The 72,089-nt window shown below is 35.2% G+C and overlaps 5 protein-coding genes, 1 long non-coding RNA gene and 1 pseudogene across 8 annotated transcripts; 2 read left to right on the top strand and 5 right to left on the bottom strand.

Moving 5' to 3' along the window:
* Nucleotides 1–32,440: 32,440 nt before the first annotated feature.
* LOC145124698 (uncharacterized) lies at nt 32,441–36,999 on the top strand. Its single transcript, XM_079060140.1, has 7 exons — nt 32,441–32,849; nt 33,775–33,915; nt 34,233–34,598; nt 34,845–35,090; nt 35,448–35,540; nt 35,795–35,995; nt 36,509–36,999. The coding sequence occupies exons 1-7, from the start codon at nt 32,499–32,501 to the stop codon at nt 36,722–36,724; spliced, it is 1,614 nt and encodes a 537-aa protein (XP_078916266.1). The 5' UTR covers nt 32,441–32,498; the 3' UTR covers nt 36,725–36,999.
* A 349-nt stretch (nt 37,000–37,348) lies between these two features.
* LOC145123939 (Transmembrane proteins 14C) lies at nt 37,349–38,764 on the bottom strand. The gene is made up of 3 exons (XM_079059122.1): nt 38,399–38,764; nt 38,072–38,159; nt 37,349–37,550 (listed from the first exon to the last, which is right to left on the bottom strand). The coding sequence occupies exons 1-3, from the start codon at nt 38,595–38,597 to the stop codon at nt 37,478–37,480; spliced, it is 360 nt and encodes a 119-aa protein (XP_078915248.1). The 5' UTR covers nt 38,598–38,764; the 3' UTR covers nt 37,349–37,477.
* A 1,217-nt stretch (nt 38,765–39,981) lies between these two features.
* On the bottom strand, nt 39,982–41,980 carry LOC145125517 (glycylpeptide N-tetradecanoyltransferase 1 pseudogene; annotated as a pseudogene). Of its 2 annotated transcripts, none has more exons than XR_013716022.1 (2): nt 41,862–41,980; nt 39,982–41,407 (listed from the first exon to the last, which is right to left on the bottom strand). The product of XR_013716022.1 is annotated as a glycylpeptide N-tetradecanoyltransferase 1 pseudogene, transcript variant X1 (transcript). The 2 variants fall into 2 exon arrangements; XR_013716023.1 differs by having other exon boundaries at nt 41,875–41,970.
* Nucleotides 41,981–43,845: 1,865 nt separating this feature from the next.
* Nucleotides 43,846–47,543, bottom strand: PAP18 (purple acid phosphatase 18). Its single transcript, XM_079059121.1, has 5 exons — nt 47,302–47,543; nt 45,730–46,398; nt 45,382–45,570; nt 45,023–45,111; nt 43,846–44,171 (listed from the first exon to the last, which is right to left on the bottom strand). Exons 1-5 carry the CDS (start codon nt 47,518–47,520, stop codon nt 43,970–43,972), a joined length of 1,368 nt encoding a protein of 455 aa, XP_078915247.1. The 5' UTR covers nt 47,521–47,543; the 3' UTR covers nt 43,846–43,969.
* Nucleotides 47,544–49,869: 2,326 nt separating this feature from the next.
* LOC145123869 (uncharacterized) lies at nt 49,870–51,932 on the bottom strand. Its single transcript, XR_013715378.1, has 3 exons — nt 51,354–51,932; nt 50,849–50,892; nt 49,870–50,150 (listed from the first exon to the last, which is right to left on the bottom strand). It is a non-coding gene; the product is annotated as an uncharacterized LOC145123869 (long non-coding RNA).
* Nucleotides 51,933–58,129: 6,197 nt separating this feature from the next.
* On the top strand, nt 58,130–61,422 carry ATRBP45C (RNA-binding (RRM/RBD/RNP motifs) family protein). Its single transcript, XM_079061270.1, has 6 exons — nt 58,130–58,659; nt 58,750–59,257; nt 60,309–60,364; nt 60,443–60,573; nt 60,646–60,916; nt 61,182–61,422. Exons 1-6 carry the CDS (start codon nt 58,318–58,320, stop codon nt 61,182–61,184), a joined length of 1,311 nt encoding a protein of 436 aa, XP_078917396.1. The 5' UTR covers nt 58,130–58,317; the 3' UTR covers nt 61,185–61,422.
* A 2,021-nt stretch (nt 61,423–63,443) lies between these two features.
* On the bottom strand, nt 63,444–68,809 carry LOC145125106 (DEA(D/H)-box RNA helicase family protein). Its single transcript, XM_079060596.1, has 8 exons — nt 68,298–68,809; nt 67,056–67,328; nt 66,629–66,952; nt 65,951–66,142; nt 65,599–65,754; nt 64,830–65,233; nt 64,285–64,442; nt 63,444–63,974 (listed from the first exon to the last, which is right to left on the bottom strand). The coding sequence occupies exons 1-8, from the start codon at nt 68,664–68,666 to the stop codon at nt 63,634–63,636; spliced, it is 2,217 nt and encodes a 738-aa protein (XP_078916722.1). The 5' UTR covers nt 68,667–68,809; the 3' UTR covers nt 63,444–63,633.
* Between the last annotated feature and the right edge of the window lie 3,280 nt (nt 68,810–72,089).

The following is a 72,089-nucleotide window of genomic DNA, read 5'->3' as shown; positions in this document are numbered from 1 at the left end:
ATGGATTAGAACAACCATTACACCATCTAAAACAAGTTTAATAACACCAAAACAGTTTAGGGTAATGTTTCTAGTCCATTTCCAGCAGCAAAAGTCGAAAAACTGCATTCTGAGGCTCCTACTCGTCGAGTGCAGGAACCTACTCGTCGAGTAGGATGAGTTTTCACATGAACTCGGCGAGTCCCCCCATGGACTCGGCGAGTTCAGCATGCAGACAACACAAAATCGACTTTTTTTTTCACTATTTTGCATCGAGTATCAAACAAGCAAGCCTAGTCTCTGATACCACTGATGGGTTTTGAGCAATTCTAACACTCCTAAGTGTACATGCAACCCTAGAAAACCTTGGATCTATGTTTGTCTAAGATACATGCAAAATACTTTTTCCAAGGTTCATAAACCTATCTAGCATACATGGGGAACATTATAATATAAAAGATAGCTAGAATTACATACCTTGTAGTTGTTATGATTCCTTGAAACCTTGAGAGCCTAGCACCTCAAGTGTGATGCCTCAAATGCTTCACACAACACCAAATGCTTTGGAATAACTTTGAGAGAATGTGCAACACTCTAAAAATCGGCCAAGCCCTCTTATATCTTAGTGTAGCCGATTTTGGTGAGTATGATGATCTTTATATAGTGTGTCACATCTAGGTTACACCATGTAAACCCTAATGTGACATGACTCTTCATTTCCATGACCCATGGGTTTGTAACTCCCATGGAGCCTCCATGGAGCATCCAATGGGTTTAATCCAACTTGATTATCCATGGAGCCTTTTAGCCCACTATATAAGTTATGAATGATTTACATAATCAACCCATATATTTAATTAGTCATCTTTTGATCACTTAATTAATCCTAGATTAATTATTGATCAATACTAATTAAATAATACTATTAATATATTAGAACTTATAATATATTAATAAACCACAAGGTTATTTCTCTCATTCAGTCTATCCAAATGCATGATGCCATGCAACCCAAATGGACCATGCCGGGTCGGGTCAAGTACATACCAGAAATAGTTATGGACTTAGACACCTTATCCAACAAAAACAACCAACAAGGTGACAACATTGCTTTCCTTCAGCAATTTATGTCAAATAGGCACGAAGTCACATCGTCGCCATATGCTAGTCCATAGCTCTTATTCATCGACGGTATTTCCCACGGGAGTTCCTCCCCGCAATACATGTCAATGGGTTTTCCATACAGCTGATGAACATACTTAAGGGGTTTCCCCAGCCTTACATGCCCTAAAGGCACTCATGAGGGGAATAGAGTACAGCGAATGAACACTTAAGTCCATTAACACCTACAGGTTACGAGCCTGCTAGTGTTCCACAAACCGTCAAAACAGTCCATGGTTTTCATCCATACTCTGCTGAATGACGGGGGTCTTAGAGTACATCGAATGAATACTCAATTCCATTAACACCTACAGGTTACGAGCCTGCTAGTGTTCCGCAGACCGTCTAGAACAGTCCATGGTTGTCATCCATACTCTGCTGAATGACGGGGGTCAACGTTGGGTAAGGGCTTTTCTCATATTGCACCACTCACGCCAACATCTGGGTAAAAGCTTTTCCCATATTTCACCACTCACTTTCAACTCATGATCTATATCACTGATCATCTCATCTATCCAACTCACTTTTCATCACACACCCACTATTTAACTCATGATCTATATCACTAACTCATGAAGCTCGTCCGATCACTTCATAAAAGAAAAAAGACACCAAATCTCTTCCAAATAAAAGTATAGGGAAAATATTGATAAAGTACTCTCGTACGCTCCCGTACCCCGACACGTAATAGTGTCAAAAAGAAGAACTAACAGATGAACACATAGTTCAAAAACACCTAATGAACATATAGTTCAAACATACGTACCGATTACAAGTCTACTAACGTTCCACTGGGCTATCTAAAATAGTCTGTGGCCGTTGTCTATACTCTGCTAGATGACTAGATCATCTTAAACATCGATACCTCTCATCACTTTTGTTTCATCACACATCATCTAATTCATCTACCCATGTTTTACGCAACATATTTGTAGATAAAAATATATATACAGTTTAAAACTTATATAAAACATCAATTCAACAGTGACCTCAAATAAACAATTAATATATTTACACATAGCACGTATTTTAGGGTAAATACTTCATATCTATGTGTAAGGTGAAAGTGACTACACACTCACTTGATTTAACGATAATCGGGCAGCACTTCGTTGCCTAAAACGATCGTTTCTAATAAAACCGGGAGTTTTATTAAGAAACCGGGCTCTGCGAAGGATCGGGCTTCAAAACCGAAAAGATAAATTTTCCGGCTTCTCGGGCACTCCGGGACGTGTTCCGGGCATTGGAAATGATCTCGGGGCATCGGGGGAGGTCAAAATAACCAAAATATTGAAAAGGGGGTAAAAATGGGCAATTTCCCAAAATTACCCGGGAAGTCTCGCAAGGCCACTATTTATAGGGGAGAGCTTCGGACCGGGGGGGGGGGGGGGGGGGGGCAGGTGGCTTCGGATGCGAGGAGTCAGCAGACACGCGTCGGTCTTCGGACATGCCACGCTTCGGATGACTCAGCAAGGTCGGACACGGGGCAGCTCCTGCGAAGGCCACGTGCGAAGCTCGGACAGGTGGAGGCTTCTAAGTGGACCGAACTTCGGTCCAGTGGGGAAGAAGGGTGACGACTTCGGACCAATTAGCGGTTGCCACGCGAGGCTGCGGTCCAATCAGAAGATGCCACGTGGAGGGTGCATGCGAAGGGTGACGTGTCCAAGATGACTCATCCGAAATTTCTCGAAAATTGTGCAAAATCTTGTAAAATCCATAACTTTCTCATACGGGCTCCGTTTTTGACGTTCTTTATATGCACGCGTAGAGAAAATTATGCTCTACAACTTTTGTTTAGACTTCGTCGGAAAATTTTGACTTTATTTTTATATTATTATTTTTAACAGGCCGGGACTGGTAAATCCGTTAAAAATTCATAACTTCTTCATCCGACGTCCGTTTTCGTCAGACTTTTTACCGTTGTGCTACTAATGACGAGACCTTCGATTCTCATTTAGGTCGTGTCGGCTAAAAGTCACTCGATCTAAAATTCAAGGTTTTAGATGTCTACTGCTAAGCTGAAACTTCGAAAAATCATAACTTCCTCATACGAAGTCAGATTTGGGCGTTCTTTTTATCGAACTTCTCGGTTTAACGAACACTACGAGTTTCGTTTAGATCACTAAGGCTAAAAAATAGTTTATCAAAAACTCACTTTTTACGACATTCGGCCCCGTACCGGTTTGTCGCGAAACTTCGACAGGTCATAACTTCTTCGTTATAACTCGGATTTCGGCATTCTTTATATATCCGTAATCCTTGTCACGCCCACTACAAGTTTCTTAATAGATATTGGCTTTATCTAAAATTTAATTTTGACGCTCATTTTTATTCTTAATTAAATAAACCCTAATAATTAAGCATAAAACACATAATTCACATAATATTCACAGAATTCCTTTTCATTTCTTCTAAATGAGTGACAAAGGCTAACCTAGACCATTATGTCAATATTAATGCCTAGCCTAGAAACACGGGCGTTACAACTCTCTCCCCCTTAGAATGATTCCGTCCCCGGAATCACACATCAGCAAACAAATACGGGTAGCGACTCCTCATGTCACTCTCCGTTTCCCAAGTGAGATTGGGCCCATTCGTATGTTTCCAACGCACAAGCACTAAATCGGCCATTTTTATATCATAACTTCCTAGTCTTACGGTCAACGATTGCCTCAGGTTCTTTAATCAACCTCTTGTTTTCATCCAACCTTAATTTAGAAATGGGAATTATGTCGGGCACATCTCTCGTAAATTTTCATAAATAACACACACGAAAGGTGTTATGAATACCCTCTAGTTCTTCCGGTAATTCTAGCTTGTAAGCTTGATTCCCGATTCTTAGAAGAACTTTAAATGGTCCAATAAACCTTGGACTCAACTTTCCCCTTCTACCAAATCTTATAAGTCATTTCACGGCGAGACTTTAAGTAAAACCGAATCTCCAACTTCAAATGATATCGGTTGTCTTTTCTTGTTAGCATAGCTCTTTTGAGCAGCTAACCTCCTTTCCCTAATCACTTTCAACTTTTCAGCAGTCTGATGGACTATTTCAAGTCCCATAAACAGCTTTTCCCCAGCTTCCAGCAAACATGATGGCGTTCGACATTTTTCTCCATACAAAGCATGATAAGGTGCCATCTTGATGCTTGAGTGGAAACTATTACTATAGGAAAATTCTACTAGAGGTAAGTGTTTACCCCAGTTACCTTGGAATTCCAAGGTACATGCTCTCAGCATATCCTCCAATGTTTGAATTGTTCGTTCGCTCTTACCATCGGTTTGTGGATGGTAAGCTGTATTCAAACACAACTTGGTACCCAATTCCGCTTATAGCCTCCTCCAAAACCTTGAGGTAAAACGGCTTGTCACGATTGGATACAATCGTTAACGAAACACCGTGTATAGCCTCCTCCAAAACCTTGAGGTAAAACGGCCCAATGTATGCTATTATGTGTGGCACGTGGTAGTTTGAGGAGACTCACTAAGCTTCATGCTTATAGTTTCCAGTTTTGGTTTTAGGTACTTCCGGTAGCAAGGGGAAGAGCTCGGGATGACTGCATGGCACACACCACAGTTTTCAGCCTGGGATGTTTTAGACTCTGATATTTTGATACATGGTCTTGATACAGTATTATGATATGATGTTTGAGATACACGATTTGGGATTTTATTATGTTGTTTTATGAATTATGGGTTTTCTAAATGGTTTAAAACGAAATTTTTGGACTATATTTTTGGGATGTTTCACGGTTGAGTGACCTTTTAGAACAAAAAAAAACTCACATTGTGCCCCTATAAAGCCAAAAAATAAGTCTGGGATCGATTAGTATTTTATAACGAAAAATAGGTTTTGGGTTTCTTCAATGGATGATGCTTGATATCAGATTAGGTACTTTTCGTTGCAGGTTTCGTCATCTATATCTTAATTACTCTTTTTCCTTATCTTGGTTTTCTTCTTCTTCTTTCAGGCGATCTCTGGATTCCTTCGATAATCTAAATTACAAATTTTTTTCACAAATTTCATAGAAAATGGCTTCAAGATCATCGAAAGCATTAGAGCTACAACAATCGAGGGGTCCACTTCCTCCACAAGTGACTTTTGCTAGAAGGACCTCTTCAGAGCGCTATATGAACTACTCAAGAGACGATCTGTATAGTGAAATTGGAAGCACAAAGTTCATGAACTACACAGTCCACATACCTTCTACACCCGACAATCAACCCATGGATCCTTCAATCTCCCAAAGGGTAGAAGAACAATATGTCTCAAACTTGCTCTTCACAGGTGGGTTCAACGGTGTAACACAAGCTCACTTAATGGAAAAAGTGATTGATTCCGAAAATACCCATCCATAAATGGTTGGAGCATAAGGGTCTTCCTGTAAAATCCCTGGATGTGATGGAATTGTTATGAGACGAGTTCCAATTTCAGTTGCAATTACAAAACCTGAGTTTCTTGATATGAAGATCCATTTTAGTTTCGCTTTTTCTTAGAAGTCATATGATGTTGATAGTCTCTCTGTTGCAATGATTACACTGTAGAGACGAGTGGGGCTCAACCGCGACGTTCTCACGCATCAATCCTTCAACATTCATCCTCTCCAGCTCCACCGCCATAGTCGATTCCCTATAATTTCTTCAAATCGGAAGCATCGTGAGGTAGATCGATGATTTTTTCGCCTTCCATAACCATCTCATCTCCTTTATCATCGCCAAACGACTTCAAACGCTTCCATTTTAACATAAAGGAAAATGATGAACAGGAAAAAGATGGGCCCAAGTTTTGTGTATGTGGCACTCAAACCATGTATAAAGACAAATGGACTAAAAATACAGGTAGCACATGAGTTTGTTCCCTCATAAAGCCACGAAAATAGTTTGTGTACTAAAAGGACCAACCCTAGAAACTTCGTTGGGCATTTGTGTCATTTCCCCTTTGAAAATACATTGTCAAATGTTGGATTATACTTGCATAGACCCGTTTTCACGCATAACCAGCTATACGTAGTTGTTTCCCGTGTCACAAGTAAAAAAGGTTTAAAGGTACTCATATGTGAGAAGGAAGGTGGTTCAACTAACAAAAAAAAATGTTGTCAACATAAAAGTCCATCAACGACTATATATATATTTACTGATTTCAGTGTATTTTCTACACATTTCAATAATACCAATAACCATGATTTTTTTATAATTATTCTGCAATATCTATATACATTTGTATCTTATTTATGTGTTCCACCACGTTTAACATGGGTCGTAATCTAGTCCTTATAGAATAGTTATTCCCGTCTATGAATTTGTTAAAAGGTAATTTAATCGATAATTATATTTTAGAAAACTTATGGAACTATAAATTGTGAAAAATAATGTTTATCGGTTTTCCAAATATTTTGTAACTTAGAAAATTGGAAAAAAAATTATATTTCTTTGAAAAAATAGAAAAAGAATATTAAATCAAACATGTTTTCAAAATTTTCCCGTTTCTTAGAAAAATTAACTGGAACATAATGTATTTTCCACAACCAAATGGATCTTAAGTGTCATAGCATGTCATATTTTTCGGTTCAATTTTGGGGTTTTTTCGGATCGATTTCGTATTTTTCTTGGATCGATTTCGTAGGTTGGAGATGTAAAACTTAAACATGTCACTAATAGAAAAAACTTAAATATTTCTTGACATTATATAGATTTAAACATATCATTAACAAGGAGATAGGACGTGCAAAGATGGTCTCGAACATATTAATTTTCTAAATAGGTTGTTTAATATGGTTTTACAAATAGTTTTTTCAAAGTTTAAATACGAACAATATTTAAACAAAAAATTATTTATTTATATTCAAACATAAACATTACATACATAACGACTTAAGGCGGAATTTTGTCAACGCTTGGCGATAACTACAAGCCTTGGAGCCATGGCATACCATGACGAACTTTTTAGAACATTAGTTTTTAGTAACCCAAACACCGCTATATATTTGACAACGAACATGTAACGTCCTAAAATTTATGAGGTAAAAAAATCATTTTTAATTCATTCAAAACAACAATTATCTTTTACAAACATTCAAAAGTATTTCATTATAAAACAATCATTAGAGTACAATCTCAAAATCATCACATTGCGGAAACATGGGTGGATGCGTTGCGATCAAGTCGGGCCCTCCTTTCGAACCGGAAGTACCGGAAACTATAACCATAAAATCGTAAGCACAAAGCTTAGTGAGTTCCCCAAAATACCATAATACCATACATACCATTGGGCCCAACCCGCATATTGTGCACAACCCACCATAATGGGCCTAGCCCTACCAAACCAATGGGCCTAACCCGATCATACAAATGCAAAAGTCACGAAGACAGTTAACACCCTACATAACATACAATGGGCTTAGCCCTTCCTGATCCATGGGTCTAGCCCACCATACAAATCAGCCTAGCTCGTCATATAATGGGCCTAGCCCAACATTCAAATGGGCCTAGCCCAACATACCATGCAATATTACAAAGATAACTAGCATAACATATCCTAATGGGCCGGCATTGGTGCCTTCGACCCACGAGTACAGTGAGGAGACTCACCTCAATAGCTGATAACCAAATAACCGCCCAGGTCGTCGAACCGGATAACCTCGCACCAATTAACAATAAATACAACCTTAATTAATAATTAACCCGATGACCCAAAATCCAAGGCCCAAACTAATATCCATCTTACTAAAGGGTAAAAGACCATTTTACCCTTCCCAAAACTGGTCCAACTCCTCATGCCCCAACACCTAAAAGCCCAAAATGGATTCCTGGGGAGTACGCCCTGCGTACTCTAAACTAACGCCCCACGTACCAACTGCCGAAGCACGATGTATAAGATTCCAATGCATGAAACGCGCATTACGTTGAGCGTACTCTCCTACGTACGCCCAACATACTCATCAGAGGTCCAAAAGTCCAAAATAAGCTCTTAATGGTTAAGACCAAAGAACCCAAACACTTATATGACCCTAAAGGACTTCTTAACACGTAAAGTTAGCAACTTTACTCCTTTGCATGACTTAATGGGACCAAATCCTTGTTTTAATCCCATTTAATAAAACCAACTCATGCATGCATCCATAAAAACCCTCAAGATGACATTTTTATGACTTAATAACTCAACAAGGACCAAATATGAGGCTTAAAGGTCCTGGAGTTGCTCTTACTAACAAGATCAACAACCTTGGGACCAAAACATGGAAAAACAACACCCAAATCTAGATCTATACTAAAGAACCATAAAGTTTGAAGCTTTATACCTCCAGAATGTAGATCAAGATGCACAACGTGTAGATCCACAAGCTTCAAGCAATCTCACACTTCTCTAAGAAGTTCCTTCTTCTTCAAAGAGCACCAAAATGCATGAAAACACACCAAAAGCTCAAGACCACACCAATGGAGGCTAGCATTTCGTTTCTAGCGTTTAATGGAATGGGGGTTGAAGATAAGAGGGTTTGGACACAAGGAGCTTAAATAGGGCCCAAGACCCTAAATTAGGGTTTGGGTCTGACTGGAGTATGCCATGCGTACTCCCAGTATGCCCAACGTACTCCAAAGGAGTCTCGCGACTACTCTGCCTAGTACGCCATGCGTACTAGGCTCAACCCTAAAACCACTAATTCTGAAGGCCATAACTTCTTCGTTCTAAGTCCGTTTTCGATGATCCTTATATCCCCGGAAAGGTAACGATAAGCTCTACACTTCTATCAACTCATCTTTGCATTAAAACTTTCCGAACTAAAATCCAAATTTCATAAAAAGCCTGAACTGCCACTTTACGATTATACCCTTGGGCTCTAGATCACAAACCGAACTCCCAGATCATCTAACTTACATTACCCACTCCTAAAGGGGTCTAAATCTCTCTCCCAAATTCTATAAGCCTTATGATAACTGATCCTCGGGTCACGGCCCCGAATTAGGAAACGATTCGGAACAGGGTGTTACTAACACTTGGACATCCTCTTTTTAAAGGGTTACTTACATGGTGTTCGCCGATCACAACCCACATTATAGATTAAAAATGGATGATTCATAAGAGAATAATAAAATTCAAGGGGATATATAGCCACAAAGGAAATGATATGGGCCGAGAATTACTATATTGTACTCACGTATGGATTATGAAAATTGCCATAACTATGACATTGGATAAATGCCTCTTCTAACAACAAGGTAATTGATTTTTCGCTAAAAAGTTTCCAAATCTTTACGAGGGTGGAAAGCATTTCCATGTAAGGTGTATGACCCACCTATTAAACATTATTGTAAGAGATAGACTAAAATTCCAAAATTATCATGTAGATTGTAGAATGTATCCAAAAGATCGTAAGGTATTTTAGACAATCTCCACAAAGAATAAGAAAGTCCCCTAAAGATGGGGTATCAAAACTGAAAGATTTTCAACTTTTATGTTTTATGTGTAATTTATGAAAATATTAAAAATGTTATAACTCATTCGTTTGAAATCGAATTGACATGATATCTTTCCCAACATATAGTGTACAGTTTGTAATTCATTTTACACTATAATTTAACCATTTTGTATTCCATATCCATTGAGTTACACCCCCCCCCCCCCCCAAAGATGGGGTATAAAGCTGAAAGATTTCCAGCTTTTATGTTTTCTAGTTTTTCGGCATTATGATTAATCCTAATTCATTCTTTATGTATTTTAACAGAAAAATCATATGAAAGGGTCTTGGTAGAGTACTAGAACATTCGGACATTGGGATAAAGATGATGGCGTGCCTTGAAAGTTTAAGACAAAAACGAAGACTGTTTCGGCTACATCAAAATCTTTAGTAAATCCTTTTATTTAGGAAATTTTGGATGTTGTAGCACCCCGTTTTATGGTATTCGTTTTTCTTTTTAGATAATAAATAAATAATAAATAATAAGAGTAATAATAATAATAATAATAATAATAATAATACAATAAAAATAATTATAATTAATTATAAAACCAAAATGTAACACGTTTTAGAAAAGGGGCTAAAGGAGGGCATTCTCCAAACTTTGGCTGAAAAGATTATTGTTTTGAGGTTAAAATGTGTCAATATGGCGAAAGGGGGGGGGACCAAATATGAAAAATATGAAATTGATACTAAGTAATCGACATGAGGAGGTTTTGATCTCCTTTTTTTCTTCTAGCCCAACTCATTTGTGATAGGCCTATCCCTGCAAACCTAGCCTAAGGATTTAGTCCATAAGTTAGACCGATTCCTTAATGTCATGTAGGTGCATGTGTTTTTATGTGTTGTCGGCCAAAGAAAGAAGAAATCAGAGGGAAAATATTGCCGATCGAGAGTAAGAAAAGGAGGAGAGGGAGGTTGTAATCGAATAGGAGAAAGCTTGGAGTGGTTCATATTTTAGTTCTAGAAGTGTAAATGGCAAGTAGATGTGAGTGATTCATCGGGTTGATTTGGAGGTTGTTTAGCTTGGAGTTTAGTTTCTTACTACACTGTGTTGTACTAGATCGGGTAGTACTAGATCGGGTAGAGTCTAGTGGTTTGCCTCACGTATTGAGGACAACGCATGATAGGACTCGGCGTATCCGAATCGGGATCGTGTGTAGCTAGTGTGTAACATTCCGTCTACTAAATAAATAAATATATAAAATTAATAAATGAATAGTAGTCTTAAGTGCGGAATAATTTAGCAAGGCGTTGGTTTTGGGGGTTAAAAAGTCATAACTGAGAGTTTGGGGGTTAAAATGTAATTTCCGGATTAGTTTGTAAAGAATTTTGAAGGCTGAGGGTTGTTTGGTAAATTATGGATTTAATTTGAAAAGGATTTTAGAAGTCAGGGTGTGATTGGTAATTGTTGGACTTATTATGAAAGGATTTATGGGAGAAGGGGCTAAAGGGTAAATTTTGGATTTAAATTGAAGAGATTGTGAATGGGAGGGACCGGTTCTACCAATTTCGTTTATTAGTTTGTACGGAGTCACTGGATAAACACGGTGCATTCTTTCCCTCCCGTGTTTGGACGAACAAACCCTAAACCTAATACATCACAGCCGCCACCATCTTGGAGTGTTCCCAGCTGCCGCCACCATACCACCTGCAGCCTCGTCGTCGGATGCCACCACAACAGCCCCTGCTGTTGGTGACGTTGTGTGCAACCGCAAGGACCGTCGAGCTTCACCGCCGCCGCTCTCATGGTCGGCGAATGCGAGTGTTTGAGCCGACACAGTTTTCGTAGGGAGACCAGTTGAACTCGTCCTGTAACCGCCACCTCCCCCTCGTAATCATTTCTTCTTCTTTTGTCTCGTCGTCGCTTCGTCGGTGCTACATTCCAGCTTCATCCGCCGCCGATAACGTCGATTGTAGGCGCTGTTGTCGCTGCCAGTTCGTTATACGCCACCAGGTGGGTGGGTGCGTTCATACCACGTGCAAGGCGTGTGTATGTACTGGTGTGAGTGATGCATGATCGGGAACCAATTGACACCCACCACCACCACCGTGAGGTGGTGGCTATCACCTCCGACCACCGCATGCCGCCACAAGGGTGGCTGAGCGTGTGTATGTGTGTGTTATATTATGTGTGTGTGTGTGTTATTTTGGATATTATGTTGTATAACCATAATTTTGTGGCCGAAATAATCAAGGAAAATCCACCACCACCACCGTGAGGTGGTGGCTGCCGCCACTAGCCGTCATCGTGTTAGGTGACGGTGTGCATTTGCGTGTGATTGGATTGCTTTTGGGATGCTTGGACATGATTAGACTAGAATCATAACCACCACCGTGAGGTGGTGGCTGCCGCCGTGTGCCGCCGTCGACCACCACTACCCTAGGTGGCAGTGGGTGGTGCTCGACATAGTGTAACCCTAATCGGCCCAATAGCTTTATATTGGATTTAGTTAGCTTGTGATTGGGTTGGGAACCCTAATTAGGGTTTAGAAAACCCTAATTTTGGAAATGTTAGTTTGGGATTTGTCGGGACCCGCGTTTGGACTGTCAGACTGGAATTTTGAACTATATCCGACTACATTGTATGAATGGCCTAGTGGAGTGATGGACTTAATGGATTAAGTCCTTAATGGGTTAAGTAAGAACACTTAACCCTAATCGTCATTTCATGTGAGAAACCCTAATTTTGGTTGGGCCTTGAGTTGGGCCTTTCTGTTGGGCTTTGGTGAGTGGGTTATTGATGGGTCATCCAAGAATAAGTATATGGACTAGAATATTTGGATTGGGCTTTAGGATAAGGCCCATTGGAAAGGCTTGGGCCCAATTTGGAAATTTGGGTCATAGATGGGCCATAATTGGGCCTTGATGATTATGAGATATTGGACCATCAGAATGCCAAGTGTTTGGACTAGAATAAATGGTTGGGCCTTAAGGTAGGACCATGTAGAGGTTTAGGCCCAATTTGGAAAATTGGGCCATATGTTGGGCCTTGGATCATTGTTTGGCTTTTGAGCCTTGAGGCCTTCAGAGTATGAGTTTGGGCCTTAATCTTGGACCAAGCTAAGTTAGTGGTAAAATGATCCTTTTACCCCAAGTGGGGAGTTTAGTGTTATGCATTAGAAACTCAAATGGTTAATTGGGTTTTGTTTTGATGTTGACAGTTTGGGGATCTGTCAGCCAGCAACCAAAGATTTATTCGCGGGACTTCAGCAGTGCGAGGTGAGTTTCCTCCTGTATGAACGGGTCGAAGGCACCAATTTCGGCCCGTATATGTATGCTAGTATGTTCCGGGATTAGGTCCGATGTCGGGCAAGGCCCGATGCAGGTTTATATGTTTCCGGATTCCGATCCGATGTCGGGCAGTGCTCGAGGAATGTTTGTATGCTTGATGTCTTCGTGATTCTTGCATGGGTCTGCTTTGTGTGTTTCCGGACTTCGGTCCGATGTCGGGGAAAGCCTGAGGAATATTTATATGATTCCGAATTTCGGTCCGATTCCGGGCGGGGCCCGAGGAATGTTTATATGTATATGTTATGTGATTATTTATGTGTATTTGTTGATATCATATATGTATACCGAGTTTTGCTCGATGTCAGGCAGGGCCCGATGCCGGACTTCGGTCTGATGTCGGGCGGGGCCCGATGTAGCGGGCAAGGCCCATGATATGTTATTATGTGATTATATGATTATGTGTATGGTATGTGGTAGTTTGGGGAGACTCACTAAGCTTCGTGCTTAGAGTTTTCAGTTTTGGTTTCAGGTACTTCCGGTAGCAAGGGGAAGAGCTCGGGATGACTGCAGTGCACACACCACGTTTTTAGCCTAGGATGTTTTTACTCTGATATATATTTGACAGATGATTATGATGTTTTGAGATACAATGACTTATGATTTTATGTGATGATTTGATAACTATGGTTTTATTAATAATTAAAAATGAAATTTTTGGTCATGATTTTTGGGATGTTATATAGTGTGTCCCAAAGGCTCGACGAACTAAGCAAGGGATATCGAGCATGGCCAATGTGTCCTAATGGGTTTGGGTACGGGGGATCGAACTTAGCTAATGTGTCCCAAGGGCTTGATGTACTGAGCAAGGGGGATCGGGCCTAGCCAATGTGTCCAAGTATGAGTATGTATGTTACTGATTCGTTCTTTGACATGCATGAGTGGTTATGTGTTGATATCGTTTATATATGTGTATAGGGGTAAGGATTATATGATACGCTACTATGTATGTGTGAAATTCACTAAGCTTTGCGATTACCCTTTTCCCTTTAAAAATATTGTTTCAGGTACACAGGATGACAGGGCGTGACCGTACACATTGGTTCGATGTGGGTTTTTGGAATTGATATTGAATTGGTTATGTTTTCATAAATTTTAGAATTTTAACTAATAATGTTTGGAAATTGAATTAATCTTAGTGTTTGGTATTTCATTTGTTTTGAATAAAATATATTAAATGGATGATTTATGTTATTTTAAAAAGTTCATATTTATTGGAAATTTACAGATGTGGACATGCATCTAAGAAATTGGGCAACCAAACTAAACTTTCTCGAAATGGTAAAGGGTATAAGGGAGTAACACGAAAAGTATTGGGGTGCATATGACAAGATGAACAATTTGATGTACTTCGAGGTTTTGCTTGACCCTACCAGCAAATCATATTTTTTGTTATATGCATATAAAAAAATGATCGAGGACATGGATAAGTCACTGACAAACTCAAGTGTATATTTAAAAGTGAGTTAAATGTTTTGCATGGTCAATAATAGGATGGAGAAAATTTTTAGGACCTAATTGCAAAGATTCAACAATGAAGGGTCTTCTGAACAAGATAATCATCAAAATGTTGTTGATTATGATGATGATGATAATGACTTTTCATAGATTTCTTTAATACGGGATGTAGAAACTCATATTCAAAGGATAACGAGTTAAGAAGTTATTGGGGAGAGAAAAAGTGGCTTACAGAAAAAAAAAATGAAATCCTCGGTTGGTGGAAAGTAAATGTGATTTGGTTCCCGATAGTTGCTTGGATGGCGAAAGGTAATTATTATTTTTTTTTGTCTATAATAGTTTCTTTATAAATTAAGGTCATTACATTTTAATTATTTTGGTGTTAGACATATTAAAGATAAAAATCTCAAGTTTGGCGTCTGAGTTCACGTTTAGCACTAGTGGTAGAGCTGTAAATGAGTCTCACACTAGCTTATCGACGTTGATAGTTGAAGGTTTGTTGTGCATCCAAAATTTGGGTTAGAAAGTCTACAAATCTGATAATAGACGACGTCGACGACATCTTGAAGGACGATGACATAGTTTAGGTAATTTTGTTACAATTTTGGTTCTATTTTGATACGATTATTACTTTTTATTTAATACAAGCAACATATTCGTTTTGTGTTTATGTAGAGATTACACAAACTTCAAACATACTATATGACAAAGGAACGAGGAAGAGACCAAAGGAATATTAGGCTATGACTTTTTTTTGTTGAATTGATTTTAAAGTTTAAACTATGAAATTTGGTGTTACGATAATTACTTTTGTATGTTTTTGTTAGGATTATTATCTTTTGTTGGTGGACTTGGTTTGGAATATATAATGCATATATTAGTTGACTTGATTCGAAGAATTACTTTTATAAGTTCTAATATATAGATAAAGTTAGATAAGTTATAAATGAAAAGTGATAATGTCATTAATTAACTTGGGTTGAAGCATGTCATTAATTAACTTGGGTTGAAGCAATTGGTATGACTATTGACAAATTGATTTTAATCTAAAACGAACAATCAAAAAATATTTAACATGATTTGAAATTAACTTAAATATGTCTTTGCTTTAAGCCTTGTAATACTATTTTTCCTTAAAATTTTAACTTCAACATCAAAAAAATAACTTTAGTTATTGCTTCAAAGACTTGCATCATACGCAATGAATGTTGTACCGATCCAACCAATCCAAGAACCGGAAAACCCAAAAGTGGTACCAGAACCAACACCAACACTATTATTCCCCAATCGGTCTGATCCACGGTCCTTAGAATCCACCCAAAATGGTTCTAATTTTAGTCCGGTCCAAACGCTTACCCCTCTCCTATATCACATCACATCTCAAGATTACTCGTTATGCTCTTCATTCATCTTACACATGTAGATGTGGTGTTGAATTATTACTTCAAGTATGTAGGTAGAGAATACCTAGAGCATGAGACAATTTTTTCTAATGAACTCAACAAAATAGCCATATAATCCCTATCCATGTGTGCAGCTGTTTGCCAAAAACACATGTCATCGCAAAGTCGTGAAACCATGTATGGGGATAGACGTTTGCCCGGTGTCAGAAGGTCAAGGAAGTTGGTGACTTGATGACAGGGGAGTCGGCAACCAAATCCTTGGTCAATGGGTCGTAACTATAACGACCCTAAGGTAGCGAAATTTCTTGTCGGATAAGTTCCAACCTGCATGAAAAGTTTGAAAATTAAAATAGTTGATTTTATTTTCTCAAATTTTCATGAACCGTTAATAATGGTTTAATGGTCTAATGAATATGTTTAGCTAGGAGATTAGAAGACGTAGGGGCAGTATTCCCGATAGATAAAAATTGTAAGAAAAATCATTTTCCTTTCATTGTTTGTTACAACCAAACAAAAAAAAATTGTTATAGGTATGTATCTATGGTGAATTTTCTCTTGCTACAAACAATATAATCATTCTTTTTCTCCGGCTTAAGTATCTTTCTAAGCTTTTTTAGTCTCTGCTTCAATTTCATTTCTTCGTACCAAAAACATCCTAAAACTTTAATTTTTTACTTTTGGGAGTTTAAAGAAAAAAAAAGGCAAAATTTGTAAATTCATTTGTGTTTATGATTTGAGAATGTTCGTACAATACGTACACAAATTATTGTAGCAAGTCATCATATATGGATGGTGGGAAAGATTATAACAATCTGTCTCGCATCACATGGATAGAGATTAGAGAATGCGTGGTTTGAATATATTATAATCCTTAAGGTGCATTGGAATCCAACCTCTTTCTTTTGCTTGAAACTTGCAATGATTTCATTTAGGGTTTTTCTTCTTTTTAGATCCTTAAGATAAAATCTATAGTGTCTTAGTGGATTATTAACATCATATTGTATGTATTTTGAAACATGATCATGGAAAATATGAAAGGATAAATATGGATTAACTTGATGTATGTACAATATAGAGAAAACCAGAAAAATAAAGAACTAGATAAAGGTATATAAACATATACCTTTATACTAAGCGGATTAAATAACTAGATGATAAATTCATAGATGTAATCAGTGTGAGCATGACAAATATGGGCAAAAAGAAACTAACTTTTATCAGTAGCCATTTGTTTTTATAAGGTTTAAGGTTTTTATTTTTCTAGTAAATCGTGTGGAATTTGTGATATTATGTTTTATACAATGTCTAATGTCTATTGCTTCTGTTTTGCGTCCCTTCTAAAGTTTTGTTGTGATAATGATGATGATATTTTGAGATTTAAATATTTTAAAATGGAGTTGTCTTAGGTTCGAATTCCACATCTATGGTGTATTAACTAATTATATTAAGCATGTATCTCACGTGTATATTTAAAGCATTCCAATGTAAATACTTAGTCCAGTTACTGAGTCAAGTCATAGAATAGTTTCCTGTATTTATTCCTAGATATAAGCTTAGATCAGTTAGTAGACTTAGGCTATAAATGCCTCTCGTATGTAATCAATATTAATCAATCAAATATACATTCATATATCTCTCTTATTGTTATGGTATCAGAGCTTCCAAACTCGGAAGAGTAATCGATCCAGAAGTCACAGCCGCATCCCTTCAACTAGGGTTTTATCCAATGTCTTCATCCAATTCATTCACTCAAGTCACGGCGGCAACTCATCTCACCACCAAACTCACGTCTCACAATTATCCTGTCTGGCGTAAACAAGTTGAGACTACACTAATCAGTCTTGCATATGAAAATTTTATCCTCGGTGAATCCAACATGCCACCCAAACAGATCAGCGACAAAGAAAACAAATCAATTGCAAATCCAGAATACCTTCTCTGGTTTCGGAAAGATCAGATGCTACTTAGTGCGATACTAGGTAGCTGTTCGGAGTCCATACAGCCGCTCATCTCATCCGCATCTACTGCACGAGAAGCCTGACAGCGCCTGTTCTCCAGCTTTGCCTCTACATCCAGGTCAAGAATTATCTCCCTAAAATCGAAATTAGCCAAAAACCCTAAGGGAAATCGCACCATTACCGAATTTCTACAAGAGATGCGATCTCTTGCAGATGATCTTGCCCTAGCCCAGAGTCCTGTTTCAGAAGAGGATCTCATGGTCTACATCCTCTCTCAGCTTGGTGATGACTACAGTACAATCGTAACTGCCATCAAGGTTAGAGACACGCCCATCTCTTATTCGGAACTATTTGATAAACTTACAGACTTTGAAAGAACCCTCAAAGATTCCGTGACTGCAATTGACAATGTCCCCACCACTGTCAATTATACTTCTCGACAAACAGGGACCAATCAAGGAAATCGCAATCAGCCACACTATCAACAAAACAACCGAAACTATCACAATAACTCTCAACGAGGGGGCTACAGGGGTAACTCAAACTGGTCAGGTTCCAACACTCAAGGAAATCGCCCAAACCGCAGCAATGAATTCTGTCAGTTTTGTAACATTCCAGGACACCTCACTCGTGACTGCAGAAAACTTGCAAGATTTCTTAGGGAAAACAACATTACCACAGATAAATCCACCACACCGGTTGCCAATGTTACCACCTCCAATCCGGTGTCTCCTACCTGGCTGTTCGATACTGGCGCTTCCAATCATGTCACCTCTGACAAACAAACACTTCACAATGTGTCAGAGTATGGAGGACCTGATGAGATAGTTCTCGGTGATGGTACAGGTGTACCCATAACTCATATTGGTAACACGTATATAAATACACCTCAAAAATCACTGTTTTTGTCCAAAGTGTTACATGTTCCACGATTAAAACGCAATCTTGTATCTGTTGGTAGTTTATGTGATACTAATTTGGTTTCGGTGGAATTCTTTCCATCTCATTTTTTTGTGAAGGATCTATACACGGGGGCGCGCCTCATGCGAGGAGAGAGAACTGATGGAATCTACACCTCCAAGCTATCTCCAAGACTCCAAATCCATGCCACATTCAAGCACTCTCCACTCAACCTCCACCACAAACTCGGTCACCCTTCAATGCAAGTGTTTAAAACTATTGTATCTAGCTTAGGTTTAAATTCAAAATTTGATTCCAATGTTCATTGTTCCTCATGTTCTGTCAATAAAAGTCATAAACTTCCTTTTGGTTCTAATTCCTTTGTCACTTCAAAACCTCTTCAATTACTTTATTCTGATGTCTGGGGACCCATACAACAATCCATTGATGGTTTCAAATACTATGTCATTTTTGTAGACTATTTCACCAAATATATCTGGCTCTATCCCATGAAACGAAAAAGTGATGTTGCACTCATTTTTCCCACCTTCAAATCGCTAGTTGAAAAGTTCTTCCAACACCAAATTATTTCCCTATTCAGTGACAACGGTGGTGAGTACTTGGGACTCTTACCATTCCTTCAAGCACATGGAATTTCTCATTACACAACACCTCCACACACTCCTGAACAAAACGGGGTGGCAGAACGCCGCCACCGACATATTGTTGAAACCGGCCTAGCTTTACTCCACTTTGCCAAACTTCCTCTAAAATTCTGTTCACATGCCTTTCAAACCGCAACCTACTTAATCAACCGACTACCTACACCCATACTTGACCACAAATCACCTTACCAATGCCTATTTAACCAAAGCCCGAACTATACCAAATTGAAACCATTCAGTTGCTTATGCTATCCTTGGCTACGTCCGTACACTACATCAAAACTACAACCGCGATCAAAATCATGCCTATTCCTTGGTTATTCCGATTCCAAGTCAGCATACAAATGTTACGATCCGGAATCTCAAAAACTATATCATTCAAGACATGTTGAGTTTATACTCAATGAATTTCCCTCGGTCTCCACTGAGCCATCCACATCCTTACCCTCACCTGACAGCTTCCTCACCTGTGAAACCTCTCCCACCACAAATATTCCCAACCTGCCACAAATAAAAACTACCTTACCAAATTTGCCCAGCAACACAAATATTCCCAATGAACCTCCACCTACTGATCCGTCGTCTCCCATGCAGCCACATTCACCAAACCTGCCCAACTCTCCTATACACCTCCAATCCCCTGCCGCACCCACACCACAAACTCCACAAACACCTCAGCCTATACAACCACCCGAAACTGCTCCTGTCACAGCCACTCGCATCCGCAAACCAAATAAAAAATATTATAATCCTTCCTTTGTAAACACTACCACGTTACACCCTATACCCCCTAGCCTTGAACCTCACACACACACTCAAGCCCTCAAAGATCCTCTTTGGCGTCAAGCAATGGATGCTGAATTTAATGCACTTCTTACCAATGGTACATGGGAGCTAGTTCCAAAAGAAAATCATTATTCCATTGGCTGCAAATGGATTTTTAGAATAAAAAGAAAACCCGATGGTACCATTGACAAATACAAAGCTCGTCTAGTGGCAAAAGGGTTTCTCCAACAATATGGCAAAGACTACTTTGACACCTTTAGCCCCGTTACTAAACCGGTTACCATTCGTACCGTTATCTGCATTGCCCTATCTCAAAACTGGCCAATTAGACAACTTGATGTCAACAATGCTTTCCTTCATGGCACCCTTCATGAAGAAGTATTCATGGAACAACCACCTGGCTTCATACACCCTCAATATCCCTCACATGTATGCAAACTGAAAAAATCCCTGTATGGCCTCAAACAAGCACCACGTGCATGGTACATTGAACTCACCACATTCTTGCTTTCGGTTGGCTTTCTCAAATCTAGGGCTGATCCATCTTTATTCGTGTACAATCATCATAATGTCCTTGCTTACCTTCTTGTGTATGTCGATGATTTTGTACTTACCGGTAATAACTCCTCCTTCCTCACTCAGTTCGTGTCTACCTTGTCAAATCGTTTCTCTCTAAAAGATTTAGGACCTCTTTACCACTTCCTTGGTGTTGAGGTCATTCCAACCAAATCGGGTCTCTTCCTATCTCAACATAGACATGTCCAGGATCTTCTCACCCAGTTTCGCATGGATGGAGCCAAGGAGGTAGCCACACCATTGAATCCCTCAGTCACTCTCTCTTTGCATGACGGGTCCGCAAGCACAGATCCCACACCTTATCGCAAGCTGGTAGGCTCTCTTCAATATTTAACATTTACAAGACCGGATATATCATTTGCTGTTAACAAGTTGTCACAGTTTATGCATGCTCCAACTGATACTCATTGGCAATCCTTGAAGAGAGTACTACGCTACCTAAAGGGCACTATTTATCATGGACTTTACCTCACAAAAAATTCTTCCATGGATCTCACGGCGTTTTCGGACTCCGATTGGGGAGGTGTAACAAATGGTGGACGCTGTACAACTGCATATCTTGTGTATCTCGGTCCGAATATCATCTCATGGAGATCCTCCCGCCAAAAATCCGTATCACGATCATCTACGGAGGCGGAGTACAAGGCCCTTACAAACGCCGCAGCTGAAGTTACTTGGGTTAAGAATCTCTTACTCGATCTTGGCATCAAAATTACAAAACCTCCGCTCCTGTATTGTGACAACACCGGTGCAACATACTCTTGTGCTAATCCTATATATCACTCAAGGATGAAACATGTAGCCCTGGACTACCACTTTGTTCGAGAACAAGTTACCGACGGCTCTCTACGTGTACGACATGTCAACTCCTTTGATCAACTAGCCGATGCATTGACTAAACCTCTCACTCGCTCCCCATTTCAACGACTTCGATCCAAGATTGGCGTATCCGATGGATCCTCCATCTTGCGGGGGCGTATTAACTAATTATATTAAGCATGTATCTCACGTGTATATTTAAAGCATTCCAATGTAAATACTTAGTCCAGTTACTGAGTCAAGTCATAGAATAGTTTCCTGTATTTATTCCTAGATATAAGCTTAGATCAGTTAGTAGACTTAGGCTATAAATGCCTCTCGTATGTAATCAATATTAATCAATCAAATATACATTCATATATCTCTCTTATTGTTATGGTATGTTTGTTTTTTTTAATAGAACATTTTTAGAATACTAAAGGCTGTTTGGCAGGATCTGAATTTTTAAGATCTGAATTTCTAAAAGGTCTGAATTTCTAAGAGGGTCTGAATTTGTAAATAAGAGGCTGTTTGGCAAGATCTGAATTTGTAAATAAATATTTAGTTATGACTAAATATAAATATAAATATCATTCAATTCTTATCAACTTGCACATATTAAAATATCTTAAATATTAACTCTTTCAAATTCAAGATTTTTTTTGATAAATTTCATTCCTTCCAAACCTTAAGATAGGACATATTTGATGCTTGAGAAAGACGTATTTGATGCTTCCGTGCACTCTGCGATTACCAAGTAATTGAAGGTTTTTTCAGATATTTTTTGACAAGTTCGTGATATGGTCCCCGAACTTATCAACGACTTTCACTTTGCCCCTCCAATAACAAAAATGTTAAATTAGTAGTTCTAAACTTTTACGATCATCTACGATTGATAAAGGAAAATAATGTGTTTTCTACTGGTTCAGTTGTTATATCTCAAACTACACACGAGGAATATATAGAAAAAAATATATATCATAGTCAAATTTTTTGCTCGTTTGTCTTTTCACTAGTTATAAGGTATAACTAAACTATGAATATAAAAATTAGCATTGACTTGAAAAATACAAATTTTAAGTAGGTTTTGCTGACAATTGACGTGCATTATTATTTTTATTTTAATTACAAAAAGATTAATACAATTCAAATGATAATATGTGTATTTTTTATGCTATAGATGCAAGATTCGATCTTTTGCACCATTTTCTTGTTTTGCCATGTTAATTGCTTTTTTTGTGATAATAGTATGTGTTTAATAATAAATATGGCTTTAATAACTTACTGCTATTAATATATTATTAATAGTTTTCTCATATACTTAATAATACATATGATCAATGTATATTAGTAAACTTATTAACAAAATTATTTTATACAAGGTTTTTAATATGTGAATTATATATATATATATATATATATATATATATATATATATATATATATATATATATATATATATATATATATATATAGGCTTAGGTTATTCTATTCAAAGTAATTATTGTGTTATTGTATGCATAAATGTGGGTCAATCAAATTTACTTATTTTAAGAAAGTGATTAATATATATTATTGAATTAAATATAATTGAAAAATATCATCTTAATTAATCGCAAGGGTATTTTAGTCAATTAATATATATTTAATAACGGAGAAATTGCATTTTTTTTTAGGAATCATACATTCTATTAATTTTAAAAATCCGATTTTACGAATTATAATTCTTTTAATTCGGACATTCTGACAGAATATGTTTATGGGTATATTCAAAAATAATAATATTCTTGAACCATAAATAATAAAAATATTCTTGAACCTATTTCTTGATCGTGACTTTAAAAACTTCTTGTAGAATAACAAATTCTTGAACAATCAATTGAAAAATAAAAACAAAAAATACATTATTTCTTATAGAATACGGGTAACAATTGTTAAGAATTACATTTATTGTTAAAGAATAAAACTAAAAAAACTTTCAAAACGGGTAAGAAAACATCAAAATGTAACAACGACACTAATACATTCAAAAAGAATAATGTTGCTTAGAATCACTTTCAATTTTGTGTCCGTTCTTCAAGCATCAACTTCTGTGACTCCAACAGAATTGGAATTCGTGATCCATTCCAACAGAATTGATCACTATTTGGAATTTGTGATTCCAGCAGATCATGAGGAAAAATTTGTGACTCCAACAGAATTGGAATTTGTGATTCCAACAGAATTGGAACTTATAGTCTTGTACAACCCCATTGGAAAATCAAACTGATCAGTTGGGTAGTGAATCAAACCCTAAAATAAGCAGAAGCAACAAATATCATTAACAAAATTAAACAAAATAAACAATCAAATTTCAATGAAACCTAAGATTGTCTTTCAATTCACTAAACCAACCTAATATTGAAACAAAACTCTTCCTCGTCCCTCTCAATTCTTTGAAACCTGCAAAAGAAACAAATAAAAAAAGAATTTTATAGCAGATATATTAAAATCCAAAAAAGCAAAACACAATCTGTTGAAAGGGGGAGAGTTAGGGTTGAAGCAATTCACTAGGGGCGCCCTAAAGACATCGGTCCTTGTTGGTGGAATCCCTACCAGCCTGTCACAGTTGAGTAATCTTGGGGTGTTAGATTTGTCCTTCAACAACTTGTCCTTCATAATCAAACATTTTTGTTATATACAAGGTGAAAATTACGAGGTGAAAATTAACCTAAAAGGTTGTGGAGAGTGTATGCATTCTGTGAGTTTGTAATCTTTCTAATTAGGAATATGACATAAAAATCCTGATTAATTGTTATTATACTTCAATCAACAATACCCACTGGTTCCTCTGATTATAAAAAATTGTATCCGCTACAAATAAACAGTCCTCACTCAAATAAAGAATCACAAACTACATACCGATCAAATACACGATTGCTTCAAGTTCATCAAATACAGTCTTTGAACATACGAAGAACCGTTGATAACTTGGTTTTTAAGATGAAGATAAATCACAAGCTACATACCGATCACAAACGGCAGTGCTGTTGGCGAATAAAGAGCATGAGCAGTGTAGAGGTCGGTGGCGAAGAAGGTGTTTGAGCGGACGATGGTGGCGACGGCTTTGTATCATCGGGCTTGTAATCACTGGTGACGAAGCAGATGCACCAAGGAGGAGTCCTCCGGAGATCGATTGCACATCCCTCTCTACATGCGATTTCTTGTCTGTCAACAGCCACTGCCTATGTTGCTTTTGGGGCTGCCGACGATGGGAGAAGGAACACAAAGAGTCACCGAGCCAAAACACCCCTTTAATTCGCCATTGTGGTTTTAAAAAGCGGATAGAAAAAACCTAGGTAGCTAAGTCAATGGTTACCATAATTATAGGCTATTATTTGTGGAAACTAATTATCAAATTACCTATTTACCCTTATTTAATTATTTAATTATTTATTTTTATTTTAAATTTTGATTGGCCCACATTTATGCATACAATAACACAATACTTACTTTAAACACCTGAACCTAGCTCTCTCTCTCTCTCTCTATATATATATATATATATATATATATATATATATATATATATATATATATATATATATATATATATATATATGGTTCACTTGAGATTAAAAAAAAAATTAGAGATCTTGAGACACAACCTCATCCACATATTTCTCATTTGCCGCTCTAACGCTCAAGAGTACCGGCAACAGTGGGGTATGTCTAATCATAAATGATTATACATATATCTTTGTTCACAGATTAAGTAATCATATATGATTATGACAGTTGGTAGCAGAAGAGGTGGTGAGGGGAGAGGTGACGGTGGTATAAATGACGGAGATGATAGTAGTGGGGTCGGATGGTGTCAAAGGTGGTGGCGGTGTCGGTTGTGGTGGTGAGAATGGTGGCGGAGGAGAAAGGAACGGGCAACGTTATATAATCATTTATGATTATAACATGTATGTCGCGCCGGTACGCCGGAGGGTTAGTACGACAGATATGAAATGTATGGCTGAGGTTGAATCTCAAGATCTTTATTTTATTTTTAATTTCAAAAGAATATATATATATATATATATATATATATATATATATATATATATATATATATAGGGTCCGGTTCCGTGAGGACTCTTTTTTCGGTGAGAACTCATGAGAACACCTTAAAAAAAATTAAAATCATAAAATCGAGCGTAGTACTACGTCGGAAAAAAAAAATTGGAAAAAAAAATTGGATCATTAAAACTGAATCATGGACCATTAAAATTGAATCATGAATCATAAAAATGATCCTTGCTTTCAATCTTAATGATCCCAACAAAAAAAATCCAAATTTTTTTTCTCTCCGATATAGTACTATGCCCGATTTTATGATTTGTACTTTTTTCCAGTTTTTTTAAGGTGTCCTCACCGAAAAAAGAGTCTGGTTCCGGTGAGGATTCAAAAAATGGTGATGACTACGAGGACAACTCTCAACCACCCATTTCGTCAATGTCACAAATGTCAAACTCAATATTTGGACGTGACGCGTTCACATGCGACCTTCGTATGTGATAATTAATATGAACTCGAGAATTTAATCACATCGACGAACATCCATGGAACGTCATTTAGTAAGTTTTTTTATTTATTTTCGTTTATTTTTATTTTTTTTAATTCAAACAAAATTAAAACATATATATATATATATATATATATATATATATATATATATATATATATATATATACACTCGGTTTTTTTCGTTCTTTTTTTATTTTTTTAATGTCTTTACTACCTGCTTGAAGATTCTAGTGTTTTTGTTTATTTTTGTTTTTATTTTTTGATTTTTTTCATTTTTAATTTTTTATTTTTAAACTGAATATCGGTTCGAGTTTTTAATTTTTACCAACTATAAAAGTTTTAAATAATAAAAATAATCATAATATTTTCCGTTCATACTATTTTTGAATCGTTATTTTTGTATCAAATTATTTTAAATCATTGTATTCTAGATCATATAATTTTTGAATCATGTGATGTTAGATCGATAATATATTCGATTAAATGAAGTTTTTGTTCAAAGAAAAATTATGAATTATTATATATTTGTATCATAAAAAATATAATTAGGCATTATAAAATATTTGAATCTAAATACTTTTAGATCATAACAAATTAAGAATCATAAACAAGTTGAATCAAAAGTTTTTTTTGAATCAACACATTTTGGATCATATTATGTTCAACATTTAAAAAAAAAACTAACATTTCTTAAAATTAAAAATAAACATTTCAAAAACTTATTTTTGAAGAATGTTTTTACAAAGTAACTAGTATAATAAGTTGAAGTATCCTTTAAATTTTCATGATTTTTGGAGAATGTTTTTGTTTTAAATCAAATTCTCATGATTGTGCTCATTTTGCAGAGAATTAAATTTTAAGAACTTTGGTTTTTTCTTTTTTTTTTCAAAGAAACAAACCAAAAAACAAAGTGAGTGGAAAAAAAAACTCAAGGGAAGTGGAAACGAACGCCTTTTCCCTTTTTTTTCCCTTTCTTTTTATCTATTTAGCCTTTAAACAATTAACATTTCCCGGAAAATAGCAAATTTACTTTTAATTCAACCATAAAACACCACTTAGTAATACCAATCATTCAAAAGTATAATAATCTAAAAACAGTTATCAGAGTACAATTCCAAAGACCAATGAGTTGCGGAAAAACATAGGTGGATGCACTGCGATCAAGTCGGACCTTTTCCTTTTGAACCAAAAGTATCTGAAACGTAAACTAAAAACCGTAAGCGCAAAGCTTAGTGAATTCCCTAAAATACCATATATCATACATAATAACCACATACTGGGCCCCCGCCCTTCATCGGGCCCCACCCAGCATCGAGTCCCACCAGGCATCAGGCCCCGCCCGACATCGAGCTCCGCTCGATTTATAGATATGTCAATCATCAGGCCCCGCCTGATACACATACAAACATATAAACATATAATTATACTAACACATGCGATAATCACAAAGATAATAGCATACAATACAATCATTAGGCCTCGCCCGACATCGAGCCCCGCTCAGTATACATACCAACGCATACACATGCAAGAGTCACTCAGACATCTAGCATCCTAACATAATAAACCATGTTGCGGCATTGGTGCCTTCGACCCGCTAAACACAGTGAAGAAACTCACCTCAAGCTGCCGAATATCTCAGATAAAAGCTCGGACTGCCGATCCGGAAAAATCCCCGCACTAACATCATCAAATAATACCAGATTAAAAATTGGTCCATAACCCATAGCTGGGATCCAATTCCAATTGTCCAACACTCATGGTAAAAGTCCATTTCACCCTTTTCTCACTTAGTCCAACATCCGAGGCCCAAACCAATAGCATCAAAAAGCCTAATGTGGTCCAACTTCCTAATTGGGGCTAAAACCCATCATGGGGCTAATCCAAGGAGACTCAGTTCCCTAAAAGATACACCGAGCTCCCAATGGGCCCAAACACAAGAAGGCCCACAGACAGAAAACTATGGCCCAACAAGGCCCAAAACCACATCTCACGTCGTGACCAGTCCTTGGTCACGCCGTGTTCACTCGATCAAATCCCACTCATCCCGACTTAACCCAACCAACTCGGTCAGTAAATGCCACCTGAGTTGGCCTTACGACGTGAGCGGCCTATCCTCACGTCGTGAGCCCCAACTAGCTCTCCAGAATCGGGACATAAACAATTCTCACGTCGTGAGACCTTGTGTCTCACATCGTGAGAACAGTCTAAGGCTAAAAATCCAACTTTTAAGTCCTTAATCCATTAAGCCTTCAATTCTAATTCTTTCAGAAGCTAACAAGGACTCCAAAGGCCAATAAAAACGATTACTTGATGAACATGCGTACCCCATGCATGTCCTAAACCCATCTTAGGTCAAAATGAAAAGAAATAGCCCCAAACTCAAACAAGGTTCATAAATTATAACCACACTTCAGATCCATACGACTAAATCATAGAGAATGACTCATTAATCCATAAAAGTTGGCAACTTTATGGATCCCAAGCATGCAATCCAACATAAACATGCAAAAAGGAGATTAGAACTTAGATCTAGCAAATTAAGCTCATAAATATTGGATCTTGGACACTTACAATGGTCCAAAATGTGCACAATATGATAATGATGAAGCCTCCTTGCCGAACCAACACTCTAGAATCTCTTCTTCTTCTTATTCAAGCCACCAAAACACTAAAATTGGTCCAAAGTCACCAAGATGGATTAGGGTTAGGGTTTTTCTGAGTTAGGGGAAAGTAGAGGATGAGAAATGAACCTAAAACTGAGTTAAAGGGGCTTAAATACGTGGAAAACCCTAAAACTTCGTGGGCTTAGGCTGCAGCGATCCTCACGTTGTGAGCTCTTATTGCTTACGTCATGAGCTCAGTCCTGGATAAAATCTTCATGCAACCCTTCTCACGTCGTGAGGACCCTTTTTTCTCCCAAAATCCAACATTTTGACCCTCTGAAACCCTAATTCGATTCATCCAAGAAAACGAATGTTACATTTGTGGTTTTTTTTCTTTGTCTATATATGAATATGATTAGTATATTTTGGTTTTAATATAATAAAAATAAAAGTTAAGATAAAAAAACTCTAAGGGCGTGTTCGGAAAGCCTAACCGGTAGTTTGAAGCTAAAACTGTAGTGTTTATTTGTATATGATTGTTCGACAAAAGTAGTTATAAGCTTTTAAAACATGTAAAATTATATAAAATGATTTATCCGAAACACGTCATTGATTTTCAAAAAGCACAATTAAGTTAATTTTTAAAATTATAAAAAATATTTTTTTGTTGAATGCTACTTGAAGTATCTTTTGAATTTGAAGCTTTTTTTAACGGCGGAATTGCATTAAAACAAGCTCTAACCAGAAGCTAGAACAAAAAAAGATACAAAAACATTAAATGTTTAAAAAAGGATTTTAAAGTCACTCGTTCTATTTAACCTGGAATTTGTGTTTCCTGTGTGTCATCCACGTAAAAGCAAAACATACAATATCATCAAAAAGACTATCCTCTTGCGGTCTCATCTTGTCATAAACGCTCCTATTTCTGAATTCCCATAAGCACCCCAATTCGTGACTAGGATAGCCTCCAAAACCAATTTACGACCTAAGATAAATGTAAGGACTCCAGCAAAGCAGGTAAGTCATGCATAAATAAGATGTTCACCAAATCAACTCCACACCATCTATGAACTTTCTGAATAATTTGAGAAGCCATTGTACAATCTATTAGAACATGACGAGTATCTTAAAAAACATTGTTGCAAATCGAACATAAAACACAAGGAATGTCAATGCCACCTTTTAGCAAATTATATTTCATGGGTAAACGGTCCAGAACAACTCTCCATCGAAAAATGTTCGCCTTAATATAGGAAGAATTTTATTCCATTCCGTTTTAGGGATAACCGAAACTAAACAGATCTCATGAATACGCAATCAAACATCCTTAACAACAAACTCCATCTCATTATTAAGATTCAAACTCCTGGTCCAGTCTATTTGAGAAACTAACCTGCAACAAAAGATTTTTTAAGTTTTGAAATTGCAAATTCTGAGCACCACTTTGAGGTTCGATTCGCCAATCCCACTTCCAAACTTTTTCCGACCTTCTCTCATCAACAAAACAATTAATATTTGTGTCCAAGAGAGCAATTCTAGGAAAAGAAAGCTCCAACGTTCTGTCTCTCACCCAAATATCCTTCCAAAACCTAGTGTCTCCCTGTCTCAAATCACCTTTTGCATCAGATTCAATGAAACAACCTGATTTTTTTGGAGTTTTAACACTGAATCAACAATAGAAGACCAAATACCTTTATTTTTTTCAATTTAGGGCCATCATCCACAAAACCACCATTATTGGCATGAATGGATCGAATCGCTTGAACTTAAAGCGCCAAAGGAGACGCTTGAAACCGCCAACGCCATTTGAGAAGTAAAGCCTCATTTAAAGTTGAAAGAGAGTTGATACAAAGTCCTTACCTTTCTTTAAAAGCGAGAACAGTAGACCATTTAACCCAAGCAATTTTTTTCATCCAATTCACCTCCCCAAAAGAAATTTGCTCTAGCCGCCTCCAAAATATTACCAACCTTACAAGGCATTTTGAACAAAGAAAGATAATAAATTTCCAACGCTCCAAGCACTGATCTGAACAAAGAAAGTCTTCGTCCTATAGACATTATTTTTACTCGCCACCTACTCAATTTCTTCTTAAACTTTGACAAAACCGAATCCCAACTAGAAATACTAGCCATGCTTAACTCCAGCCGGAACCTCTAAGTACAAAAAAGGGAACTGATCAGCTTCACAACCCGCAACAATAGCCATGTTTTGCACCACCGCATCCCAGTTCCATAAATCTTCGTTTTATGAAGATCAATTTGTAAACCTGACACTGCATGAAAACTATTCAAGATGACAATTAAATTCTTGACGTTAAGCCGATACTATTTATCAATAAACAAAGCATCATCTGCATACAAAAGATGTGAAATACATACACCATCATCCCTGACTTTAATAGAAGAAAAAAGACATGCATCCATAGCATCGAACATGGCCACATTAAGCCTTCCATCACCAAAAGAAACAAAAAAGGAGACAACGAATATCCTTATCTAAGCCCTCGTTCCAATCTAAATTTTCCTATAGGATTCCCATTAATTAATATTGAGGATCTAGAAGAAATTAAACAAGTTCCTAGTGTCAAATGAAACATTTTCTATTTTTCAAGATTTTTTAAAGATAAAAGCTATAAGTTCTCAAAAACTGTGTGTTGAACCCGCCCTAAGAGTCCGAAAACCTAAACGAGAACATCATACAAACCAAATATAAATAGTTGTGTGATTCATAAACAAATAATTCCATATTGTAAGGTTTGATATTTTATAACTTTTCCAACTAGATGAATAATGAAAAGAAGCAGCCTACATGGAAAACGAATCATGGTTCTTACTACCCTCGGTTAATTACAAAGAACAATAACCGATTTGGTTCTATATAATAGCCTAAATGAAAATTGTTGTAAGCTTGTGGTTTTCTTTTTGTGATTTTAAGAAGTTGGTGACTAAATTATAAAATAGAACAAATGTTAAGAGTCATTTGTTACAATTAAGTCTAAATTAAAGAAAAATGTAAAGTTTAGTTGTCTTTTGGTTATGATTGCAAGGCGAGTAGATTATATTTGACTTTAAATTATTAATAGCATACTAGAAGGCGAAGCTTATAAATGTTTCGTTTGTTTGAACCCTAAACCCACAAAAAGTAATCGTGTTTTAGAATCCCAAATTAATCCCATGAGAGTTTAGTAAACAAACACATGCACCATAATTTATTCATGTTTTAAAATAAACCACACAAAACTCATGCATCTCATTAATTTTCATGATACTAAGATTATTTCAAAAGATTATGTTTGCCATTGAACTTTAAGCACACAAAGTGCGAAGATAGCCGGTAGACTTTGATGATTATTTTTTCTTGTAAGTGAACACTTTAATGTTAAGTTGAATATGAAATTCAGTAATAATATATGATTCTTAATCGTATAATTTACATCTTTTGTAAATAAAAATAAGAACTTGTATCAATCGAATCAATGATCACATTAAGACAAGGTTTTTTGTCATTTCAAAGGTGTTTGGTGGTATGATTTTAAAGTGTTTTTGAAACTTGAAAACAAACATAATAAAAAAATAAAAATATATATAATTACTAAACGATTTGTAGTCTAGTATCATGAGTAGTTTGAAAAATACCTCTCCTTCAAACGAAAAATATAGATTGAAAAGTAAAGTAGAGAGTTGTAAATTAGCTTGTTCTAGAAAAACGGATATCAGTTTTATTACAAACAGAAAGTAAAAAGTAATATTTTTTATATTTTCTTATGAAATGACAATAGATTTGAAGCTTAGGGGGTTTCTGGTAATAAATAGAAAAGGAAAGAACAAGAAACAATGTTTGACAATTAAAGATATAAACAAGGTTTAGACCAAAAGCTCTTCAACCGATTTTTGCATCTGCAATCCACCGGTAATGGCGCCCCCTTCTTCTCCATCCACGTTCACCTGCAAAAACCTCTTCGCAATAACCCTAATCATCGTCTTCCTCCTTTCTTGTTGTACCCACAGTCCACGAGTACAAGCCCTTAAAGCACCAATCAGACCACAAGACATACTCCCACTTTTACCCCGCCAAGTTTCATGGCCTATTCTCAACACTTTCCGAGGCGCCGCCGATCTTCTGCCGAGCTTCGTCGGAGCAGCGGCTATTGCAAATAATTCGTTGTTGCATTGGAAAGGGTCTTGCTTTTATGAGAACACTGCGTGGTTAGAGCTTCATAACAAAAGTGGTAGTGAATTTGGTGGAGGCACTCTTCATATCAAGGTCTATTGCCTTTTCATCCTCTATGAATTGTTGTTCACTTTTGATTTGGATAATTCGTGATTGGCATGTACGTTATTCGTTTCTTAATCTTGTAACAATTTAGCGGTTTCTTCTTTTTCAAATTTCTTTGAGGGAGAATATATTCATTTAATTTGATCTTTCGAGGTAAAACTAAGTTCTATGTCGAGGGTTTTCTCTAAAGCTCTATGCTAATAGATATTGGAAAGCTGTTGAGTTTATTTGGTTCAAATTAAAGTTTTAGGAGGTGTTTAGGTGTGATTTCTGATTATTTAAACCCTAAATAATGACCACAGTCATAATTATAACCAGTTTTTGACAATTTTAGATCTCCAAAGTCCAAACACCCCTTTATACGTGTTATTTGAAATTTGAGAAGTGATTATATGGATAAGCATGTGGTGCTATCAATTGTTTTGTTTCTCATCAATTTGGTGACTAAAGATCAAGACTTTTGAAAAATTTGTGTGGCAAGGAAAAATATCCTTTATTGGAAGTTAGTGGATTATGAATGTGATGAAAAAGTTTCTGCTTCTAATATTTTAGGTAAAGTGATTATGATGATGATTTCTTCATTAATTAAGATCAAAAGATAATCAAATTTAGAATAAAAGGTAAGAAGTTGCCTGGAAGAAAATGATTATTGAGATGAATTTAAAGTTACTTACCCTAGCTTTAATCAACTGATTATCATGTTCTTAGTTTCAAATTAAGATGTTGTTTCTTTTTGACTTAATGTTCTAAAAACAACTTAATTGATAACGTCAAGAAAAAGGAGACTTTCTTAATCAAGTCCTAACTTTTTACAGATTTTCCCTAAACCCTATACCCTAAATGGCGTTGCTTTTGATTTCGGATTATGTTTATCCCGTGTTTTGAATTGATGTTACTTTCTTCATTTCTTTAGGTAAGCAAGGCACACAGTTGGACATGTATGGATATTTACGTCTTTGCCACTCCATATCGTGTGACATGGGACTACTATTTTATATCCCGTGAGCATACCCTTGAGTTTGATGAGTGGGGAGGGAAAGCCGAGTATGAATATGTAAGTTAATAAATTTGATTACTATTGATGATTGGCAAAATACAGAAAAAAACCACTTGTACTTTCTCCATTTTATCAATTTAGCCACTTAACTACTATTTGTAATGATTAAACAATTATATTGTTCAAAAAAACCATTTTCCCAAACATGGTTTTGATATATTGGCAAAGCACAATATTAAAAAAAAAAAACAATAGTCTAATGTCTAAACTCTAAATGTTAAAAATGGTGAAAGTACGTTGTCATTTTTTGTATTTCATTTATAGTAGTACACAAACTCATACCATTACCAATTACATCTCTTTATTTTCAAAAGGTAAAACGTAAAGGAGTTTCAATTTTCCTCATGGAAGCTGGGATGATAGGAACCCTAGAAGCATTATGGGAGGTTTTCCCCCTTTTCACAAACACCGGATGGGGGGAAACTTCAAATCTTGCTTTTCTCAAAAAACATATGGGAGCTAATTTTGAAGAAAGATCCGGGCCATTTGTAACAAATGTTACGGTTGATGATATACACTCGGGTGACTTTCTTGCAATATCAAAGATCCGCGGGCGATGGGGAGGGTTTGAGACCCTTGAAAAATGGGTATCTGGGGCGTATGCGGGTCATTCTGCTGTTTGCTTGAGGGACCCGGATGGGAATCTATGGGTTGGGGAATCTGGACATGAAGATGATGAGGTAAAATGTGCAATTTTGACCCATTTACCAAAAAGTGAGTCGATTTTGGGTTATGTTAATTTGGTAAAAATGAAACGAGTGAAAAGTTAAAACTCTGCAAAAAATGAAACACGTTGAAACTTGAAAGTTGCCCAACGTGTATTTAAATCTTACAACCTTCTAAATTGTTTTATTCAAGAAAAAAGATCTAAATTAAAGAAATAATCATTAAAATGACAAAATCACCTATTTGTAATTTGATTGTAGGGTCAAGATGTAATTGCTTTATTGCCATGGGACGAATGGTGGGAGTTTGAAGTGACAAAAGATGATTCTAATCCGCATATCGCATTGCTTCCTTTACATCCCGACCTTCGCTCAAAGTTTAATGAGACTGCAGCATGGGAGTATGCACAAAGCATGATAGGGTTGCCATATGGTTATCATAATTTAATATTTAGTTGGATTGACACCATCAGCGATAACTACCCACCACCGTTGGATGCTAATCTGGTACCAAATTACCTTAATGCCCGTTTAAGTATTACACATAACAAGATAAAACAAAACAGAACAGGTTGCACTGCATTTAGCTTGCAATGGACTCGGTCCCATCCCAGACCGGTCTCAATAAGACAAAGGTTGTACTTTTCTGTCAATAAGACAAAAGTTGTACTTTTTGTGCTGTCTAAAAAAAGTAGAACAAGGTGGGACATTGATAGACTCTTGTCCCATCAACATTAGTCTGGTGGGCCAATGCCAATGCATGTCAAATGCAGTATAATTTTTTGTCATTTTTGTCATGTCATGTTTAGTGGGTCATTCTTTATTTTTGAGTGCTTTAACTATTTTTTTTTTATCATGGTACAGGTCGCTTCAGTTATGACCGTGTGGAATCAACTGCAGCCTGCATATGCGGCTAATATGTGGAACGAAGCCTTGAATAAGCGGCTTGGTACTAAGGTGGGCTGGTGATGAGAAGGGCATTCATGTCTTTTACACACGAGAGATTAAGAGAGAGAGAGTCCATGTCCCACCTTGTTTCACCTTTTTGGGTTGGATAAAAAATTGCAACTTTTGTCTCATTGACATCAGTCTCAACCCTAGCATGAAAAGTCATGTCATAACAAATGAGGCCTACATTATGTTACTTGGAGTTTTCGTTCTATCATTTTAAATTTGTGTATTTTGATGTTGGTTTATTCCTTTTTCCACAGGGTCTTGATCTTCCGGATATTTTAGTCGAAGTTGAAAAGCGTGGTTCATCTTTTGCTGAATTATTGACTATTCCTGAACAAGATGACTGGGTATATGCTGATGGAAAGTCAACTTCTTGTGTTGCTTTTGTCCTTGAAATGTATAAGGAAGCCGGACTTTTTGGGAATCTTGCAAGCGAAATCCAAGTTACAGAGTTCACAGTGAGTCGTTTAATATCAGAGCATGATTTATACATGTAAATAAATTAAATTGCCTGCCATCAACCAATCTCAATGCCTAAAAAAGGAAGACGTTGTAATGATGTTGGGAAAATGGTCTCAAAAATCACAAACAACCCGCCCAACAAAAAATAATGGAGAAATAAGAACACAAGAATGTATATGAATAAGTCATAAATTGAACAAAAACCATGAATGAACCTCAAAGAGAGAACAAATTTTACAATTACATAGACTAATCTCTCAAGCCAACCCCACACTCTCCAAAAATTTAACTTGCCCTTTCGACACTCTAAAACAAAAGAAAAGAAATGAATCAAATACTTTGTAGTATATTTTGATTGGGGCACTTTAGGGAACCAAAACACTAGGCCTTTTATATGCATGGAGTCCACTCCACCTTTTCGTGTTCCTTTTCCATCAATGGGTTCTTGCCTCTTTTATCCCTAAGAAGCATCTGGGGATGTATATATTTAACTTTTTTTGTTTATGCAGATAAAGGATGCGTACATGCTCAACTTTTTTGAAGACGATTTGAGTCGTTTGCCAAAGTGGTGTAACGAAGGGGACACAGTAGAGCTTCCATTTTGTCAAATCAAAGGCAAGTATCGAATGGAACTTCCCGGATACAATACTATGAATCCGTACCCTTATATGACCGAAAACTGCCCATCACTACCTCCGGACTATTTTAGGCCGGAATATTGCTAAAGCTACGAGTTTTTGTCTTCATTTGATGGTGTTGTCGTATAAAATGGTAGGATCCTAATTCGCTTATCCTTTTTAGGATCATGAAACATGGAGACATACATTAGACAAAAGTCATAACATGAACCACTTGTAGTTGTATATAATTTGATTATGTTAGACACGTGGAGTAGTAGATTGTTTATTGTAATTCTACTGCTCGAGTGTAATGAATTTTATGTGTAAAGATCCATCTTTTATACCTATAAAATTTGGAGGGCGTATCATCTCTTTATTGATGTACTTTGGTTGAGTGAAATCCTAAAAGTGAAGTTTCGGCTTCATTTTAGAACCAAACTGTATCAATAACATGTATTACCAATTGAAACATGATTGCATACTTGTGACAGTTATGTAAATTGGTCAAACAGTGAAACATTGTTGCATAAATAAGTAAACAAATAAGTGATTATAGAATGAAACATGGTTGTATTTCTCGTCTAAGAAACCACTTGTTGCATAAATTGAGAAAAAAGATTAAAGATAGGTGTATTTCCACCATTTTAAAGAAAAATAACAATTAGATGTTGATTGTTTCATGCCAGCAAATCAAGCAATAACAACACTAACAGGGAATAGCTTAGTATGTGAACCCAAAAGCACAACACAATTCTATTTTCAAGAAACATGATTACCATATTTGGTATACACAACACAACAATCATTTGGATTACATACACGTTAACACTACAGATCACACAATTTATAATCAAATTCTCATTCTGCCTTTGCTGAAAAATGGTTACCTCCAGTGACAATCTTGTACAGATAAAATGCTGTCATCACTCCACTGCAACAATATCCAAAACATACAGCAACTTCATTAGAAAACTATATACATGATGGAGACTAAAAGTAAATCTCATTTCACTTAATGGTTGTTTCTTTTTTCTTTTTACCCATCCCATATTTGTAACGTGGCTGAATGGGGTATACAGCATTTTGTTGTATAAATGTTGTATACATAAAGTTTGTTTTTCAATAAAAAACAGTCTGAACGAGACTAGATGATCATTTTATCCATACATTGCAAAAAAAACAAATTTAACAATATTCATTGGGAGGAAAAAAGAAGGCAAATGTAAAGCGTTAGTGTCTTGATACATTGAGACAGGTTTTTTTATTGGCTTAGCCATTAATTCATTCTGTTCAGATTAAGTCAAAAAAAGAAACAACCTTATATAGTGGTCCAGATTAAATGCTTAACACATTAAGTCAAAAAGAAACAACCCCTTAATCTCATAAGCTATATGAGTTTTTTTTGGGACTTAATATCATCCAAAACATGAGAAATTTATCAAATTATGTTACCTGATACCAGCAACAACACCAGCAGGCATTATCTTCCCAGTTTCAGTGTATCGCTGTCCCATAACCCATGTAAGAGCAGCAGCAATAACTGAGATATCAATTCACCAAACATGTTAACAAGCTATCTTTTACCAAACAAAAAGGTAATATTTCCGTCTGTGAAGTGATTTTTTCCACATCAGACATGGCATAAGTGATATTTGTGTTACCACAAACTCTTTTGGGAGTTTTAGAAACATATTTCGATAGTATTTCTTGGATCCATCAAATCAGGCATTTCATCGAACACTTTCCATGCGAATACATGTTAAAGAACGTGATACTTACCAGTTTCAAGTATCAACCCAAACCATGAGTTCTTCCGCTTGTGGAATGCATTGAGAGTGAGATACGAAGCGAGGAACAGCAATAGTCCAGTGCCCACACCACCAGCCAACGACGTCGTGCTCCCTTTTCTTGCAAACCCAATAATCCCACCGCAGAACACTATGATCCCGTAGGGGATTGTGAAGCAGAAATCATGCATTTTCAAGAGTGACAAGATTAGGGATTTAGGCGATGAAGATTAGGGTTTTCAGCGATCGCGATCGGAAGATCTTTAAAGGGTTTGATTTGAATAGATGGATTTGAGGAAGTCTCCCAAGAATCGATATCTAGAAGGTCAACGTTTCTGTTTTGCAGTGGTTGGCTTACCGCGGCAAAAAGACTATTTGGTCGAAATTATCCTTTTTTGTTTGCTCGTGATTTTTGGTCAAAATTATCCCAATGATTAAAATGTTAAAATTATCCTGGTAACTTCAGAATTGTTTTTATAAAAAAAAAATGGGTAAGATATATATTTAACAAATAATTATTTTTTACAAAATCATTATGAATTTTGTATTACCTACAAATTGATTTTTTGGATGGTCGTTATCATAAAAACCTTACACATATTCATTATATATAAAGTAGATTTCATATATATATTAATGTATTTTTTTGTAATATATTAGTTTTTTGATCTTCTTGGGTCTTATGAGATGTGAACATTTAAAAGAGATTTTGTAATTCGCAATTGTACACATTTCACAATTGATAGTCATTTAATATGAATAGTCAAGAAAAGATCAATTTATTAGATAGACTTATACCATTTTGGTTAGTTGTGTAATTATCCAAATAATATAGTAAACATATAATGTATTAGGGTTAATATCGTAAATTTGAGTAATGCAAGTGGGCAACCGACGTAGGGGTGGGATTGGTCCTCTTATTAAGGTAGAACCTTCTTTATTAGGTAAAGTAAGTAGCCACGCTATAAAGGTCAACTGAAATTTTCAGATTAGAGTGAATCACATAATTAGTCCCTTAACCATTCTCTTCCTTCCACTTTTGCACCTCAAAAGATTCATTTAGCTCCCTTAATTATCACATACTTGTTAAGATTTGGTATATCATTAAAGAAAGATTATTCTGTGTTAAGATATGTTTGGTTATTAGATAGATCAGAGCAGCAAAATACTTATATATTTCAAACTATATATCAAGCACTTCCATCATATGGATAAGCATTACAAATAGCAGATACAGGTGCTACAAGTCATGATGATATTGTCATTAATAGTATTGAAGGTTTGATGACATCATTCTTAAATCCGTCAAAGTGTGATTTTATAGTCTTGCGTAAACTTCTAACAACATAAAATGTTTTTGTTTGATGACACTAAAACATCAACAAAACATATATGAAATTTATATTAAAAAAAAAAAACGTACCATTTTGGCAACATTTATTACACAAGACTGAAGAACATAACAGAACAAATATTGCAATACAATTATAAAAAAAACATTGCAAACACCATAAGGTTAACATAGAAATCTAAGAATTGCCTTAAAAAGAACATACAAAACACAAGAAACAGAAATGGAAACAGAAACTAAATAAAAGATTATGAATTCATAAGGTCAAATTACCAACAAGAGTACAAAAAACATCCATAAAAATCTAAAAAAAAAAACAACGAAAAATCAGTACAAAAAATCCAAAATTACAACAACACAAGCCCAAGTTCAGATGATCTTAACATACTCTTAATCCTGTAATTATACAAATAATAATGAAGCTTACCATCACCAGGCCCATACTTCAACTCCTTCAAAAACCCTTCATTATGCATCACATCCAACGCATTAAAAACATCAAAATCCATCTGTTTGGCCACAATAAGTGCATCATTCATCAACTGAATCAAAGGAGTCTTTGTTGCCACATTATAATACGAATAAGCTGCTTTCAAATTCGAATGATTCGGGTGTCCAAGAATCGAAGATGGCAAACTGTAAAAACTACAAAAATCAGTCACTTCATGAGTCTCTTGACTTTCAACCACAAAACTATCAACAACACCTTCTTTAGGAACAATCCAATGTTCAACATCCATTTCATCAAAATCAGGTGCCACGATAAACTCCAGTAGATAAGCTTTCAACAGTCTTGTGACACTAGGAACATCACGAAGCTCCATTTTTCTAAATCCGGGTGTCAGGGGCGAATCGGGTAATTTATAAAGTTTCATTGTTCTACTCATGGTCATCCTAGGACCGAGTCTTGAAAACCCAACATCGATAAGTTTTTTAGGGTTTAAAGATCTGTGCCAATATTGACATGAAGTTATGGGAGTAGGAAGAACAACTCCAGCTGTGTAGGCAGCTTGCCAGATATTTTCCAAATGTACCCTTCGTGTAACCTCTTTGATCATAACAGGGGCTAATCTTTTTGATCTAAGTTTCTTGTGAACACACAAGAAGTTGACTTCTGCCATTGTTATAATCTCGTTTTGAACTCGGATTTTGGCGGGGATTCCGGTTATGAAAGCAACTAACTTTTTTGATGATTTGACACGTACACCTATGTGCCAGGTTTTGAAGTAACCAGGAGGGTGTAGGGCCCACTGGAGAAACTGTTTGGAGTAATTGAATCTGAACATGTTTTCATCATCTTCTACATAGTTGTTTGAGAGGAGGTTGTAGACTTCAAGACAGGTTTCTTCAGAGCTCATATCACAAGTGACCCATTCGTAAAGATTTGGAAGATTGTAGGGTTCTTGTTTGACTTCAGATAATGGTGTTGGAGGTTCGATTGGGCCTTCGGGTAAGCTAGTGTCGCGTAGATCTTTGAATTGTCCTACGGGTTGTGTTTCCCAGAATTTGTGCCTTTGTGAAACAGAGAGGGTTTCTTGAATCTCTCTTGATAATTCATCAATTGGTGCTGCTTCGGTTTTGATAATCTCTGAATTTTGATTGGTGGTATCATCGTTAACTGAACCATTGTCTGCCATTGTCAGCTGAACCCTAGATTTATTTGGAAGATGAACATATTAAAATTGGACCAAAATCATGCCAAAAGAGAAGGAAAAGAAAATTCGGCAGTGATTTCAGAAGCCAAATCTAACAATTTTGAATGCTCATAACATCAACATTTTTATCCGCTTTACTTGGTTTACAAGTCGAGTTAGTTGTCAAATTTTCTCCAAATTTAACGAATCGATTTCATTTTCAAAACTTACTCCCTCGATATCACAATCAAGTACATCTATATCTTTCCACGGATAAATCTAAAACCATACAAGTTCTCATTAGTTGAGAAAATTCAAAAAATTATGCACATATGAACGATCTTCGGAAATCGGAACTAACAGTGCAGAGCAATCGAATCAAGAAACAAGATAACATATCATGAAATTCGGAACCATTTTGATCAACTGAAATTGCTTGTAACGAAGTGAACAAAGAAGATTGAAATTACCGTTGGTGCAGACCTGAAGTTGATCAAGCGATCGGAGATATGCAGAGCTTTAATGGTTGAATGCTCAGGCGACGGCAGGCAGCTGAAAATAGCCCTAGCGGCAAATCTGAGGGAATATATACGCAATCACATTACAGTAGTACGACACATCGAGATTCGAGGGTAGTTTCGTAAATTAACAAGTTAGCCGGTTTACTTATTCCTTGGCCCGCCCACTTTGGGCCCGTTTACCATTCAAGTCAAATATTTTTTTTATTAATATATCCTTATTTATCCTTATTCTATATGATTTATCATTATTTAAATATAAGTTATTAGTTGACATAAATATGTAAATAATTAAAAAATGATAAAATAATTATATGGATGTAATTTTTGTAATATTTGATATTTGTATATTTTGAAAATTTTGATAATTAATTTTTTATAGTGTAAATTACTATAAAATATATTTATTTTTATTTGTACATGTAAATAGATAAATAACTATTCAAAAAATAATAGAAATTTAATAACTATCAAAAAACTTTTTTCAAATAGTAGAAAGTTGTATATACTATTGGAGATGCTGTAAGCCATAACTCATAATTATTTTTTTCTAGATGAGAGACTGCGTAAAATAATATCTTGTGTTTTTCTTCCAAATGTATAAATAGTATATTTTACTAAATCGATGAAAAAATCATGTCTTTTTTCAATAATGTTCTTTCATGGGTATAAAATCATATGTGTTTTTCAATAATGATTGTCATGTGATATTACATAGACACTGCATATCAAAATAAAAATTGATTTTTTTTTATTATAAGAGCACCCACATCGGCGGTGCTTGCAAATCATTTGCAAATGCCACATGTGTACAATGCTTGGTGGAAAAGTTAATATATTGATTTAAAAACTAATACATATCAAGTGGATGAAAAGTTAATATATTGATTAAAAATAGTTTGCATCTTTATTCTCCTCACATCATCTATATAGGTTGATTAAAAAATTAATAAACTACATTTGCAAGGTTTGCACAGGTTGGAAGATTAAGTCTTATGTGGCAATGAAATATTGTTTGGTGGCATTGCAAAAGAATTTTGAAAGACCCGGTGTGGAAGGTCTAAGATTTCCAAAACATAATGTTTGTACATGAAAAAGTAAACAAATGACAAGTGAATTTTACTTGGGGTCAAATAAATGACAAAAAGAGTTTATCAATAATCAATCAAGAGTTGTAAATGACGAACTCTGTTTATATATTACATTACATATGTCGTCTTCTTAAACCAACATTTTTCATGTATGGACATGGCCGCCAACAACAAGAGATAGCATCGTTCATCAACGATTGTAAACAATAAACTTTTTTCATATTTTATTGTATACAAATATAAAATGTTTTTCTTCAAATATCTTCAAACATGCAAGTTGGTTCGTTCATTGGCCTTAACATATGAAAATATGTTTTTTTTTCTCAACTGTGCAAGTTGATTAACGTAGTACATGACAAAACGAATTGCATTGTATTTGATGTAAACTTGATAAGACCCAAACCCGTGACAACAAAAACTACAATCTTTTATAAAAGATATGCTCTTGGGACAAATCCGTTCGCTGTAAATTTATATCTCAAGACACTGTAATTGCATGCCTTTATATGTATCAAAATCATATTTTGTCCTTTAGAAACCAAGTATGTTAAACTCACTCGTATTTATTTATACATAACTGTATTATATATCTCGTTTGCTTCCGTTCTGTATATTTGTTTTACATGTTAACCACAACTTTTTTTTTGTATTGTAATCGGTGCGCATTGGACGAGACCGATGCTAATGTGACAAACACTGTAACTTCTGTCTGACAAGGACACTCACCTCTCTCGTCTGTGAAAAGACATGAATGCCCTCCTCATCCTCATTGTATTTGATACCAAAAGGCTTGAACAAGTCCCGTGTAACATAACATAACAGACAAAGCCTTTTACCAAATCAACTAACAACAAGAAGGCATATAACATATTTGATAGTTGGGGTTATGTAATTACACACAAGTATTAATAAATTACTAATACTATATAATACATGATTAACAAATGTTGTCATGTATTTATTTACGTGTTAAGCTTGTTTTGTTTCCTTAGTAGCAACACAGTCTGAAGTGATTAAGGAGGTTATCCAGACCTCATCAGATTTCACAGGCTCATCATCATCATTCCTATGCCAACTCCAAAAGGCATGACTTGAGTTCACTATCTTCAACTCACCATGACCAAAACTCGCTTCACGAAACACTGACCATTCTGGCGATGGCTCCTTGTACCTGTCAAATTTCCCAACAACACCAACCTACTTATATTTCTATGCCAATAATAACAACCTACTTTATTTTTTACCCCGTAATTACATTTCTCTACAAATCTAGGCAATCTGCTTCATCTGTGACATATTGCTATTATTGGTACATAAATGTTAGTACGTTGCTAATGGGTAAAGAATAGTAATGTACTTTATTTTTACCCACAATAGCGACTATGTTTTTGGCGGACTAGCTGATAAAACATGACATTTGATAAAACTAGCTGATAAGTTAGCTGAAATATATAAAAGGGCATGTAGAAGATTGAGTTTTTTTTATAATTAATAAAGGGTATATTTGGAAGAATTTAAAAAAAAAAAAAAAGCTCAATAAGCTTGTTGAAACGTTAGTGTGAGTAGATGTACTTTTTTTACCGATACTAACAATGTAGTTACATTTCTTTACCGATAATAGCAATGTAACTTATCTATTACTCATAACAAACAACAGCATACTTATATTTTTACTCATAATAGCAAGATCCTTACATTTCCCTACTAATATGGGCAATGTACTTTTATTTTTTTTACATAATGCCATTACCAGTAAAGTAAGTACATTGCTGTTATGGGTAAGAAATCGTAAGTACATTGACATTATATGTTTAGAAATGTAAATGCATTGCTATTATGAGTAAAAAACAAATTACATTCTACAAGTTTCAAGTCTCAGTTTACATATTCCTTTCATTGGTAAAAAAAGATGTTAAGGTAAGGTACGTTGCTATTACGGGTAAGAAAATGTAAGTGAATTGCCTTTATTGAAAAAAAAGAGTAAAGGGCATTGCTATTTTCAGTTACTGAAAAAGGACTTACTTTTGTGCTAGCCCTTCTTTGTTTCCTCCATCTCCAATTGTCACGTGGACAGCACCACACGGGTTTGATTTCCCATTGTAAACACGTTTCTGACAAACAAAAAGATAACCACATCGAAGTCAATTTCAAATACTAAAGAAAAGTATGAAACTAGCAATAAGGGGCAGTTTGGTAAATCGCGCTGAATGTTGAACCGAATGGTTCCAACCTCTTAAGGATTAAGAGAAGGTAATGTTGCTTAACCGTTTAGAGACAGTTCCAAGGATTTTGATTCGTTCAGAGCTTGTACCAAACACCCTGACTACTGACTGACTGATTCAGATATTACCAAACAGCCCCTAAGGTTATAAGAGTGGTACCGTGCGTTCATAAGCATGCACATGGCCGGAAAAGACAAGATCAACACCAGCAGCATGAAGTAATGGCTCCATTGCTTCCATCATATCATCTCCTTCACCTTGATGAGCATAATTACTATTATACCATGGCACATGAAATAATGCAAGTAACCAAGGTGTCTTTTTTCGGTCTACCGTTGACAGATCTGCCTGTTGCCAGAGATTAACAATAATAACAGAAGACTATTTTAGTTCAATGTCATCCCAAAAGTAGATAAAAATATAAATCTCTTTCAAGTTTATAATTAATAATAAAATAATAGGAATCACATATTATTCACTTTAACAACATAGAAAGAAAACACGCACCTTCAACCAGTTGTATTGCTCAGAATTCACATCATAATCAGTATATGAACCAAGCATCACAACATGAGCCCCTGCAACTTCAAACGAATAATAAAGATTTGACATTGATCCACTTTCTTCATGAGGCATCTTCCATCTAGCATTATACGATTCAAACCCATCTTTAATAAACGGAATATTCTCCTTTTCATGATTCCCTTGTGTCACCATCCATGGCCTTGCACTTGCAAGTGGCTCCACAAGCTCCCCAAATGTATCCCACCTGCTCTGAATATAATCAGCATAAGAAAGATCACCAGGGAGAAGATGAAGATCATATTGACATAAATCAATATGGTCCAAAGTTGACTTTGTCCACCCAGTTTGACCTAAATCACCAGCCACAGCTAATGTAATTGGGAACTCTGATGGTGGAGTTTTGAGACTGAACTCGGGTCCTCTTCCTCCACATTTGTAATAGTAAACAGTGTTGTGTTCAAGTGGACCAATGACAGTGTGGTGGATTGTCCCTGAGGTGTAAAATAAGTAGCTATAAGAAGTAGTTTCTCCATGACTTCTAGAGGTGTATTTTCCAGGTGATGTTCCATATTCAACAAGTGAAGGAGAAGATGATTTGCTTGTAATCCATGTAACACGAATGTGTTTGTCCCCTGCCAATGACACATGCACCTGAAATGACTCTATTTGTTAGCACTGCTCTCACTAATACAGAAGGATTTCTTATCTTTTATGTTTTCATCAATGAGGTCATCAAACATGAGTAAAATGTAGAGATGAGTACATAACAATTAAACAAAGCCCCTTTTGAGTTACTCGGTTGTAAAAGATTAGTATATGTGTCCTGGTTTTTCATGTACTAGTGTAACTTGTAGGAACTTTTTCTTCTATAGAGCCCACCATATGGCTCTCATCATTGCCTTCGTGTATTCTTTATACCCTTTTTAAAACAATTGAAAACTTAGGAAAAAACTTTTCTGTCCTTTATGTGTCAACAAGAAGGGTTGTGTTGTTTAAATCTGAGAAAAGTCACAAAACACAGCATATTGCAAAAGGGAGCTTGTAAGCACCATAAGTGTAAGCTTTTCCATATACACCACAAAACAACCAGATGAAGAACAAGCATATCAAACAGATAGCAGAATTTACTAAAGTTATTACTAACAAGTAACAAACAGTGACATAATTTGAGTTCTTGAATGACCATTATATGGCAAGTACATTTACATTTTTCAACCTCAAATTTTAATCTGCAGAAGTGAATGCATGTATTTCCTAAGGATTAAAACAATACCTCTACACAATAATTTGGAGCATAATCAAGTAAACTAGCAAATGACAGATCAAAAGCTAGATTCTTCGATATTTAATAAACAAATAACAACAGAATAATGGAAACGAAAAGGTAAAGTCGGTGCAACATAAAAAAATACAACATAAGTATTCGGTATCTCCGGGACAATCTGTTCAATCAACAGATGGATAAATATATGAAACACCTCGATCTACAAGAAGCATAATATGACGAGCATAGTATTAAACAATACTAGAAAAAAAAAAGTAAGCAAATCAAACCTGTTGAGGTTGAGAGGAAGGCTTCGGATCCCACGGAAACTGTAAGTTCTTTCGAGGTGGTGGCCGGACGTAATCAGCAGCTACCGTTACGGCGTTGGCCACCACAACCACCGCCATCAACGGTAACAGTATTTTCAGCTTATTTGGCACCATTTTCAGCTGCGCTTTTTCGAACAGAGTGAATTCGACAGGTTTCATCTGGTCTGAATGAGACGGCATGTTCACTCCAAGTTCTATAGAAACTTACATATTTAACCCTTTATGATTGAAACGTTTCGAAATAGACCTTGTATTATGTATGGATTACAGCTTTTTTAAACTACCATCAATTATTGTCCCAACATAGAGCCAAATAGTCAATTTACTTTTGCTTTTTTTGCCCCCTTTATTATTATTGCTTTCTCTTTTTCAAACATTACTATTTAATTTATATCATGATTAGTATTCTTTGACATTTTATTATAAAGGCGTTTGATATTGTTTATTTAAGGACAAATGATATAAACTTTTTGTAGTTAGGTTTTAATCTATAAGCCATTTCTGGCTTTTTGTAGTAATAAGGTTATTTATAATATTTATTATATATATTTTAGCCAATTTTTTGTGATTAAAGATGATTTAGTGATAACCATTAACCATTTACATACTTACATGTTTTTTGCCCCTTTTATTGTTATTGTTTTCTCTTTTCCAAACATTACTATTTAAATTACATTATGATTAGTATTCTTTAACATTTATGAAAGGTTTTATACATACTAACACATATTCATAAGCAATGGAACCATATAACAATCTTTTATGTGTTCATGCAACCTATAAGGATCATACAGTTCATTATATTATTGCAACTACAATAGTAATAAGAATTACATACCTCTTTTGCAATTAGAAATTTCCTTACTTGAGGTCTTGTTCTTGCCACCTTGCTTTGATAATAATGATCCAAACCAGAATTTCTCTAATGAAATCGCACTCAAGAGGCAAAACAGCAACATTGAAAACTCCAAATAGCTACCAACACAAATAGTTGGAATGTTAATGCTAGAGCACAAGTTTCAAATTTGAGTTAAATGTTTTATTCTGCTTCATAAAAAAAATTAATTTCCTCTAATTGTATAATCGATTAGGTGAATATCGGTGTGTTGGGCAGGTTAAATTATATAAAATTCTGACAAATATATAATGTTGAAAATAATTATGTTATTAACATTAGATATGAAATAATAATTGTTTCACTGAATTGAATATCATATTATTCAATAATCACTACCGACGGTTTGCGTGTTAATGAAATTAAATATAAATAATTGTTTTATGTTACTTTTAAGCAATTAATTTAAAATTTTCTTATTTGATCGTTTTTTAATTTTGCCGTGATGTTTATTTGAAATATTAAAAGCTATTTGTAAATTGTGGAGCTTCAAATAAATGTCAATTTGGATTCATATGTATATTAAAATATTTAAACTTTTTTTTAACTATTTTAAAAAACAATCTTTGACTATTTGTTAATTTTATTTGATTTTTTGGATTTAACATCACATTTATATTAACAAATTAAATATAGTATTGTTAGGGTGTCAAACCCAACAAATAATAGAAGTACAATAGACTCTCAAATACATTGCTATAATACATTAAAAAAGTAGTACAAGGCAATCATAATTGATCCTCATAGACACATGGCTAATGTCTATATCTCTTTACACAAGGTACAAGTTAGTCACCAAATGGGGGAGTTATGTTTGCAATATATCAAAGAAACTACTAAATGAATAAAAAACCGAAAGAGAGTCCAAAATGTAAAGTTTCCAATCTTATCGTGTGTTTTACTATGTAGGTATTGCAATTCAATTGTAAAATGACATTAAATTAAACTTCATCTAAGTTGGTACTTGAAAGCATTAACAAGTTTAACACTTTCAATTCACCAAGTTGTTAAATTCAAAACAAACTCTTTGAAAATAACCTAATATTCTAATTAATGTGTAAACAAGCTCTTAAACAAAAATCAAAAAATTGCATTAAATTTTTGTGTGAGTGTTCCCGACAACATACGATACTCCTCATAAGCTCGGGAGCATAAGAATATGTGAATAAGGTTCATATTAAAATCATTCAATGAAAATCAATTTAATGTTTGTTACTAGTTCCATTTCACAAAATAATTTACGAATTTTGCAAATCAGATAACTTGAATGATCAAACTTTAATCCAATTGGCCAACAAGAAAATCAATTTGCAAATCATTAAATGAAAATCAATTTAATGTATGTTACTAGTTCCATTTCACACAATAATTTACGAATTTTGCAAATCAGATAACTTGAATGATCGAACTTTAATCCAATTGGCCAACAAGAATCAAAATCAGAATCAATCTTTTAATTGATATGAAACCGAGTTCACTAGATATAATTGAAAGAAAACGTCAAATCACATTCTTACGTTACAAACCAAAGTCAAAACACAGAATTGGCATATTGGGGTTTAGCCACATGTAACGTCCCAAAAATACTAAATAAAATTTTTTGTTTTAAATCAACAAAAATCATCAATCATTCATTCCAAAACCATCAAAGTGTGATAATATATAAAATAGTTATCGGAGTACAAATCATATCATAAAATGTGGAACCTAGTGGATGCGATGCAATCACGTCGAGCTCTTTTGTAACACCCATAAAATTCAATCCAATTTAAAACTTTTTAAAACATTTAAAATCATTAAGTTATTACAGTTTACTTTCAAAATAATTTAAACATCAGAGTATCCCCATAATCAATCATGAAAATGTAAGGAGGTGCACGATCACGCCTTCGCCTTCCCGCGATCATCATAATACCTGAAACAATAATTGATAGATGTAAGCTCGAAGGCTTAGTGAGTTACCCCCAAAATACCAACGTCATACAGATATAACCATATCATATAAACATATAAGCAAACAACATGCATAATTAGCCATCAGTATGACTAGACCAAATCCTGGTCCTCAGTCTATCTGGACCGCTCTCCGAGCCCTCGGCACGTCTGGACCGCCCTCCTCGGGGCCTTCAGCCTATCCGGACCGCTCGTTGGGCCTTCGGCCTGACTAGATTTGCCCGGCCCGGGCTTGCAGTCTACCCGGTCCGCCCAGGGTATCTTGGCCTACTACACACAGCAGGACCTGCCTCAACCCTTTCCCCAAACCAACAAACATGTGCACATACATATAAACAAGTAAACATGCAGATCTAACAGATCACTAACATGACAACCATCCTATAACCAGGATACCGATCTAACCGATCTCTAGCATGGCAACCATCCTAAACCAGGATGAAATCTAACATAGCAACCATCATAAACCAGGATGAAATCTAACATAGCAATAACATAGCAACCATCCTAAACCAGGATGTAATATAACATAGCAACCATCCTAAACCAGGATGAAATCTAGCATAGCAATAATATAGCAACCATCCTAAACCAGAATGTAAATCATAAAGGGTCGGCCTTGGTGCCGTATACCCTGTTGATATAGTGAGGAGAACTCACCTGAATCAAAGAGTTGAATCCCAATAACGGCTAGCCCAAACCACCTGATACCAATAAGGGTAAATCCTCAGTCTAAGACTCATAGTCATATACTTAATAGAATGAAATTTGTGATTCGTTAAACCAAATTATCGATCGCACCGCTAAGTGGCCAACTTAATTATATAACTCAAAAATAATGTTTTTATCTTTAATCAAAACTTGATTTCACTGGTTCTATGAATTTGAAGGACTCCATTAATTTAATTCATAATTATATACACCCAAATTGCTAGCCACGGGCCCATATGATATCTTCTATCCCATTTAAATTTATATCTCTTCAAAGGGAGTCCATTAGAACAAAGTAGTCCACAATCTATATTTCCTTGAGAGTTTGAGTCCATAAGAAAGAAAACCCAAAATAAAATGAAACCCACACTTAAATTAGTCCACTGATGGCATAGGCCCAATTGGTAAAACTTAATATAATTTGGGTACACAGCACGTCAGAGAAGACGTATACCTGTGGCCTTCATCTTCAACGCAGGCGTTAGCTTCCAGCAATACATCCATCATCGGCCATGGATTCCTCACCAAAAACGTCTCTTTCTTTTCCAGCAGTCCAAGCAATCCGGTCGACATCACTCCAGCGACCATAACCCCACAAGTTCTTCCATTCTAGCACATTGTCGGAGTTGCAAGAGCTCCTGCTTCATCCTCAACATCTTGTCGCGCTCCTGCACCGACATCCTCTCCTATCTCGACCATCATCATCACGCGGACAGATGGTTCTAGAGGAACTAGATGACCCTCCGATGTCTGCACCGTCATCGGGGTTGAGCTCATCGCTCAACCCCTCCGGCTGCTTCTCCGATCTTATTAACCATTAACGGGAACCTCCAAGCGATCTACTGAAGTTGTGCAGCTTAGAGCTTGATTTCTTAGCAGAAAATTCCATCAAACTCACCATGTTACTTCTTTCCTCTCGATACATCATCTTTCTATGGCTTCTTTCCGCTCATTCCAACCGTGATAAATGCACCCATATACTCCCAAATATGCTAGGGTTTTGTTCTTATACTGATTTGATGCAGGAGCAGCAACCAACAGGAGGCAGATCCCTCCTTCACGCGTTGTCGATAACAGGGGGGACCAGATGCATAATTTCGTAGATAGGCATAATTAGTCCCTGGTGTTTGGTGACTTTACACATATAACCCCTTCACCCTATATTCCATTCAAACTAAGTTCCTAAAATGACACAATGGACCCTCCTATTTCATTCTTCCTTCATTAAGGTCATTGCATATATTATTATTATTATTATTATTTACTTATTTATTTATTTAATAACTTGACTATTTGATGACAAAATCTTGAAATTACCTTCTTAAAAATAAAACCCTAATGACCTCCCATTAATATTTGATTATTCCGCTAAAAATATTAGTTTAAACAAAGCAGAGTGTTACATCTTCCCCTTGGAACCGGAAGTACCTGAAATTTAAACATAAAACGTAAGCATAAAGCTTAGTGAATTCCCCAAAATACCGCATATCATACATAAAAATCAGCTCCAGGCTATAACGGGTCTATTTCGCCCCCATGTCTATTTCACCCCCGAGTCTGTTTCAACTCAATCGGTATTTTTCAACCGAACGGGTCTATTTCACCCCCGGGTCTATTTCACCCCTGAGTCCCTATTGACTTTGTCGGTATTTTTCAACTGTACGGTCTCCCCTGGGTCTATTTCACCCCACATACATATAGCATACATGCATACAGCAAGAGTCACAAAGACAACAAGCACATATGACACCTAGTGTCCTACAATACAGTTTGAAGACTCACCTCAATCGATAACAGGTAAATCTCACACCCGAGCTGTTGGTAAGAGAATCTCCTCACACTATACACATCAAAACCAAACCATAATTATAAAATAAGGTAATACCCTGGTTAACGAGTCTAAAAGCCAATGCTAATCCATATTTAGGCAAAAAACCATGTTGCCCTTCTAAGTCCTCAACCCCTCACAGTTGACCATAGGTCAAACTGGTCAAAAGACAACAGTCAAAGCCCATTTGACTTACGCCATGCATACCCAATCTACGCCATGCGTAGTGGTACGTCATGCGTACTCAGAGTACGCCATGCGTACCATGCTATTAAGACAATTCCATTTTTAGCTCTTAATCCACAAGACCAACCATCTATTACTCATATATGGTCCTAATAAATGTCTAAAGTGATAAAGTTTCTAACTTTATGCATTTTCATGACTTAAAAGAGAACAATACCAAATTCCAAGTCCAAAACACACTCCAATGCCCAAATACTCATGCATGAAAGGATGGGAGTGACCAAGATCACATTTTTATCACTCTACAAGCTCATAAATGCTAGGAAATGCCATTCATGAGGCCTGGAGTAACTCAAACTCACTAGACCCAAGATCAAGGGACAAAAAGCTCATAAAACTCTTAACAAGCTATATACATCCAATGAAGCATCAAGGTTCAAGCTTTACACCTCCTGGAAGATGTTAAAGAAGAGTATAGTCTGGATCTACAAGCTTTGGACTCCCCAAGCACACCTTCAATGACCTCCTTCTTCTTAAAACACACAAGGAACACTCAAATGCTTCAAAATCCTCACAATATGGTTAGGGTTTCGATTTGTATGCTCAATAGGGTGAAGGTTGATGATAAGAATGACCTCAAGGGGTTAGAGTCCTTAAATATGGTTTAAAACCCTTAAATTATGGTTTTTACTCTGCGCAGTTACGCACTGTGTACCATAAGCTACGCTATGCATACCATAAGCTACGTCATGCGTAGCTTACTAATTGTAATTGTTTAATAGTTGAGCAAGAGGTTCTAGAACCTTCCCCTATGGAGGTGGACGGTTTCTTGGATGGTAATATAGTGTTTTTAGATTATCCCTTATAGATAATTAGGGAGTAGATAATTACCAAATTTGAGATATTAATATAATATTCAAATTAGGTTATCTAGGGTTTCATAACTCAACTATATAAAGACCCCAAGGGCTTCAAATTTCGGCCACTCCATTCTCACAAGCCAAGGCCAAAATTTCCAATTCCACTCTCCTATCTCTTTAAGCCTATTTGTTGCTAGGGTTGGGTGTGAACCATCAGAGGCACGGGATTTCTGGTGTTAGCTTCCAAGTGACTAAAAGAAGGATTTGATTTGATTATCTACTAGCATAATCAAAATATATGTTTTACTAAACCCTTTTATGATTTTCAAAAATCCCAGGGTTCTTATAGGGTTCTTGATAATCAATAGGTTATTACATTCAATAATGAAAACTTAGATCCTTAGGGTGTATGCGAATTTAGGGTTTATGTTTTTCCGCCAAAAAATAGTTTTTTTTTGTAACATATAAAACCCATCAAAACCAAGGGTTTGGATCACATAACCAATATTATTAACATCCAATGGGGTCTAAACCCTATTCCCTTGAAGCACAAGACCTTTACTCGATCCATTTATTTTCCAAAATCCCGAAATAAGAACTTCTAGAAATAGGATGTTACACCACACATTGCTAAAACAAAACAACAAGTATATAAATGGAAATTAAAACGCAAATACGACTTACAAATTCAATAAATAATGTTTCCAAATTTTTTAGATTGAAACCCTAGTAAAAAACTTCTTTTTCTTCTTTCTTTCTAGGCTATGAATTGAAGTGTCTCTCAAAGAATGACTGAAATACCGTAATAAAGCAAAACAGAAAAACTACCAAAAGGCAGTTAAATGCATAACACACCCCGTGCCAAATCAATGTAATCTGGCACACCCTGTGCCAAAGGTTAAATACAGTGCCTAAAACGGATGTCTTCCCAAAGTTTGATGCTAAAAAAGTCATGTTTTCATCTGGCACGCCGCGTGCCAACCCAAACAGCACGCCCTGTGCCATTTCTTAAAGGCAAATTTTCACGCCCCGTGTAGTCTCTTGTTGACAGCTCAAACTTCCAAATTTCCAAAATCTTCGTTCCTTACCCGATTGCTTTGAAACTTTCACCATAACTTCTTTTCATCCTCCTAAGCGTTCCCCAATCTTCGGATCACCTGAAATCACCATGAAAATAAGGTTGTTCACCTGAAAAACATGTATTTATTAAAAATACATATGAAATGCTAGAACCTATGAATATTGTGATGCACGAATGAGACAAAAGGTGTGCAAAAGGTACACAAAATGCACCGAAAAATATATTGATTATTCATAAAGTTTATAGTGTATTGGGACAATTTTGCAAGTAAGTTACTATTTCTTTTAGGTGATCGATGCTTAAAGGGTACATGAGTTCAAGAATATAATGTTATATGTTGGTAACCAACTCCATTAATAAAATAACAAGAAATATGTTAAAGTTTTGCAAGTAAGGTCTGGATCTACAAGCTCCAAGACAACCAACACTTCTTCAATGAGCTCATTCTTATCCAAGAGACACCAAGAACACTCCAAAACACTCAAAAGCTCAAGGATCTCACAAATGGGGCTAGGATTTCGAAATTAGGGTTAACGAGGATGTAGGTTGAAGATAAGAAGGGATTCCAATAAGTTAAGGTCTTTAAATAGGGTCCAAGACCCAAAATTTAGGGTTTGCCTCTGACCTGCGTACGCCCAACGTAGTCCTGGTACGCCCAGCATACCACAGAGGAACACCGCGATCAACTTAGCGAAGTACGCCCTACGTACATGCCATGTACGCCCAACGTACTGGCCCAAAACTCATTCCCATTCAAACTTTCACCGACCATAACTTATTCACCCCAAATTCGTTTCGACGTTCTTTATATGCTCGGAAAGGTAATGAAAAGCCCAACAATCCCGTCCAATCCCCTTTGACTTAAAACCTTCCGAACTAGAATCCTTAATTTAAGAAAAGGTTTGAAGCATCACTCTTACCATTATGCCATTGGGCTTCAAAGCACCAACCGAAAGCTAGGATCACACGACCTATATAATTCACTCCCAAATGGGCCTAAAACCATACTCTTTGAAGTCCATGGCCCTAACTCGATCTATTTTTTTGCCCATAATTCCCGAAATAGGAAGCTTCTCGAAACCGGATGTTACACTTACTTTATTTTTGTTTTAATTATATGATAAATTATAATATTTCAAATATCCGAAATTAATCTGAAATGTTTTACAGGTATAATTTGGGGGCAATTGTTAGGGGCCATGATCTTTAACCCTATCCAGGATCCCATATCTTAAAGGATTTTAAGGATCCCGAAACATGCACCAGGATTCTGATTATTATCATTGTTTCCTAACAAGATTAATGACTATATTTCTTGTTTATTCTTTGTTTGTGCAGAAATAGTCAATAAAAGACTCATCTATTCCAGATAATTACTTTAAACTAACTTAAGATCAGGAAGTACCAAGTCAAAGCAACGTGCGAATACTTATTCAAGGGGATTCCGAAAATATCGAATTTTTAGTTATTCAGATTAGACAATAAATACACATGTATAATTCACACTACATACACACACCTAGAGCTACTCAAACACTGGTACTTGTGTTCATATTATCACTTCTGTAATTTGTATTCAAATCAATAAAATCAAACAAGGCAGGTGATCATTGTCACATCCCAAAGTTTTATGTTGGAGATCTTATCAAGGATCAATGACTTTTTTTGTAAACCACTTGTGTCATTTGATCTCAATTTGATACTCATAATAGTCACAACACCACTGTCTCTCATACAATTTGGTTGATATCCATTCGATTTGATTTTTTTACCAGAACAGTAGCCAAACTCCATTAATAAAATAACAAAAAATATGTTAAAGTTGAGTTTCTTTTGAAAAAAAAATAGGTCTAAAACAGGAAAAAAAAATACTAAAGTTAAGGTTTTTTATGGATAAAAAACTCAATTTACTTGTTGGTAACCGACCTAGGGTCTGAAATAAGAAGTAATAGATAAAAATTGGGTCTTTTATGAAAATAAAACAGATCTAAAAAGAAAAGAAAATCAAAATATATAATCTTTAATGGAAAAATGGGTAATAACATAAAATCTCTTAAATTTGACAGAGAAGTATGCAAATTTACTTTTTTCGGATTTTAGGTTCATTAAAAAATGAATGTTTGAAAAAGAACAATTTTACCTTTTTGTGTATTTTTTGCTTTATTAAAACTTTTTAGTTTGACATAAATTTTCGGTTTTATCATTTTTCTGGTTTATAAAAGCTTTTAAGCTTGTTAAATCCTTAAGTTTGATGAGAGTGTTCGATTTTACCGGATAAATTTGCAAAAAAAAAAAAAAATTGATTTTTTTTCACAAACAGTTAGTTTTAATAAACAAAAAATCCGCACAAAGATAAATAAACATTTTATTTTTTGTCCAAAACTTAAAGGTTTTTAGGTCATTTTCCAAAATAAGTCCAATAAACATATAAAAATACTATGGGCGCCACTAAATGGTGCTTTTACTTTCATAATGTCATTAAATACAATTGCATATTGGCGATCTTAGACCAGTCTTGGGTCGGTCTCGAAACGGTCGAGTCTTTTTGAGGTCGGTCTCGGAATGGTCCTTTCTTTTTTTGGACCAGTCCTGGTCGGTTTTTTTTCCGGTCCGATTTTTTTTCGGACCGGTATTTTTCGATTCGGTCTCGGTCTTTTTCGGTCTGGTCTCGCAGTCTTTCTGTGCGCCTTTTTCAATTCGATTTATGGGTTTTTTTGGTTCGGTTTTGGTATTTTTCGATTCTTTTGTTTTGGTTTCGAGTTTTTTCCATTAAAAACAAGTGATTAACATAAAAAATGATAATTTAAGATTTATTGAAAATAATAATTTAAGTTTAATAAAAGAAAAAAATGAACCAAGTTAGATAATTTGTGATTAAAAATTGAATAATTAACACAAAAATGGTAAATTTATAAAGTTTGGTTACGAGTCATTTTTTCTAGACCGGTCTCGTTCAGTCTCGGACCGGTCTTGTGACGGTTTCAGAACGATCTGGTCTTTTTTGGGATCGGTCCGAGATGGTCTCGGACTGTTTTTTTTTTCGATTTGGTTTTTTTAGGACCGGTATTTTTTTCCGGTCCGGTTTTGTTTTAGACCGGTTCGGTCTCGATCGTTTTTCGGATCCGGTCCAAGAATGGTCTTTTTGTGCAGGTCGATCGTTAAATCATCCTTTTAATGGGTTTATAAAAATGGATCCGACTAAATGGGCCTTTTACTTTCTTAATGTCTGCCGATTTAACCGGCCCAAATCATCTCGCTATATAAAATGCGACGGCTCTCACAAAAATATCCTCTCGCACGAATCAACCCTATCTGGATTTAGGGTCTCTACGATCCGTCTAGGGTTCTTATCGATCAACCCTATACTTCAATTTTACCGATAAATTCTGTTAGGGTTTCTATCTTATTGTTCTACCGTATACATAGTTTGATTTGTCGAATCAATTAGGTTTCCTTTCACAAGATGATGCAACCAGGAAACGGCATGGCACCACGACCAATGGCTACGATGCAGCCGCCACCACAACAACAGCAGTACCAACAAGCACCACCGCAGCAGCAGTGGATGATGCCTCCGCCGGCTCAACAACAGCACCAGCAACCACTGCCGCCCCATATGTGGGCCCAGCAACAGGCACCGCCTCAGCAGCAACAAGCACAACAGATGATGCAAGCAAATCAGCAGTCGCAGCAGTATTCTTCTGCTCCGGCGAGTTCCGATGAGATTCGGTCTCTTTGGATCGGAGACTTGCAGTATTGGATGGATGAAACATATGTTACTAATTGCTTCTACAACACGGGAGAGGTACTACTGAGACTTTTCCCCAATGAGCTCTTTACGTATGTATTGGAAAGTTGGAATTACGATTCATGTTGTTTCTAATGCTTTGTTCAGGTTCTCACCGTGAAGATTATTAGAAACAAGCAAACTGGACAGCCTGAGGGCTATGGTTTTATTGAGTTCAGGAGTCGTGCTGGTGCAGAAAATGCTTTACAGACATACAATGGAACACTGATGCCATCTACTGAGCAGAATTTTCGGCTTAACTGGGCTACTCTCGGTGCTGGTGAGAGACGCAATGATGACACTCCTGACTACACAATCTTTGTTGGAGATCTTGCTGCTGATGTTTCGGATTACATATTGCAAGAAACGTTCAAAACTGTTTACCCATCAGTCAAGGGAGCGAAAGTTGTCACTGATAGAACTACTGGACGTTCTAAAGGATATGGTTTTGTTAGATTTGGAGAGGAGAGTGAGCAAGTTCGTGCAATGTCTGAAATGAATGGTGTTTTATGTTCATCCAGGCCAATGCGTATTGGCCCTGCAGCTACCAAGAGTGGTGGTGGTGGTGGTGGTGGTGCAGGTGGAGGAGGTGGTGGTGGTGGTGGTATGCAGAAAGGTACGTTCTCGAATGCTTTAGAGTTTTTATTCCTGTGTAACTACCCTCAAACGATTGATTTTGTTGAAATGGATTACTGTATGCTATCTTATTTGTTTCTTTTGATGCTTTTTTAGATAGAATTTGGTCTACTCTTTTATTTCTATAATCAGTGGCTCTTAGATAGCCTTTGTCACTCATGCCTTGGACACCAGGAGTTCATATCTTTTCTTTCCAGTAGTTGAATTTGTGAACCTGGGATCATTTAATTATGTAAAAGACACACAAAACTTATAAAAGCTCATGTTGTCTCAAAAGCAGGACCCAGAGAGGCTCTCATTTTTGGGTGCCTGGAACTGATTTCAGCCGAAATGATTCCACTTTATTGCAGTGGCCTTGTTTAGGTCAGTGGTTTTGTTTATGTAAGGAGTTTCTTTCCTTATTACAGTTCCTTTTTTTTTTTTTCTAAATTCACCTTACTATTCATTTCCATTCCCTTTAGTTTCCGAGTTCCTTCTGTAATTATTTACCAGTCTTAAGTAAATTGCTTTACTTCTTTCGTAGTTACATTCTTTTTTCAAGTTTCTTTTCTTCATATCATGTCATCTTTGCTATTTGTTCCAGTCTTTTTTCGTCTTTATATTCCTGCCATATTCAGTCTTTCAACATTCAATTATCCTCTTTGAGTATTGGGTTTTCTTTCTTTTTTGCTACTGTGTTAACCATGTGTTAGGGTTTGGACACGTGTTGTCAGTTATTTTTTCTTGTTTCAAGACAGTAGACCACATTTATATATCGAATAAATTTGATTCTTTTATCTATCCCTAATCTTGTTATGTGTTTTTTTTTCTTACATTTTACATTAGTACGTTTTTTTTTTAATAATTTGTATTCCCCTTCAAGACTCGTGGTTCTTTTAGTATTTGTATTTGTATAGTTCCAACAGAAGCTGGATTGCAGGTATTGCTGTTATTGGCCAATTTTTAGGCACAACATCTGGAATTCTTGATTGTTGATTTGGATAAGATGTTTCTTTATTTATTTATTTTGCTAAATATTTTGATACATGCAGCCCCTTACCAAAGTGCTCAAGGAAGTCAGGGAGAGAGTGACCCAAACAACACAACTGTGGGTATTTTTGTCTTTTTTTTTGTAGTTCCTTTCATTCTGTGCTAGATGTTTAAGAATTGACAATGATGAGTGCAGATATTTGTTGGTGGTTTGGATCCAAGTGTTTCTGATGAAACCCTAAAGGGGGTGTTTGGTCAATTTGGTGAACTAATTCATGTCAAGATTCCCGTAGGCAAGCGATGTGGATTTGTTCAGTTTGCCAACAGGTATCAACATGAAGCCCCTCGAAAGTTAATTTTTTTTTGTTTCCATATTTACCCTTGTTTGGTATGTTTCAGAGGATGTGCAGAGCAAGCTTTATCCATTCTAAATGGAACTGAGTTAGGCGGCCAAAACATCCGGCTTTCTTGGGGTCGTAGTCCTTCAAGCAAACAGGGGCAATCGGAGCAGCCACAGTATGGTGGTGGAGGTGGCGGTGGTGGTGCTTATTATGGATATGCACAAGGGTATGAGGCGTATGGATATGCTCCTCCACCTCAAGATCCAAATGCTTATTATGGAGTCTATGCAGGGGCTGCAGGGTATGGCGGTTACCAACAACCACAGCAGGTAGTATACATTCTCGTGTAGGCTCTTTTGTTACCTTATAAGGGCATTTATGTCTTTTTACACAAACAAGTGATCGAGAACAAGTATATATTTCATCTTGTTCCATATTTTCGGGTGGGACAAAAAAACATCTGTCACTTTGTAACAAGGCTCATTGTTTTGAATGATTATGGAGAATTTTGTTTGTTGAAATGTAAGGGTAAAAAATGGTCATTTGGTCTTCTTTCATAAGAGTTGACTTGGATATGTTTGTGTGTTTTTGCAGTGATGATTGATGGACATTGAAGGGGTTGTTATATGAAGTTGGTCTGGTCTGGTCTGTACTATATATGGTGCGTGGAGTTTGATATATGAGCCCAAGAGAAACACAAACATCTCCTATTGTGGATGTTGATGTTACTTTTTTTTTTTTATCCTTTCTTCTTCTTGATATTATGTTTGCTGATCTAACTGTGGGTTTGAGATTGTTAGAGATGTTTGTTAAGAATGTTGGATTGTTGCTGTAAGCCTAGTTTTTTTTTTTTTTTTTTTTTTTTCAAGGTGTTTTTTTCCTTAAAAAAGTGTGTTTTTTGATGTTTGCATAAAATCGTGCTACAAATGGCTTAAAATATCATCGGAATATACAAAAGCTAAAACACATACGTGATACCTTCTTATTTGACCAATTGAATTCCTTTTATCGACAATTTTGTCATTTTTGTCGTAATACTAAATGGGTATGATAATCCCTTTTATTGGTATTTGTTCAAACTGGAAAGGTTTTAAGGTGCAATATCTTGGATCAAACAGTTTGTTTTGTTTAGTGACACTTGTTTATAGGCATTCTATAAGCAGTTCTACGGTTCAATATAACAATTGTGGAATGATTATATTTTTTCATAAAACAACATAAGAGTATATAAATATACTTTGAAAAAGAAGAGATAAAAATGACTACATCAAAGATTAGATATATAGGTTTTACGGCATTTTTCCCTCTTCACCATAATGACCTATATGTCCTGAATGGAGCATTTCGGTTTAAAGACAAGTGTAAAGTGGGTTTACATTTCTTTTCAACCGATCTCACATAAAAATTCCTCTCGACTCATTTCCTGCAAATGGTTAGATTCATTGTGTTTTCTGCTCTTATATCATAATGTACTTCGTACAATGACTACCGATCCATGAGTATGTTACACTTGATCCCAACTTTATCTGAAAAGATTCTTTATCACTTTATATCATGGCCAAAAGTTTTTTAGTATCATTTTTTGGTAGTAAAGTTGGTACCCATCGGCAACAATATAGTTGTATAACATGACCTTCATTTGTTTTGTGTATTGAAATCTCATCTCTGGAATAGGGTTATGTTTTTCAGGAGTAATGACTCATTTAAAATGGAATGAACTTGGCATGCAAGGTCAGCCTCACCTTCCACTTCTATGTTGCCCTCATCATCATCAATATTTTTTTTCCTCTACTACTTTTTAGGGGTTGTTCATCATCACCAATTTACTCAAGAAATCATCATGACCTATCTTGTTCGTACTACTAATTTCATCTTTCAGTTCAACATCAATTTCCCACTTGTCCGATAAGAACTCATCATGCATGCCACCTTCAATTACTGATACATGTTCATATGGACTAAAAGCTCACCAAAGTTGCCTACATAAATGGATATTCTCTTACCAATAACGTACATTTGGGACATGGTAGTATGGCTTTTCACAAGGTTCTTGCATGAAATGTTTGAGGAATGTTTTACTCACTCACTAAAATCCACACCAGCAAAATCGTGGTATGTCAATAAAATTTGTTTGCCATCAGAATATGTGAAGGGATAACGTACAAACACTCATCGAAAGTTAAGATCGACTTTCAGATACACAACATCTGGATTTACATTCACCATTCTACCTAATCTACATAGAAACTATTTTCAATTACAAACATGTATACTCAAGCAACTAAATTTCGAAGAAGGGTTGGACACTTACAATTACCGAGAACTCCCAAAAGCCTGAATTATGAATTTCTTTGTTGTATGAGGATATGAGAGCGTTGTCAATGCCTTGGGATTGTATTTAAGTAGCATTTATTTACAATTTCTTTTACACATGAATTAACACACATGGCCAGGAAAATGGTAAAACTTACAAATAATATATTCTCATAACCATTGTAACCGGATAAATGCTTCAAGTTTGTGATAAGGTCATTTGATACGCATGTCAAAAGAACACCATCCCCACCTCCACATTGATCGTCAAATTGTGGTGCAGACCATGAACCACCACACCCAATAATCTTTTTTTTTTCTCTAGTTTTTTATTAATTAAAAAACAAATATTTTTATTAAATAATTAAAAACACAAGAAGTATATAACAATATGAAGTGGTGAGTATTTTATAATGGTATGGTTTAAATATGATGATGATATTTCGTTGAGATGACAACACTTTTGATTTGGTGGTATGATGGGTATACCCCACGACCTAATGGCTTTTTTGACACGCTTTTTGAGACGTTGAGAATCCACGATAAAAGAAGAACAAACAAAAAAATCATTAACCCTAAAAAGTAAAATGACAAAAGCAGCTGCCGTTTCTATAAAATGTTACAGTTACAAATGACATCCCAAAAAACAACATAACCTATCATCAACTTAAACCTTACTTTCTCACTTCAATTAAAGACGTACAAAAATGGGACATAAACAGGTCTTAACAACTCATGATGAGTGCATAGAGCTCAACAACTTAAGCGCAAGCTCCTCTTGTTCACGCAACGATATCGCATCTGTCTTCGATGCCACCTCATCTTTCCTTGCCACATCATCATCATCACCATCGCTATCAAAGTACACTTTTGATTTTTTAAGGTTGCGCGTGTCTTTATCGGACCCAGAAAAGCCGTCATCGTCTCCGTCCACGTCATCATCATTATCTCTTGCCCTTTTATGTTTTTGCTTTTCCTTTAGTCTCTTTTCTTTACGTCTTTGGCGATCCAAAATCTTGTCCTCCTTGTCTCGTGAGATCATATCTAGTTTCATCTCTGCATACCTCTTCAATACTACAATGCAAAACAACAAACATGTTACATGTCATGTAACAACCCCATTTAAATAACAATCTACTTTCACATGTCATTTTTTGTTTATTATAAGCATCCTACTTTCATTTCTTCCTATCACAACTTTGTAAGCTAAAAAATTCACTGCTAAAATTGGGTGGATTCTTCAAAGCATGTAACATCCAGATAAGAGATGCTAAAAGTTGGGTAGAATTTTCAAAGCCTAAAGTACATATAAGAAATAAAAGTACAAAGCTATGATTATTTCTTACATTTACCCCTTTTGTTTTAAGAAAAAAGTGTGGATTACCTTTATCTTTATCAAGAAGTGCTGAGTCTGCATTCATGGCAGCTAATCTTGCAAGAGGTGGCAATGTGTTCCCTTCTTCATCAAATACAACTCGTGTCCCCACTGGTCGATGGACATTAATCTTCAACTTCTTTTTCTTAAGAACCCTAGTTGTAGGCCTACAAACAATATGTCAAATTTATATTTTATCACCAATTAAATCTCAAAAATTACTTTTTAACCATAAAAATAGATATAACAAGAGTAAATCACATTTGACTTTTGCAATTTTGGTCCTCATTTGAGGTTCTTGCAACAATTTTGGTCCTTGTTCCAAGTGAAAGAATCATTCTTGGTCCTTAAGTATATTAATCTTTGCATTTTAGCCACCAAAAATAGTCAATTTCTTGGAAAGGGGACTAAAACGTTACAAAAAACTCATATAAGGACCAAACTGCAAGAAAACTTTTTGTGACCAACATTGCATAAAATCAGCTAATCTCAGGGACCAAAAATGAAATTTACTCAAAAAAACAAATAAGAAAGTAAGGATACATATTACATACAACATATTTTCAATGGCCTTCAAGTCCTCATCGTTTTCCGTTTCCTTTCTCTGAAGTAAATCAAGTGTCTCTTCATCTTCTTCAGATTCCTCAAGTAAATTGTTACTTTCCTTTTGACTAGAAATCTTTATCAAATCTTTTTGCACGGGCACTTCGGGCAGCTTCTTTTTGTCTATATTCTTACGGTCAAGGTAACGGAGTTGTGGGGTCATTGGGAGACCTAATGAGGCTGAGTAGTCATCAATGGGAAGCTTTGTAACATCAAAAACTTGTTTATCTTTTTGTTTGTAAATTGATTTCACATAAGTTTTGAAGGCTCTTTGAGCTAAAGGCTGTAGATCCGGGTACTTTGCTAGTAATGCAGCCAATAAACCAGAAACTGATTGTAACCGTTTTGTGTTTGCCTGAAAATTGCAACAAAATGTTCAGATGCCAACACATGATGACAAATAGCAGAGTAAACTGCAGAAAATAGCAATGTACTTTGCTTCTCTTTACTAATATGAGCAATGTGCTTTATTCTTTTACACATTTTGTTTACCTATAGTAGCAATGTACTTGCATTTCTTTACACATAAATACTAATGTACTTATAACTCCATTACAATAGTAGCATACTTGCAAATCAATGTAAAAATGAAAGTATGTTGTTATTATGAGTGAAAATACGTAAGTATGTGTTGTTATAGTAAAAAATAAAGCAAGAGTATAAAGTATGTTGCTATTCTATGCAAATAGCTTAAGAAAAGCAAGGGGGAAATGATGCTACCTTGTCAACTTGAACAGGTATTTTCTTCTCTTGCAATCGATCAAGCATTTTCATTTCTGAAGGCAAAAGAAATAAGACTGACCGGCCTGCAGAATCATATCGGGCAGTCCGACCGACTCTATGTATGTAACCCGCCACGTCATCAGGGCAATCCACCTAAAAAAACAAAACAAAATCATAATTAGTCCTTGTTTCTTCTTTCCCCATTAAGTCTTGTCAAACTTTTGAAATTTCCTTAACTTAATGGGGAGGCCTCATTTCCCTAACTTTCTGTATTAAGTAAAAAAAGAAACACTCATATATGTAGCTTACTGGATTAAGTCATGTCTCCATTAAGTATAAAAAATGTTACCTGAACAACCCAATCAACACCTTTGTTGAAATCTAGACCTCTTGAAGAGACATCAGTTGAAAAAAGAACTGATCTTTGTTCAACAAATTGTTGCAATATAAATGTCCGTTTTATTTGTTTCATCCTTCCATGTAGGCACTTTAGAGGAATCCCAGGACGCAGTTTCTTGAATGCTTCATATACAAACCTTACCTATTAAAAATGGGTTTCAAATTTAATACATTAAAGAAACAGAAAAAAGGCCTAATAAAACCTATTAGAATGTTTGGTTTGGTTGTCATACAATTAGAATTAGCATTTCTGATTATTTAACAAAGTTGAAAGTAACCCATTACCCATTTTGCTACCTTGTAAAGACTATGTGAGAATGTTATTTCAACCATTTTGTTAATTTTCATGATTTTGGTTCAGGTACAATTTATTTTCTAATGACAACTAGAAAATACATTCTTTTATTATAACTTTGTTTGGGTTGGATGAGCTTTGTTCTGTTTAATTTTTATTTTTGCAAATAAAAATTTCATAAAGTATAACTAAAAATTCTAAACAGTACAGTTAAACTTAAAACTATAGATAGTATTTATAGATAATATAAAAAATTCATTCAATTCCTACATTCTAACTGAACATGATAATGGAATTCATTATATTCAAATAGAACATAAAAAAAGAAGTAACCTGCTTGCAGCTGGAAAGAAAAACAAGAATCCTTGAATTCAGATGAGCCTTTATAAAACTCCATAACATGTCTAGCTTTTGATCAAGAGGAACAAGCATGACTTTTTGCTGTAGTCTACTTGGAGTAGCAGCTATGGCTTCTTCATCAACAGCAACATATTCAGGATCCTTTAAACTGAGTCGTGCAAGATCCTTAACTGATTTTGTTTGTGTTGCAGAAAAAAGTAAAGTCTGTCTGTGTTTTGGCAGTTGTGAAATTATAGCATTTACTTCTTTTTTAAATCCCGCATCCAAAATACGATCCGCTTCATCAAGAACCAAAACCTGTTAACTAGCAATGAATCATTGAAACACACCCAAATCAGTGAACTTTCCATAAGAACAAGAAAAAGAAAACAAAATGGAAAATTGGATTTTGAATTTTGACCTGTAGTTGTGAACAATCAAAATTTGGAGTTGTGTCCATGTGTTTGAGAAGCCTGCCAGGTGTACAAATCAATATATTCATTCGATTAACGCAATCTTTCTCTTCATCATATTCATTACCACCAATTAAAAGGCCAGCACTAAATCCATGGTGTTTGCCAACTGATTTTAGTACACCAAAAATCTGGTCTGCTAGCTCTCTAGTGGGAGACAGGATAATGCTACCTACTCCATCCTCTAGACCCCATCTTGCTTTATACAACTTCTCCAAAACCTGACAAATAGTAAGTTTTGAATCATAAACATAATGTAAGATGATAAATGGTTGAAAGCAAACTAGATTAAGAGACAATGTTGGGATTTACATTTTCTTTTTCATATAATTGCAGACAAAATACAACTTCCAGCTTGACCACAAACGATTAATGGTAAATAACTTACAACAAACGCATGAACTTCACGCCTTCAAGATTCATATGGTTTTAAAGACAGCTTAAACTTCAGGAAACTAAATAAACTAATAAAAGTAGCAAATAATAAGACACATCGGTTTGCAGTATCCAGCATCACACAGCAAATGAATCAACCATTCAACACGTTACAGTACAATATTATTCGGGTCTGGTTCAAAGTCTAAGATGGCAAAAGAAAAAAACAGGTATTTATCATCATATCTTTTATGTATGAGTTAAAGTGATTATCTTTATGATTTTCTGATCATTTAGGTTGTGTTCCATGCGCTGGGTGAAGGCTATAGGTTATCAATAAGCTATCTCAAGTAGCTTATTAAAAGGCTAAGCTTATAAGCTAGTTTATAAGCTACTTTAGGGGTCTCGCCTAACAATAAATTGCAAAAAGCTCAAAAAATAAGCTAGCTTATTCGTGCCAAACACAGCCTTGGCGACCAACTATCAGATTTTGAGAAGCTAAAAGTTGCTAAAACAGAAATATGTTTTTGTTTTTAAAAAGAAAGAAAAATTACCTACCTATCCTAACATCAATCAGCTCCAACACGAACAGCCAAACACCCAGATACTACCTAGCAACAAAACTCTTTAAATTCATGTTTATATTTCTATACAGTAAAGAAATGATGTTTTCTTAAGCATAACCTCTAGTATAATCATAAATAAACATATTTCTATAGGGTATGCCTTCATTGGAGTTATTAACTAGGCTTACACTTGTGCCAGAAAAGCATATACATCAGATGTTGGATTGTTCGCTGAAATTACAAACTTACAGGAATTATAAACGCTAAAGTTTTGCCGGATCCAGTTTTGGCAGCACCAAGTATATCACGGCCAGATAGCGAATGAGGCAATGAAGCCCTCTGAATATTAGTCATGTTCTTATACCCAGATTGGCGCAATCCGTCTTTTGTATTCTTTGACATAGGTAATTGCTGGAATTTCGTGCAACCGGCGTACTGAGAGTACGTACTCTCATCGATACGGCCGATCGGGGACTTCGCCGGCAGCGGCGGAAGGGATAATGGATTGGAACCTGATTCTGGCTTCCCAAAATCTATCCATTTCTCCAGTAATTCGATTTCCTGTACTTCCGATGTGCGGCTCTGTATACGTAACTGTTTGGATTTTGGCTTCTTCATTGGGAAATTAGTTGCTAGGGTTTCAGAGAGTGATTGAAATCGTTGGGTTTCGATTGTTTTATGTTGATTTTTTTTTTTTTTTTTTTTTTTGAGTGCGGAGAGTTGGGGTTTTAGGCGGTAGGGCTTTTGGGCACAATTGAAATTCTATGTAACCACAAGGCAGCTAGGGTTTATCGCTAGGTAGTTGAATTTAAAGTATTTTACTTTTGATCATCTTTGAGTAAATAAACTTATATATTTTCATTTTATAATAAGTAGATGCTTTTTAAAGTAAATTATCTTAATTAATAATTATATAATGATTATTAACTTTAATATAATTTGAATTTATTAAATACCTTAAATGACTAATTTTTATAACTTCAAACAACAAATACTAAAAAAAAACCTCGTGTAGTAGACAAAAGTGTAGTATAAAAAAATATCTAAAATACATAAAAGTTAGCCATCACAAAATTTATGAGATACATAATTTTTAAATATGCCAGTAAGTTAAAGATTTAGTTTTTCATATAAAACATGAAAATCTACCTTAATAAAAATTATTTTTCCACACATGTTATTTTTTTTTTATATGTTTTGCCGCATATCATTTTATGGTATTTTTGAGTTAAATTATATTCACATATTATTTTATGATTTTTTTATTTTATTAAATTATACATAATTAATATTTAAATGTAGTAATTCTAATAAATTTTATAATAAATAAATATCAATTTAATTAACACAACTTTCTTTCTAATTTCAAAATTCCTAAAATGAAACCAAATTATTTTCATGGTTTATCTATTTAAATTTAAAAAAGAAATAAGCATTTTAGTTTCAATAATATAATTTTTCTTATAAATTCAAACCTCCTAAATGTTTAGACTTTTTTATTTAACTTTTTTTAATAAACTCATGTAATACATTAGTCTCACAACTAAAACGTAATAATTTTACTTTTGTTTCTTATGCGAGAAAAACATTTTAAAAAAATATTAAGTAAATATTAAGTGTTTATTACCATTTTAAGTTATTAAATGAAACCACATATATTTAACAAATTTATATTTGCACATTTTTTATCAATAAAATAATTTATGTTATACATTTTATTTTTTAGAATACTACTTTATATACCTATCTTGTTATTTTATTAACTTAATTTAATAAAAATATATAACAAAACATGCGTATTATTTTAACATACTATATCATTTAGTATTTCTCATCAATACTTTCAAAATGATAATAACATTTAACATCATTGATATGTACTTTGTTTAATATATACGAGAGATACACATTATTTATTTAATTTAGTGCATAGTAGTTATTATTATTTAATTGATAGTAACATTGAACATTTATTCATATGTTTTTCTATTCTTTCATATACAAATATACAACATAAAATATGTTATCAACTTAGTGCTAGTTGGCCAAAGTCAACATTATCCATGGTAGCTTTTGGGTAGATAACATATATATATATATATATATATATATATATATATATATATATATATATATATATATATATATATATATATATATATGGAAAAATTCAATAAAGGACCATAATTATTGGTTGTTCAAGGAACCAAATCTTTTTTTCAATTTCTAGAGATTATTCTTTATCGAAAAAAAAATCTAAAAATATCTAAATTCATATATTAACATTGTGAATGTGAAAAATATTTTTCGGATTCACCGTGTGAATCTGGATTCACATTGTGAATTTTCAAAGATTCACATTGTGAATTTGACGTAAAAAAAATAGAATTTCATATCATTGGAAAAATGATAAAAACTTATGAATTTCTGTATTTTTAGTTTTTTTTTTTGATAAAAAAATAAGTTATAAAAGTTGAAAAAAAGATTGGTTCCTTGGTTCCTTGGTTAATTATGGTTCTCTATTGAACCTCACCCTATATATATATATATATATATATATATATATATATATATATATATATATATATATATATATATATATATATATATATATATAGGGTTAGGTTCATGTGAGACAAATGAATTTTGTGAGACGTGGGGACAAGATCTGAATCATTCATTTAGTTTGATCAATGGCTGAGATTAAACCATTATACCTCAAAAAGGAGACAGTGGCATTTTTGAAATATTCATAAACTTCCTGATTAACTCAAAAACACGGAGGGGTAGAAGTGTAAATTTTCACTCAAAATGAACAGATATTGTCTTCTCCTTCTCCATGACGTTTTCTTTCATCTTCCTCCCAAAAATGCTTATAGATCAAAATTTCTTTCATCTTATTCCACAAAAACCTGATATCGATCCAAATCATCTACAAATCTTTTCAATTTTATTCCAGAAAACCCTAGAAATCTATATCTTTATCTAGAAATTGCAACAAAAACCCTAAATCTGAATCGTACTGATCTACCTTGAATCCGACTAAAATACTTCGTTTTCTAGCTTTCTTACCCAACATCTATCATCAGGAACGACTTCTCAACACATTCTGATTCCGATTCTACAGCTAAAACCCTAGATAGCTGATAATGATCTGATTTTGAATCTCATGACTCTGATTCGGGTTTTATATCGTCGATATCATCAGAAATACGCCAATGTGATCTGATTCAGCTTTGAATCTAAATAATATTTCAGGTATTTAGGATATGATTTGATTTTTGAAGTTAGTTTTTTTAATTTTGTTAGACGATCTAGTAAAAATTGAGTAAAATAGTGTTTGATAAATTGATATTCTAGATATTATGAGTTTATAAGTCAAATGTTGTTTCTTAATTTGATTCCAAAAGTTATTTTGTTTGATTAATTTGATGATGTAGTAAAAATTTAGTATGATAGTTTTTGATAACTTGATATTCTAGGTATTCTGACTTTGTAAGTCAAATGTTACTTCCTAATTTGATTCCAGGTGTTATTTTGTTTGAGTAATTAGATGATCTTGTAAAAATAATTTAGTAAAAGTGTGTTTGATGAGTTAATATTCTTGGTATTCTAATTTGATAAGCATATGTTAGTTCATAATTTGGTTTAAGATGTTGTTTTACTGATCAATCAGACTTTACTTCCTAATTTGATAAGACAAAGCTAATTCATGTACTCATATATTGGTCTTACTTTATGGTGTAAAATTAATTTTTTTTATGTATAATAAAGCTAATTCATGTACTCATATGGTCTTACTTTATGGTGTAAAATTAATTTTTTTATGTATAATATTCTAATATTCTAAGTTTTCTTTTATCATAACTTATGTATAATCCAAGGAACAATTCATGTCATACTTTATTAGTAGAGTGAAATGATGCTAATTAATATTAAAATTTTGTAGTTTAGGCTTTATGATATCAATATTGTAGTTTGTTAAGTACTTATATATATATATATATATATATATATATATATATATATATATATATCAAG

Source organism: Lactuca virosa, chromosome 7 (genome assembly GCF_052849685.1).
Source record: "Lactuca virosa cultivar CGN04683 chromosome 7, Lactuca_virosa_CGN04683_v6, whole genome shotgun sequence".
Taxonomy (NCBI): Eukaryota; Viridiplantae; Streptophyta; class Magnoliopsida; order Asterales; family Asteraceae; genus Lactuca; species Lactuca virosa.
The sequence above is the reverse complement of the archived record's forward strand: the minus strand, read 5'-3'. Positions and strand labels throughout refer to the sequence as shown.

Bases quoted from the DNA above. Each gene is read 5' to 3' on its own strand.
- LOC145124698 (XM_079060140.1), top strand. From the start codon at position 32,499: ATGGCGCCCCCTTCTTCTCCATCCACGTTCACCTGCAAAAACCTCTTC. The intron at 35,091-35,447 runs GTACCAAATTAC...ATCATGGTACAG, and splicing joins CACCGTTGGATGCTAATCTG to GTCGCTTCAGTTATGACCGT. The intron at 35,996-36,508 runs GTGAGTCGTTTA...TTGTTTATGCAG, and splicing joins TCCAAGTTACAGAGTTCACA to ATAAAGGATGCGTACATGCT.
- LOC145123939 (XM_079059122.1), bottom strand. From the start codon at position 38,597: ATGCATGATTTCTGCTTCACAATCCCCTACGGGATCATAGTGTTCTGC. The intron at 38,160-38,398 runs GTAAGTATCACG...TTGATATCTCAG, and splicing joins TGGGTTGATACTTGAAACTG to TTATTGCTGCTGCTCTTACA. The intron at 37,551-38,071 runs GTAACATAATTT...ATATTGTTGCAG, and splicing joins GGTGTTGTTGCTGGTATCAG to TGGAGTGATGACAGCATTTT.
- PAP18 (XM_079059121.1), bottom strand. From the start codon at position 47,520: ATGCCGTCTCATTCAGACCAGATGAAACCTGTCGAATTCACTCTGTTC. The intron at 45,571-45,729 runs GTGCGTGTTTTC...CTCTGGCAACAG, and splicing joins AGCAATACAACTGGTTGAAG to GCAGATCTGTCAACGGTAGA. The intron at 44,172-45,022 runs GTAAGTCCTTTT...GAAATTTGACAG, and splicing joins AAAGAAGGGCTAGCACAAAA to GTACAAGGAGCCATCGCCAG.
- ATRBP45C (XM_079061270.1), top strand. From the start codon at position 58,318: ATGATGCAACCAGGAAACGGCATGGCACCACGACCAATGGCTACGATG. The intron at 60,365-60,442 runs GTGGGTATTTTT...TGATGAGTGCAG, and splicing joins GTGACCCAAACAACACAACT to ATATTTGTTGGTGGTTTGGA. The intron at 60,574-60,645 runs GTATCAACATGA...GGTATGTTTCAG, and splicing joins TTTGTTCAGTTTGCCAACAG to AGGATGTGCAGAGCAAGCTT.
- LOC145125106 (XM_079060596.1), bottom strand. From the start codon at position 68,666: ATGAAGAAGCCAAAATCCAAACAGTTACGTATACAGAGCCGCACATCG. The intron at 67,329-68,297 runs GTAAGTTTGTAA...ACTATTTGTCAG, and splicing joins CTTTAGCGTTTATAATTCCT to GTTTTGGAGAAGTTGTATAA. The intron at 63,975-64,284 runs GTAATCCACACT...TTTGCATTGTAG, and splicing joins ACTTCTTGATAAAGATAAAG to TATTGAAGAGGTATGCAGAG.